This window comes from Monodelphis domestica, chromosome 6 (assembly GCF_027887165.1).
Source record: "Monodelphis domestica isolate mMonDom1 chromosome 6, mMonDom1.pri, whole genome shotgun sequence".
Taxonomy (NCBI): Eukaryota; Metazoa; Chordata; class Mammalia; order Didelphimorphia; family Didelphidae; genus Monodelphis; species Monodelphis domestica.
Genome location: NC_077232.1, coordinates 234,688,178 through 234,756,249, shown reverse-complemented (window position 1 = coordinate 234,756,249; position 68,072 = coordinate 234,688,178). Strand labels below are relative to the sequence as shown.

The 68,072-nt window shown below is 36.3% G+C and overlaps 2 protein-coding genes across 2 annotated transcripts; both read left to right on the top strand.

Annotated features, from left to right (window-relative positions):
* Positions 1–7,879: 7,879 nt before the first annotated feature.
* MTNR1A (melatonin receptor 1A) lies at positions 7,880–40,673 on the top strand. The gene is made up of 2 exons (XM_001368216.3): positions 7,880–8,857; positions 38,200–40,673. Exons 1-2 carry the CDS (start codon positions 8,605–8,607, stop codon positions 39,066–39,068), a joined length of 1,122 nt encoding a protein of 373 aa, XP_001368253.1. The 5' UTR covers positions 7,880–8,604; the 3' UTR covers positions 39,069–40,673.
* Positions 24,106–30,336, top strand: LOC100011307 (U4/U6 small nuclear ribonucleoprotein Prp4-like). The gene has a single exon (XM_056802983.1). It carries the CDS (start codon positions 24,241–24,243, stop codon positions 25,810–25,812), a length of 1,572 nt encoding a protein of 523 aa, XP_056658961.1. The 5' UTR covers positions 24,106–24,240; the 3' UTR covers positions 25,813–30,336.
* Positions 40,674–68,072: the final 27,399 nt, after the last annotated feature.

The following is a 68,072-nucleotide window of genomic DNA, read 5'->3' as shown; positions in this document are numbered from 1 at the left end:
AGCAAGGAACAGATTAAAACCTTTTTGGAAAATTTCTTAGCTTGCAGAATGGGTCTAGACCCTAGACTAGGCCCCCTGAGGCCATTTATCCGGTCCCCACTGCACTTCTCAAAGGGTCACCTCTTTCATTGGTGGTCAGTGAGAGGAGCACAGGATGCACCTACATCCTGTGTTCCTGGAGTACTTTATGTGGCAGCACTGCAAAGCACGGAGTCGCTCACATGCAGTACTACTTCCGGTGACATAATCCTTTGCATGCCGCCTTGTTCTGAGAGTCACTGAATGAGAACGAGGCGCTGCACAAAGGATTATGTGACTGCACAATGGAAGATGTCAGCATGGTGAGCGGCGATCTGGGGGAGGGGATTCTGCACTGCGTGTACTGCTGCCCTGTATAGAGGTGGCAGTGATGGGCCTGTGCAAGGTGTGACAGGCCCATCGCAGCCAGTGCTGCAGCCCCTGCTATCCCAGACAGCCATATACAGTGTCACAGGCCCAGCACCGCCTCCAGTACTGTATACAGACATCAAATAGCAGTGATTTGGCCTGTGACACCAGCAATGGGCCTCTACTATGAGAAGCCCACCACTGCCACTGGGTGTTTTATGAGACACCCCCTGTTTTTTTGGGTCAAATTAATGTAAGACAACGTCCTATTTTCAGGGAAACACAGTAGCACAATGGCCCCCATGCTCCCCCAGATGCACAACATAATGGCCCCTATTATAGGGGGGAGTATGGGGGCTGTTGTATGGTGTAGTAATGTGGGGTGAGGCTTTTGGGCAAAGGGAGGTTATAGGGGCCATTATATTGTGCATCTGGGGGAGGATAGTTGCCATTGTGCTATGTGGGGGAGGTGAGGCATGTGTTTTTCATATTATGGTCTATAATTACAGATCCGTAAATATGGACTACAAGAGGACACACACTAATGTCATGCCTTTTTTTTTCCTGCCATGGAATCTGATCGTATGGGTAAACTGACTCTGTAATCGTGCCAGTTCCCACATTGCACCAGTGTGAGTCTGAGGTAAAAGTGGAGTTCCACCAATATGGCCACTGGTGAGGCTGAAATGTAGGCTGGGAAGGCTGCATAGATGGACACAGATCAGACTGCATTGATGGGCAGTGCAGTCTGTATGCCTCTGGGTGGGCAAAATTATTGTTGGTATATTGTTTTTGTAGAGCTGATTTTACTAATAGCAATTTGGAATCCTTAGGAAACAATGACGTCAAGAAAGAGAAAAATTGACTCAGAGTGTAGGATATTCAAAGAACAGTGGACTTATGATTACTTTTTCATGCAGTACAAGGAAAGAGCTGTGTGTTTGATATGTCAGTGTTCTGTGTTCAACAAATACAATTCGTGTTGACACTATCAAACTCAACATAAAAATAAATATGATTGGTTGGAGATGTGAAAAAAGATAAAATATTAAAACTGAAAAATACATTGACAACTCAGCAAAATATTTTTGTGAAGCAGAAGCAGCTAAATATTTCATCACTGCGAGCAAGTTTTCAAGTTGCCAAGCTAATAGTGTGCACTAGCAGACCATTCATGGAGGAAGAATTTGTTAAAGAGTGCCTTCTTTCTGTTGCCAAAGAGATGTGTCCAGAAAAGGTAGACTTATTTAGTACAGTTAGTCTTTCAGGATCTACAATTACACCAAGGATTGAAGAAATGGGAGACAATTTGCATCAGCATTTGCAAAACTCCTCAAGAAAACTTTCCTATTTTTCCTTGGTACTTGAGAGCAATGATGTTCGTGATTCTGCACAACTTCTAATTTTTATTCATGGGACAAATGACAATTTCAAAGTCACAGAAGAGCTTGCTGCACTGCAAAGCATCAAAGTAACAACTACAGGAGAGGATATCTATGAAAAGGTTTCTCAAACTGTGAAGGATTTGGAGCTGGACTGGTCTAAACTAGCCAGGGTGACAATTGATGATGCTCCTAGCATGGTGGGGTCTAAGAAAGGAGTAATTGATCACATTAACTAAAAGATGGACAAACATAACCATTCTCATCCAATAGCCATCCACCAAAAGTGCTGCTATGTAGTAAATCACTGAAGTGGAACTCTGTTATGAAAATTGTGGTATCTTGTGTTAACTTCCTTAGAGCTCATGTACTAAACCATAGACAATTTCAGAAATTTCTGTCTGAGCTAAATGTTGCCTATGAAGATGTTCTGTACCACACAGAATTCCATTGGCTGAGTCGAGGGAGAGTTTTGAGACATTTCTATGACTTACTTCCCCAGATTACAGCTTTTATGCTTTCAAAAAAAAAAGTACCAGAGCTCAATGATGCAGAATGGAAATGGCACCTTGCCTTTCTGACAGACAGATGTAACAGAACTACTCAGCAGTTTCAATGTGCAACTTCAAGGAAGAGGGAAGCTCATTTGTGATAGGCAATCATGTGTGAAAGCATTTAAAGTAAAATTAGGCCTCCTTATTAAAACAAGTGAAGGAGGAAAATTTCTGCCATCTCCCCTTAACTCAAAATCTGTTAGCAGAAAAACCCTTGATTGGGATCAAAGTGGGAGAACAAAGTGACAAACCTCTCAGTGATACAGGGCAAGTGAATCAGTAGTGAAGTCATTCCCAGAAGATACCACTATAGAGGGAATGGTTTCTGTGTCAACAGATTCACAAGAGAGAGCAAATAGACAAGAACTTGAGGCAAAAGATATTGAAGAATCTGTGCATTCTTGTAACAGGATAGCAAATCCTCAGGAAGCAGCAAACCCACAAGAATCAAATTTATCACCACAGGACTCAGAATTACAGCATAGTAATGGGCAAGAGCTAGTAAAAGAATTGGGGACTATAGAAATCATTGAGAAAGGGTCAAACCAAGACACAGAACCTGATTTACCAACACCTGACACAGAGTCCCAACATACCATTGAACAAGAGCTAGTGAAAGACCTGGAGAATAAAAAAATCATTGAATAAGAATCAGAACTAAACATTAATAATACAGAAATAAATGGTACAATAATCATTGACCCAGACAGTGAGGAAGACCTAGAACCTTACAAATACATCAAGCTCTACGAAAAAGAACACAAAGATTTAGATGAGTGGAAACAAATTGGCATAGTGAATCCATGAATTCAGAACAAATAAATTTTTCTGAAGATGTAGACAAGAATACAAAAAAAATCTTTATCAGTAGAGGAAATGCTGTCTGCATTAGGCATCAGTAGCTATGAAGAATTTTATGAAAAATATGGGAATGGGGAAAGTGATGATGAAAGAGAAATAAATGAAACTGTATTACAAGGAGATGACAAAGAACAAACTGAAGAAAATATAGACAATGTAATGCTATTATCTCACCTTCCTTTCTCTAACTCAAAACTTTTCATAAATCAAGAGAAAATACATAATGATGATCCTTTCTATTGTGCCTGGTACCAATCGATACAAAAAAGGAAGTTTACATTAATCCAGAGTGCTACTAAACATAAGATCCTATACTTAATCCATGAAGTTACTTTTATCAAAGTAAGAAAACCTGTAAGCCCATAATGATAAACCCTGGCTGAAAAGGCTGAGTCAAGTCCACAGACCCCAGTAAACGAAGAGGGGAAACATCACAGATGTTATTGGAGCATCTCACCCAAACTAACGTTATTGCATGGAACCATGAGTCTGAAACCAAAGGCACCAAAACAGATTACAGAAGAGAACTGAAACAGGTACTAATGCCCCTCATCCTCCACCTAAAAAACAATCTTTCCAGGGGGAGGAAGAGAGGGAGGGCATCCCACAGAGATATTAACTAACAGGTTCCATGAATCTCATGTTAAAAATCACTACACCCATGATAACACACCAGAAGACAACTTAATGGAAGCCCAGAATCCATGCAAACACAGATGCCCCAAGAACAGCCCTTGATAAGCAAACAGAGAGCCCATGAATCCAACAAAAATGCACAGGAAGAAATAGAGATACTGAACAGAGACAGCCCAAACGACAGTGAAACCAAAGCAGAATATTGCCCAACACAGATAGTAAACCTATATACAAATCTCCATCTCAAGCCTAGAATAAACTATCATTAACCTCTACAATCAACCATATAGGAATGTAATAATTGCCTTACAATCACACATTAAGAAAGATACCTACATTCATTACATAAAAATTTCAGTTACACATATGAAGATGGCACAAACATCCTGTATAAAGTTTCATTCACATGCATCAACATATTCATTCTTACACACATGTACACGTTAATCTTACATATGCATGATCCTGTAGTTCCAGATACCACAGACATCTTTCAAGAGGAGGTGACAGGCAAGTATGTATCCTGTAAAGGAGAAGGTACCTGGGACCTGGGACAAATTTCAAGCAACACCAAAGGATGGAAGACACACTGACAACTGGAAAGAACTTTGAATCAAAGACATGGAGAATGAACTTAAGGAAAATGGGTCACATAAGATTAATCGCTAATCACATTAATTCCACATATAGGGAATTGCATCCACATGCACATTAGAATCAACCCAGTAATAATGAATGGTAGATCTTCAGGCAACATGAGAAATGGATTTCCTGAAGAGGAGTAAGTATGCATCCACCATGACATATCTAGAACACAAACAAATTTCACACTGACAATAGGGGCTGTTCCATAAATAAGGACAACCCATAAATTGTAAATCTGTAAATAAATCTCTAGTAGGAATCATACAGAGAGGAAGAAAATGATTTTCATGTCTGGATGACCCCACACCAGAGGATATGTATATATATATATATGTTTATAAATAACATATGTACCAACATATGAACATGTGTAGAAAACCCAGACATGTACATATGTAGCATACTAATGATCTAATTGATTACTATGGATAGAAAGGAAAGAGTTAACATACTAACTATTAACAGTCAGGGACAGAATAAAGTTGTAACTAGAGATGTAACATAGGGACAGAATGAATCAGATTTCATTAGATGAGTTAGTATATATAATTGTTATGAATTGTTACATTAGAATGAGTATTACATAATGCATAGAATAGTTAAATTTTACTTAAAAGCTAAAAGTTTATATTGATTGCAATAGGAATTACCTTTGTATTAAGAAATTGTTATATTGTAAAACTTTATCAGCACATGATCCTAACCCTCCTCCTCACAACACAGTCTTAGCATAAGATAGAAATTTAGGATAGCAAATAGATTAGGATAAGATTTATTATTTTGGGAGGGGGGAAGTTAGATGGGAACAATAAGTAACAAAGATCGATTAGAATAGACATAGAATGTAGGGAAAATGCCAGGCTGAATCTTTCTCCTCTTCAGAGGAGGGGCCCCAGGAGGCTGGAATCTTGAGAAGCCAGAAGGTTCCTTCTGAAGAGCAGTTGATCTCTTGGTTTTGAGAAGCTGAAGAGAGGGGGCTGGTTAAGACTTTCTCCTGAGGGTTACCCACCTTTTTCCTTCTTGTGACTGGAAATCGTTCCCCCCAACATTTTTCCCAATTGAAAAGACTAATGAAGAGAAACCCGAGAAAAGGCATTCTGAGTCTCTGTCAGACTTTACCTCACAATTCCTGGTGTCCTAGGTCTGAACTGTGGCCAAGGGGCCAAACCCAGGGTCAGTCAACCTGGCTATCTCTCAGGGGGCTCAGGCTGCCAAAGCCCAAGTTCCCCAAATTCGAGGAGAGAGGAAAAGGGTTTAGTTAGAGAAAGGGACCCCCTTTTTCCCATTTTCCTTTCCTTGCCAGCCATTTTTTTGTATTACCCTAACTGCATTAATTTACATTAAAGTGGTTATCATTTCCCAAATTTGAATTAAGTGTGAGTGGAACAGCTTAAAGAGGGAGGGAAACATTTTGGCTTTAGTAGTAGAGGGGGACGAGAGCAAATCTGGGAGAGCAGCCATAGCTGAGGAGGGAAGGCTGAAGGGGGAAAAATCACCAAACCCCTTCTCCTCTCTCTGAGCCAATCTTAGACATCAGCTGTCTCTCTAGATCCTGTTTCTTTTACCACCTACAAACCTTCTCCATTACACTTTGCATAGGGCTATAAGGCTTTGAAAGGGCTGTGTATGTATATTATCTCATTTAAAATGCACAAGGTGAAATAAGTGTGACAGATCACAGGTGTCAAATGTAAGGACACAGGGCTGCATTCTTCCCACAATACTCCCAAGTGCAGCCAAACCAGAGTAAAATTTCATTGGGAAATATTTCTAAAGATCAATTAAAAGCACAATAAAAGTGAAAATATTAAAATTTAAAACTAAGTCAATATGCAGCCTCTAGAAATACTTAAGTATGAGTAAGAGGCTCTGTTTCTATTTGAATTTGATACCACTGCCAACTTAATAGAATGCAGGCTCTAAATTCATCAGTCTATCCATAAGGTCAATCAGATAGATACAGTTTAACATTATGTCTCTGTGTTCATAAATATGTTTTTAAAGTAAGTAGCTAGAAGGCCCAGTGGATAGAGCACTGGATCTGGAGTCAAGAAGACCCACATTCATTCAAATCCTGGCTCAGACACATTAATACTTGCCTAATTCTAGCAGTTATATAGTGCCTACTATGTGCTGGGAACTTTACGAATATTCTCATTTGACCCTGGAAACAATTCTAGGAAATAGGTGCTATGATTATTATCCCTATTTCACAGTTTTGGAAACTGAAGCTCAGTAATTACACCACTAGTAATAGTGTGAGGCCAGATTTGAACTTACAGCTTCATTATTCAAATACTTTATCCACTGTGTCACCTAGTTTGGCTAGCTGATTGGCCCTGAAAGAATCATTCAGCCTCTCCCTGCCTTAGTTCTCTGATCTGTGAAATAGGAGTAAAAGAAGAACCTACTTCCCAGGAGGCCTGTGAAGATAGAATGAAATAATAATTGTGAAGCACTTTGCTGGCCATTATTATTATTAAAATGCTAGCTAAAATTTAAATGTTATCCATTATTATTAGTAATAGCCAAAATTAAAATGATAGCCATTATAATTATTACAGCAGCAATATAACCCTTTAAGGTTGGCAAAGCACTTACAAATATTATATCATTTGATCCTTATAACAATACTGGGAGGTAGATATGATTGGTATCCCATTTTACAGATTAAGAAATTGGATGAAAGAAAGATTATGTAACTTGTCCAGAGTCACACAGTTAGTAAATGTCAGAGGTTACATTTAAATTCAAGTCTACTTGCACTCCAGGTCTAGAGTTCCATTTCATAACTTAAGAAAGTAGCAAGAAAAATCTTATATAGATTCCCTTCTCCTCCATGTGTAATCTCTAAGATTGCTATGTAGAGTTTGCTTCATGGATAAAGGGAAAGATAGGAACTTATAGGATCAGATCTAGAAGGAGCCTCACCTCTAAAGGCCATTCAACCCATTCTTCTCATTTTTGAGGTGTGTGTGTGGGGAGTGGGGATGAAGAGAGAGAGAAAGAGTGGGAAGGAGGGAGAGAGAGAAGGAGAGGGAAAGGGAGAGGGAGAGAGACAGAGACAGAGACAGAGAGAGACAGACAGACAGACAGAGACAGACAGACAGAGAGAGACAGAAGAGAGAGAGAGAGAGAGAGAGAGAGAGAGAGAGAGAGAGAGAGAGAGAGAGAGAGAGAGAGAGAGAGAGAGAGACCCATGGAGTTGAAACTATTTGCCTAACATCATCTAAGAAGGAAGAAGAAGGATTTGAACTGAGGTCCTGCAAGAATACCCCGGGACAAGTAAGATGAAAAAACAATGGTGTTTAAAGGGAGCACTCTAATGAGTTCCCAAGCCTTTTTCCGTTTTCTTTTGCAGGTGAATAAGAAGCTGGGCTCTAGATCGCCGCTATGAGGCGCTGCTGGTATACAGCGCCCGAGATTGAGCCCCAGTTCCCCTGAAGCGTTAGGACCAGGTCATTAACGCTAGATGTCACCTGGAACTGTGGGGGACGAGGAGACAGCGACGAGGACTCTATAAAAAGAGATTGACTCGGGTAGTTGTGCACTCTGGGAGAACTTGCCTAAAGCTGGAAGGTTGAAACAGCCAGGAGATTTGGAGAGGAACGGGAGCACCCCGGGGGTGGGGTGAGGTGCAGCTTCAGCTTCCTAGCAGGAGGAGGAGAACCCAGGGCATCAGAAGGGGGCAGCTTAAGCCTCAGAGGAGGAAGAGGGAGACTTGGGGGACAAGAAAGAGAACCCCAGGGGGCGGGTGCAACTTCACTTAAGCAGACAGATGAGAGAGATCCCCAAGGAGAAGGGGGATCCCAGAAGAGGTTCAGCTTAAGCCCTCAAGGAGGTGGAATGAGACTCCGAAAGAGAAGGGGTGCATCCTTAGCCTTAAAAGAGGAGGAGGGACCTCGGAGAGAAGAAAAGGATTTCAGAGGGGGTGCAACTTAAGCTTCTAAGGGAGAAAGAAAAAGGGACCCAGAGGCTGCTCAGCATTAGTTTCTGCTTAGTTCTAGGCTACAGTGCAACAAGCAGTCCAACTCCGTCCCCATTCCTATTCTGTGTTGTGTATTTGCTGAGACTGGAGGACTAGGAAAAACCCGAGTGACTCTGGAAGTTGTCCGAGGAGATTCTACTCCCAGAGAGCGATGGAGATGCAGGAACTTGAGACAGAGAGAGACTCTGTAGTTCTATCCCAGGAAAACAAAATGATGGAGAACAGCAGCAGGCTACTCAACTACACCTGGCAGGATCCCAGCCAGGCGGAGGGAGCCTTAAAACGATCCGCCTGGGTACCTTTTACTCTTGCCTCCGTCCTCATCTTTACTATTGTAGTAGACATCTTGGGCAACATCCTGGTCATCCTTTCTGTGTATCGGAACAAGAAGCTGAGGAACGCAGGTAAAAATGACTCTTGGGAATCATGTGGGGAATGAAAATATAAAACTCAGAAAAAGTGGGTGGAAAGAAGTAAAGGTGAAAGAGGGAAGGAATTCTACAGGAGAAGAATTCCTAAAGTTTTCCTGTCCCAGCCCTAGAGTGAACCAAACTCTGCTCTCAGTGGATTTTATCCCCCCTACCCCACCCCAACTTCTTTTGGTCAAGATAAAATTTTACAGATACAGCCCACTCCCTTGGTTGATTGGTCGGTCTGTTCCTAGGTCTGTCTACCTACCTACCTAGGTACCTACCTACCTACCTACTTACTTATCTATCTATCTATCTATCTATCTATCTATCTATCTATCTATCTATCTATCTATCTATCTATCTATCTAGTTTATTTACTTTGCCTGAAGGCTTTCCAAAGAGTTCATAGATTTCAGTAGTAGTTTTTTTCTTTATGGTGTACAACTCTAAGTGTTCTTTTGCAAGGTGGTCTTCAGACCACCAAAAGAATTTCCCTTTAAATAAAGCAATAGTGTTGTGGAGTTCATTAAACTGGTAGGGATATCTTGAAGTAAGATCAGCTTAGTTTACACCAGGAATTTCTAACCTTACCTTTGTGTGTCCATGGGTGTGCGGGCCGGCATGCGGGTGAAGGACACCTGTGGCAGACTGATGAGAACTCTGGATATCTTCATAGAATAATGTTTTTAAATGAATATCAAAAGTTTTTTAAGTTTATGGATCTGGAGTTAAGAATTCTTGCTCTAAACTATTTCCACAATTTGAGTTGTGTATTTTAGTCATTTGGCTTGAAATATAAAGTAATATTTACAAATCTTAATTATTTATACAAGAAAAAATGCAATATATGGGTAGAAGAAGCCACAGGGGGCAAGAATTCTGTCTTATTTAGTTCTGTTACTTCTCCCAGGACTTAAATTTTTGTTAAATAATAAATCAATGGATAAATGAAAGAACTATGAAAATTCTTTAAATGCTTCATTTATAACATCATGACTATGCCAATAAATAATCAATTTCTTTTGGGAGTTTTCTTTTTAAATAATCATGATTGCATCAAAATGGGCATTTACATGTAATGTTTGTGAATAATTTTTTTTACTAGAGTTAGAGCTGCTTTTTCATTGAGCAACTGAATACAAATGATTTATCTCAGGTAAGTTTCTGCAAACCATTCAACCACTAGAGAAAACTAAATATTTTGGAATCATATTTTTTAGCATTGTACACTGATGCAATATTTTCCCTTTTGTGAGAGATTATAAAAGTGAAGATGTCTGCCTCTAATCCAACAAATTTTTACTAAATGCCTACTCTGTGTGAATGACATACTAAAATGTTGACACTATACAGCAACTCTTTTAATAATTTTTTAATTTAGTTAAGCTCATCTTGTTATCTCATTTGAACCTCACAAAAACCCTCTGAGTAAGTCTTACCCTTTTTACAGATAAAGAGTCTGAAACAGAAAGGGACACACAACTGATGGGATATTTGAGTGCAAATCTTCCTAACTAAAGATCTGGCATTCTAATCCTTACACCAGGCTGTCTCCTACCCAGAAAAGACATAAATGAAATATCCTGTTCCCTTAAAAGACTAACCATGCCCCTGCCCTCCCCCCCTCACCACCACACACACATAAAAAAGCCTACAAAGGAAATGAAGGTGACAGACAGGACTAGCATATGTGGACATATAGAGATGGCTTCATAAATAATGAGGCACCTAGACTTAGCCTTGAGGAAGGTAAAGTTTCTGAGAGGGAGAGTAGACAAGACATAACCTGCCTTACAGATATAAGGGAAGGTTCCATGTGAATCCACAGAAGTATGTGACAACTTAGACCTACAACTTGCTATTTATTGCACCTGGGATCTTTTTGATATGGGTGACTCCTTCTATTCATGCAGATTATAGCTTCAAGACTTCTCATTTTATGCAGTGCTTTTCTGTGCCTCCCATTTTAACCCACCCATAGACCACCCAAGAGGTCTAACTCTATACAAAATGAAAAGAGAAAAATCGCTTTTCTGTTTTAACTGAGTATTAGTGTGATTGTAAGCTCCTTGGAGACAGGAATGATTTAGCATGTTGGCGAAGGCTTTGACATTATGAGCACTAAATAAATACTTGTACAATATTCTGGGAAGAGCTCTATGGACTTCACTGACATGAAAAAATGGTTAAGAACTTCTGGCCTGGAGATTAAGTGATTTGCTCAGTATGGCAGAGACAGTATGTGTCTGAGACAAAGTTTTAGTCTTGTTCTTCCTAGTTCAAAGGCTAGCTTTATATCTCAAAACACTATACTGCCTCAGCTACGTGAACTGCATGGAAAATTTTACCTTTACAAAAAAGCTTTAATGATTTCCAGCTAACTTTTATCACATTTAATTTAAGAATTTCACAAAATGTTTTTTGTTACAATAATGCTTTCCTGAGGAGAAATATTCAATGGCATTTTGATTAGGAAAATCAGAAGACACGTATATCTAGTTGCCTAGCTGGGACGTTACCTACAAATGTCCCACTTTGCTTTCTGGAATGATCATTTTTTGAGGACAGTTTCTAATATGATTTTTAGACAGATGTAGTTATTTTATGTGACTCATCAAAGACTATTATGTAAAGTCTTATTGCTTTTCATTCTCTTTATTCCTGCTGGATTTACTATGTGAGCAATATAGATGGATGGCTGTGGACAGAGAAAAAAGAACAAAAACCCTGAAACACTTGGCTTTAGAATTTGAACTTTTCTTTGTAGACATGATATGAATCATCTAGGAAATATTTAGTGCACTTGTTCCTGAAATTTCACTGAAGGATCAAGTTTAATTTTCTTTAAGGCTACACAAATCACAGAGCCTCACTCTTTTTTGCTATCATCCAGGGGCTTTCTGGAGGGTGGAGTGGGAGTGGGGAGGAGTTCAGAGTTTGGGGCTGAGACAGTATGAGACCTTTTAGTTGAGGATCCTGACCCTGGAGATCTGAGTTCTTGGTTTTGTTCTGCCTTTAATTAGTCATTTCTTTAAGCAAGTTACTTAACTGTTCTGTGGTTCAGTTACTTTATAAGTGTATACAGGGAAATCTGTATAAAAGAAATGTGTCAATTTGGTTCCTGAAATTTTATATAAGATTCAAATTTATTCTCCAAACATAGAAGATGAAATCATGTGTTATTTTTTTTACTAAGAAGGAATTAAAGTTGATGGATTGAGAACTTTATGTAACAATCCATGGGATTAATATAATGTATTCACACAAATTTTTTTAAGATTGTAGCCATAAGTGATTTCAAAGTTTATTTTAAAGTTTGGAAATCTGTGATTGAAAATCTGTCAGTAAAATCTCTCTCTACATCTCCAAAGAAAAAAATCATTTTCTTTATATGTGGAGGAAAACATCATATCATCATCATCATCATCATCATCATCATCATCATTATGGCACTGTGCTCTGTACTGAGAGGGTAAAGTTCTGGATATGATTTCAAGACCTGGGTTCAAAGCTCACCTCAGACATTTACTAGCTATATTCCCCTCGTCATGCCATTTGATCTCTCTTATAATCTCAAATTTCCTCAAATGAAAAATGAGGACAACTATTTGAATAATGAAGGAGTATCATTTCACTGCAAAAAGTAGAGAAAATAAGATGCAAAATGATTAAATTTGAATCTAATTTTAAAATCTAATTAAAAATTTCAAATGAATATAAATATTTCTGAGATATTTTCCATGTTTAAAAAGTTATAGATTTTTTTGAAAATAAATTAGCATATTGCACTCATGAAAATGGTTGAAGTTAAGAAATATAACAAATAATAAGTTTACTCTTAATTTCCACACAAACATTATTTAATCATCAATTTATATGCCTCAAATTAAAATAAACAACTTTTGAGATAACATAACCCATCTGTGTCCCAATCCTACATTGATTGACAGTGACAAGGGCAAACAATGTGATTTTGAGATTTGACAATTATCAATTCAGATTTCACCTTGTCTTTGCCAATCATAATAAATACTCTCTGGGTTGTTTCAATGTTAGTTAGATCAAATTCACTCTACTAAATCACTTTTCTGCCCTTTGATTTGATTTTACTAAAAAAAAAATTCCTCTACTTAGGTGAGAGTTAAACTTAAATATATCCACTAACTTTGACCATTATATCTTTGCTCAGTTCTCATCCCCTTCAGTTCCTCCCCATAACAGGATGTGCCCTACAATTTGGAAAAAATTGATTATAAGACTAGGATTCTGCCTGGCTCTCTTTCCTTATGATTTGATTGGTCCATAATTAATCAGATAGACTTATGCAGATCAAAATAGTTCTCTCTATACCTTCTCATCCTGAGTAGTTCTATGTGTACTCTTCCAATCTTCTGTAAAGTATATATTCAAAACAATGGAAACATTTTCTAAGTTTACACATAAAGTCAATACTCAGTATTTGTCCATTTAACATTTGGAACTTCAGGCACTCAAATGATTTCATTAGTAATGAACGTCACTTCCGATTTGGCAATTGTTTACATATGTGGCTATATGTAGTAGAAAAAAATAAGAAGCTTGAAGGGCAAGTTTATTCTACCATGATAAAGAGCTCCCCATGCATTTGTGGCATATTTTCCTTGTTTGCCTTTAAAACTCAAGCTTTGTGTTGCATTTGTTCCCCAGGCAAAGTGTAGCACAAGTCCTTGGGGCTCTGATCACCAAGTGTGGAATGTTGGTAACATGGCTTAGTGAGAGAGAAATTTCATTCCTACAGCTGCTGTTGGTCTAATCACCTAACTGGCTGTAGATCTCCAAGTTAAACATCAAGTTGACTTTGCTATAGTTTCATACTCAAATAGACATGAAGTAGAGATTCCTGAAAGATTATTTCATGCTGACGTGTCCTTCACAATTTTCTATACCATCTATCAGTTGTGAAGGACAGTGTTGGAGATGATGAAGAGACCTTGTCATCTCTGATAGCAACAACTAAAGTGTCAACAACTCCCCCCTTAGTTTTTGAGACGGTGACCAAGGTAGAGAGGTTTACAGCAGTTCAGTGTTCCATATAATACCCTCATACCACCTTTAGACACAGTAGAAGGAAAGATTCAGGTTAAAATGCCGTAATTTTAAGAATTTTATTTGCTGTATAATATTTATATTACTGTAAATTTCATATATTCTGAAAAGTAAATATTGTCTGAAATTCATTATTTTATTTTTATTGAGATGTTGCACAAAAGATCACAGAGTTCTAGGGAATTACTAGTGAAAATGTATTGCATGTTACCAATTTTATTTTGTGGACTGTATTTTTATAGGCTGTTTTATAGTTACTATGTTAGAAAAAGTGAATTTTATAATAATTAATGTTTTGTCATAAGGGATTATATGCAGAAAAGTATTTTCAGCAGTCTATAGCAAAGGACTACAGGTTTTGGTGGTTGCAGGAACTAGATTTCATATTTCACATAGGTTCCATGTATTTTGCATTTTTGACTTTCACTCCATTTTCTAGAACTTTACCCCACAAAAAGTTGAGGAATGACTCTTTGTGTCTCTGTATGTAATATTATATAATATGCTATATATAAAGAACTACCTATGTGACCCTGGGCAAGTCACTTAATCTCTGTTTGCCTCAGTTTCCTCATCTGTAAAATGGGGCTAATTCAGAGTCCAAATGCAGATTGAAACATATCATTCATTATTCACTTTGTTTTCCATGTTTTATTTTTCTCTAGTGTAAGCAATATGCATTTTGTTTTACAACATGAACAGGGAAAAATGTATATATAACAACATATATATATACATATATATATATATATATATATATATATATATACACACACACAACCTATATAATATTACTGCCCCCTTGAGGAGAGGGAGGTGTGGAAAGTGGTGAAAAAAAGAATGAGATGCAGATTTTTGGACATTGCTAATAGGAAAATTTGTTTTTATTGAATAAGTATATTCATTATAATTTGTTAAATATTGACAATAAATCATATGTATTATATTATTGTTTTGTTACATATTATATTATGTTCTATATAAAAATAAATGATAATTCAAAAAATGGGGCTAATAATAGAACCTACTTCCCAGGGTGGTTGTGTTGTGAAGATCGAATGAGATGTAAAGTGCTTAACCCAGTGCCTGACACATAGCAAGCATTATATAAATATTAGCTATCTTATATGCTCTTTTATTAAGCTATGACTATGTGCCAAGTGCTAGGGATATAGTAAATGTGTGTGTGTGTGTGTGTGTGTGTGTGTGTAAATCTCCAGGTGCTAGAGTACTGTCATTTTGCTGTCTCTTTATTCTTGATGTAAGATTGGCTTGATGCATGCAGGGTAGCTTGTGTAAGAAAATACTGCTAACTACCTGTTATTCAGGATGGTTTTCAAATGGGTAAGGAGGTGATTCACAGAAGAGAAATCCCAATTTCTGTTTCCAATTTCCGTAGCATTTCAACCTCCTGCTCTCTTTGTTTCTCAGTTTGCTTAATGATAGGAATTTTTCTTTCTTAAATTATGTTTATGAAATCTGAAGTTTCTCAAGAGAATATTGAAAATCAGTTACCAAATCCTGGCAATATGTGTTCAGTGAAATCAGAGGTGATAGCTTCTGGGAAATTAAGCCACATATTTGTTGAACCTTATAAAGAGCATGAGATGGGAAAGGAAGTACTTTCCCCAAACCCTCTGTTATGAACTGTGTTTAGAAGAAAAACAAATCAAGAAGTCATATCCCATCTGTAAAACTTATTAAAGGTAATTTTCTACTGGTATTTTCTTTTTGTTAATTGCAAAACAGTATTTTTTCAAGGGAAACATTTTACATGAACCAGCCTGAAAATATATTGTGCATGTCTGTATACAAAGAGATTTTTATAATTCAAAGAAACTCTTGAAAAATGTGAGATCAGTAAAATCAAAAGTATTTTGGCTGTACTAAGCACACACCTATAGTCCTTGGTGCTGGGGAGTCTTAAGGGTGATAGATCTCTTTAGTTCAGGTATTCTGAACTACAGTAGGATTAAAGCTGATGAGGTGTCTTTACCAAGTCAACTATCTGTAGCATAAGCCCCTAGAAGCAGAGAATTACTGGCTTGCATAAGAAGGGGTGAACCTACCCAGGTCAGAAAAATAGAGCAGGTTAAATCTTCTATGATGATCACTGTTGAGATCTGGCCCATAATTGGCTGCTACACATTCAGCCTGGGCAATATGAGAGGCCAAATCCCAAGAAACAAACAAATGAGTGAATGAATGAATAAACAAAATTGAAGATATTTCACAGGAGGTTAAAATAGGAGCCAGCTAAATGGTTCAGTGGAGAGGTCAGACCTGAAGATGGGAGGTTTAAGATTCATATTTGACCTCAGACTCTACCTAGTTATGTAACCCTGGGCAAATCACTTAATCCCAATTTCTTAGATTACAGTTCTTCTATTTTAGACATGAAACAGTATTGATTATTAGAAAGGAGGTAAGGGTTAAAAAAATACTATCTATATGTCATCTTTGCCTTTGACTATCTTCTTTTTTAAAGAGATAGAGGAAGTAATCTTATTTTTGGAGAATTATGAGCACTGTTTATTTAAAATGTTTTGCCAATGATCTACTTTTATATAGATAGTACTAAAAAAATCTGAAACTTTGGATGTCTCAATTTGATTACTGATTTGGGGTTTGAAGGGATTTTGAAGCCATCCAGTTTATCTCTTGAATTTTTTTTAATTTAAAACATTTTAATTTAATTTTTTAATTTAAAAAACCCACTTCCCTTTTTCTTTATTCCCACTGAAAAAAGAAGGAAAAATCTTTGCAAAAATATGCAAAATCAAATATAACCAATATCCACATTGGCCATATCCACTCACTTCTCTGTAAAGAAATGGCTAGAATTTTTTATTTTGATTCTTTTGAAGTCATGACTGGTCACTAAACTGATCAGAGTTCTTAAGTCTTTCAAAGTTGTTTATACATTGTTATAGAGAAAATATGGCATAATGGATGAAAAAATTGGCTTCAAAGGAAAGAAGACCTTCTTTTGAGTTCTGCCTCTGATCCATGATGGATATGTCACCTGTAGTACACTAGGTGACTCTCTAAGACTGTACTTTATAGAGGAAGTGCTGATTCACATAGGTAGAGTTGCCTTACCTGGGAATTTCCTACCTTAACAAAATCAGAGGACCCAGTTCCCTCTTTCTAACTCTATTTTAAATGCCCGCATATCCAGGACTGACAGATACTCACATATATAACTGTGAAATCACTAACAAAAGCCTTCCTTGCAGTGATAGGGATCACAGGTCATCCATGCTTGCCAACTTCATGTGACAGCTGTTCCTGTCTTGTCATAAATTTTCCACAAGGGGTCCCCCCAATGTTCTGGGGTCTTTCTCACTTTCTTTTGACATCTCCCACATAACTGTGGTGACTTTCCGCTGTTCATTTCCTATTCCTTACCCCTCTCCTATCCAGATCTTCTTTTTGGATCACATATTTCTTTACACAACTTCTCCTTTATAACCCATCACTTTTAATGGGTTGCAGCTTGCTCAGGGCCATTGTGTATTTCATGTGTTACTGGCAAGCAAAAATATTGTAATTTTTAGACTTGTCCATAATTATCCATTCAAGAAAGAATCAACTTTAGAATATTTAGATTTCCTACTTATGGATAACTTGTTGGCCTAAGTGAAGAAAAAGGGATTTTGATAATGAAGATATAGTTTCCATCACTCAGAACTTCGGAATCACCGTGGTTATGTCCCTGAGGGTATGAAATGTTATGGAGTCTGGGAAAAGGTTTGTGGAGAAATAAAGGGAGATGGAGTCTGCATACATTCTCTTCCTTGAGGAGAACTTTACAAAGTGGGTATGAAAAACCTGGAAACTGCCAGGAAAATACCATAAAATCATAGCTTTAGAGCTAGAAGGGGCTTTGTGGTTACTCATTCATTTTTAGTTATGTCTGACTCTGTGATCCCATTTGGTATTTTCTTTGCAAAGATATTTGAGTGGTTTACTATTTTTTTCTCCAGCTCATTTTACAGATGAGGAAAGTGAGGCAAACTGGATTAAGTGACTTGCTTGGGATTACACAGATAGTATCTGAAGCCAGAGTTGAAATCAGAAAGAGGATTAGGCCTGGGACTCTATGCTCTATGGTTTCACTTAGCTGTTCCATGACAGGGCTTTAGAAGCCAACAGTACTGAAGAAACTGAGGCACAGAAATTATAAGCAGAATTTCCCAGAATCATATAGCTAGTAGGTATCTGAGGTACTATTTACATTCAGATCTTCCTTACTTAAAGTACAGTCCACCAACCATGGCATGCTCCTTCCAGGATCTTGGAATAACTTCTGATAAAATGATCTGGGACTCTGTATATATAATCAAAATTTAAGACAACCAATAATTGTTCTAGTTTTTCTCTTTCATTGTTATTCTAGAATAAATTTAAAAAATTCAAAATTGTCCACCTCGTCATTCCTTAGAGTGAATAAAGGTATTACTATGTGATTACCATCCTGAATCCTTTACAACTGTTTATTCATCTTAAAAATGTAGTTTTAACTCGTTTTTATAAGGCTTGGTTTATCCTACATCTTTATTTTTGTGTTCACTTTTTTCTCCTTCACATTTTCCTCTTCCAAGTTTGAGTTTCCTTCTTTCTTAGATTTGAATGCTAGAAAACCCTTTTGTTCATTATCAGAAACCATTAGATAATAAATTTAGAACTGGAAGAGAATTTAAAGGCTATAGAGTTTAACCCCCTAATTTTATGGAGGAGGAAACCAAGATAGAGAAAAGTTAACTGACTTGTCAAGGTTCATAGGTTTTAACTGCCTGAGGATGGAATTGAGTCCATGTCTTCCTGATTACAGGTTCAGTTCTCTATCCATTGTTCATTAGAACTGTAAAGCACTTTAGAAATAATCTAGAGCAATCTGCTTGCTTGGAATAGGAAACTGAGGCACAAATGAACAAGGTGATATAACTACATGGATATAACTTGGATCTTCGAGTGCTAGGATTTTTGTATTTATCCATCATGTATTTCAGCTACTCATTTTGCTTTTGTGGCTATTGTATACCTTTTAATGTATTATTTATATGTATTATGTATTATTTATATTTATGCCTGTTAATGTAGTACTTGAAAAAGGCTTTTATTTATGCTTTAGAAAACATTACTTTCACTTTGCAATGATCCTCCAAAAGAGTACCCTTCCTTTGAACAAATTAGCACTAAGAAATCAACACGTTATTTGTGTCTGAATATGCATACCTTATTTGGTACCTATTGTCCACTTCTTCTCTACAGAGAAGCAGAAAGTATTCCTTATTATGAGCCCTCTGAAATAAATATCAGTTACTACATTTATCATAAATATAAAACCATTCGAATGCAGTTTTTATTTATATTCTTGTGGTCATTGTATAAACTGTTCAACCTGCTTCTACTTCCTTCATTGCCTACTTCTGTATTATTTTATCATGTAACTATATATAAAATATTTCACTTGTTATAAAGAATAAATTCTTATAAAATTCATTTGCTCTTGTGATGTCAGTGTAGAATACAATCAATTTTTATATTAGTTTCTATGTATAGTTACAAGTTATTTTTATATAAAATGATTAGTATATCTATAAAGTGTTACTCAAAATGACAGATCAGTTTGTAGGTAAACATAAAATAGTAATTTTGAAGCAAACAATATATCTTCATGATTGTAACTGAAAGCTGCTAAGATTGTGGAGCCATTTGGACCACTTTGGATTTGTTTCCTAATAACTTTTCAGTTACTACTAATCTAAACAATGAGAGCCATGGAAATCAATTTAGACAATAATTTCTTCCAAAAGAAGTCAAGTTTTAGTCAAAGTCAGTTTAGTAATTCTGCCAAAAATGATGAGAAAAAGTTAGTTTAATATCTCATTTTCCCTGCCTTGTTTGTAATTAGTGCTTCTCTTTTTAGATGTTTACTAACCATCTCTTTTAAGGTCCATCCTTTGATTCCACCCCTCCCCCCAAGAATCCAAAATAACTAAGCATTCTGTGGTATGCAAACTATTTTTTTTTTATAATCAGGACAACACTGACCTCATTCCAATCTTGTGGTGACTCCTGTTTTCCATGAACTTTCACATTTTGCTGATAGTGGCTCTGATTTCACATCTATTTTAGTATCTGAGGGTATAGGTTCTGTGAAAAAACAGAGAGATAGTTGGCCTGGTAGACAGAGCTAATGACTTTGAGTCAGAAAAACCTAGGTTTGAATCCTACATCAGACATTTAACTAGCTAAGTGATTGTGAGCAAGTCACTTAAATTTCTATGTGCCTTAGTACCCCCCTATGTAAAATGGAGATACTAGCACCCACCTTACATGGTTTGTTGCAAGGATGAAGGGATGTAACATTTAAAGTGCTTTGTAAACCTTAAAACATTATGTAAATATTAGCTATTAGAGGTGGCTTGATTGTACCATGGGCAACTAAAAATAACTTTATCATCTTCAATATTTTAAAATTAATTTATTCAAATTTCTTTTCAAATGAAAAATTCTTTTTCTGTTGAATATTTTTTGTTTAATCATTTTTTCAAACAATGCCTTCTTTAATGTAGGGAGGGGAAAGAGGAAAGGAGATACCTGGGAATTTTAATGTAACAAACAAATAAATAATAAAATTATAAATTTTATTGTGATTTAAAAATCAAATAATTAAATTTAAATTTAAAAACAAAATGCTATATGTATATATTCTATTTTGACGTGGGTCAGAAGGAGGAATAAGCAAAGAATATCAAAACCCAAGAAAAAAGCAATATTAAGCCAGGTGAACTTTCTCCCTGAAGGAGGACTCTGTATCTCACGGTATTATCAAATGTTTATTGGGAAAGATTGATAGTGTCCTCCATGACATATCTGACTCCTGTTCAATGACCTATTGTAAAATCAATTTCTTCTCTCTTTTTTAGATTGAAAATTCCTTGAGAGTAGTGACTGTCATTTCATCTTTGTTTTCCTGTGCCCAGCATTGTGCCTGGCACATTAGACTTAGTGAATAGTTTTAATATTTATGCACTGACATTTATCTCAATCTGCTTATATTTTTAACTAGATAACCTCTTGGAGGTACATATTCATTTATTATCTCATTTTTCAATAAATATATTGTTGTTTTTGTTCTACTACTATCTCATTTCAACTTAAAGATGTACCCACTCACAACCATCTCTTCTCCAAGTTCCCAGTTCTGGAGAGAATTGGTTTTGATGTGAGCACGTATAGTCAGAGTTTTGTTTTGTTTTTCTGAAAAAAAAAATAGAGGTTTTATTGGGCAATGTGATCAATTTGAGTCAGCAATATAATGTGAGAGCCAAAAAAGCTAATGTGATCTTGAATTGTGTTAAGAAGCACATATACTAGGGCACCTAGGGAGCTCAATGGATAGAGAGCCAGACCTAGAGATGGGAGGTCCTGGGTTCAAATGTGACCCCAGATCCTTTTTTAGTTGTGTGACTTAACCCCAACTGCCTAGCCCCTATCATTCTTCAATCTAGGAACCAATACTTAATATTGATTCTAAAACAGAAGGTGAGTTGTTGTTTTTTTAAAGAAACACAAATTTCAGGAATAGAGAAATGATAGTCCCCATACTCTGCATTAATAAGACTTCCTCTGGAGTATTATATCAATTTCTTGAGTTCTGCAGTTTCAGAAGAAGATTGATAAAGTGAAGACTACCTAAAAAAGGGCAACAGGATGATCAAAGGCCTTGAGGCCATGATATATGTTTAGTTTGGAGAAGAGAAGAATATTTTCAAATGCTGCCAATAGAGGAGGGTTTGGTTCTTGAGGACAGAATCAGGAGCACTGCAGAGGTTGTGAAGAAGTAGTAGACTTAGATTTGATGTTAAATTAGAGCTATTCAAAAGTTGAATGGATTGCCTCAAGAGGCAGATGGTCTCTCCTCCTTGGAGGTCTTCAATCAGAGGCCCAACATCTTGTTCAATGTGGGGAATTCTTTTGTGTATAGATTCAAGTAGATGGTGCTGAAGTCCCTTCCTACTCTCAGATTCTATTATTCTGAAATTCTATGACTATACCCAGCATGTAGAGGATATAAAAACAATTTAAAATCACCAACTCATTAGGTTTCACCTTTTCCTTATGATGGATAGCAAATAGGCATAATTTCTTCTCATTCTGTAGATAAGCATAAGTAACTAGACTTTATTATAAAATTCAAAAACTAGGGAATTTTTAGAGGTAGGAATAACATCCAGAACACCCATTATGTTTTTCTAGTACTTTACTTTAAAATTATAGTTTATACTCTTTATGCCACTGGTACTGGTTGCATGAGGCACCTAAAAATTGTATACTGCCATTTCAGGAAAGGATTCCATGAAGGAACAAGAACCAAAACCCAAGAAAACAGCTGTCATATCATCTAGTTCATCTTGAGGATTCGACTGTTTGTTAAAATAAATGTTATGAATATTTTTTAAAAGTATATACAAGTACTATGTAGTCAGATGGTAAAGGCAGAAAAAAAAGTATATACAAGTATATACAACAAAACATTCAGTCTGTCTTTCCCACTAGAGGACATTTTTTTTCTTTTCACTAGAGGACATCCTAATGAGATCCCCACTCCAGGCACAGATGTGTGGTTGGACCTAGAAAATCACATAGACCCAATATATTTTCTCTCATGTATTTGATTCACCTTCACTTGTAGGTGAAGGGAACAAGCATTTATTAAGTTCTTAAAGTTCTTACCATGTACCAGGCATAATGTTAAGAGCCTTAAAAAAGTCTTAAAATACAGACACACACACATATGTAGCCTATCACTGATTGTACATCAAATCCAGATTTGTGCTGAACTCTAGAACAAACAATTGGTGGATGGATTTAGATTTATTGAGTCATTGGCTTGGAAGTGAACCTTATTCATAACCAGAGAAAGACACATCAATTTCTAAGTATTATTTTATAGCACAGAAGTTTATTTTCTAAAATCATTATATTTTTCTTCATTGTCATCACTGTGCATAGTAGGGGTAGGTTTGTCCCAAGGCAGTTAGTCTGGTTTCCCAAGTGACCCTAGGCCATTCCACTTCAACTCACAAGGACCCTGCAAAGGACCATATCTGAGTTACCATTTGTTTTTAGTTCTGCTACAGTGGATTCTTCCCTTATTGTCATCTTCTTTTTGTGTTCTCTATCTCCCCTTTCGAAGCCCCTAGATTATGGTACCTTTGTTTCTTAACATTATGGCCTCTGATGCCCCAGGTCATGAGGCCATGGCCATGTGCTGTAATTGGAAGGGACCCCCAAGACTTCAGCTTGTAAATTAACAAGTGTAGTCATGTACATGAGTGGGCACTGCTTCATACCTCTGTAACACCACCAGAGGGTCTACTAAGAATTAAAGGATGAATCAGGAGAACCCAGACGATTTACCAGGGACTTTGCTGTCCATTTCATCTTGAATTCACATGGGATGCTGAAAATTTGCCTGGGAATTTGGTCTTCCGTACTTGTTTCCATTTGGGATCCATGCTGGGTATTCTTTTTTATGTTCCCTGTAAGCAAGGGGTTGTGTCAGGAAGGAATAGTAACAAAAAGGTAACCAATGAAGCTTCTAAAAAAAAGAAAAAAGGGGTAGGAGATTATGTCATATTCTAGGCATATTGCCCTGACCGAGGGTGTTTCAGTGGATATAGAGATAAAGGGTTGAATACAAGAAATTGATCAGAATAGGAAAGGAAATACCCACCGCTGGAAAGTGTCTGTGGTAGGTTTGGAAGCCTGGGGTTTTCTGTCTCTGGAACTACTAAGCTGTATTCCCTCAGTTTCAGTAAGGTGGTGGAGGGAGTCGTGTCACTAGCGGGTAAAGCAGAAAACGATGGGGGGGAAATGGAGACTATTAGTAGCGAATCCTTCACAGGAAACGCAGTTAGAAAAGTACCTTCCCAGTTCCTCCTCCCTCTCACCTACCTACAACAGGCTTGGCCGGAAAGACTACAGTTCCCAGAACCCCTCATAGCTCCTTCCCTTTCCGTTTCTATTGACTACTACTCCCAGAATGCTCCGCGTCTAACTGTTATAGCTGGAGCGGAGTAACTCCTGGATGCTGACTACAATCCCCACTCTGCTTTGCGCGGGTTAGCTGACTCCTGTAGTTTCCGGTTATGTTGCAGTTTCCGGTATTGTTCGAAGTTTCCGGTCTCCGCGGCCTGGAGTAAACGCTTTTTTGGCCGCTTCTTCTGTGGCAGTCTTTTGTTCTCTCTGTGACTGAGACTCCCACCTCGGACATGGCTTCTTCTAGAGCTTCGGCAACGGCGACCAAAACCCCTACCAGGACTCCTGAAGACACAGCTTCCCCTGTGGTAAAGAAGCCTCATATCTATTATGGCAGTTTGGAAGAGAAGGAGAAAGAGCGTCTTGCAAGAGGGGAGTCGGGGTTGTTGGGAAAAGAAGGAATTAAAGCTGGAATTGAGGCTGGAAATATTAACATAACTTCTGGAGAGGTGTTTGAAATTGAAGAACATATCAGTGAAAGACAAGCAGAAGTGTTGGCTGAGTTTGAGCGAAGGAAACGAGCTCGGCAAATCAATGTCTCCACCGATGACTCAGAAGTCAAGGCTTGCCTTCGAGCCTTGGAGGAACCAATCACACTCTTTGGAGAGGGCCCTGCTGAACGGAGAGAGAGACTGAGAAATATTCTCTCTGTGGTTGGCACAGATGCCTTGAAAAAGACCAAAAAAGATGATGAAAAATCTAAAAAGTCCAAAGAAGAGTATCAACAAACTTGGTACCATGAAGGATCCAACAACCTTAAGACTGCTAGGTTATGGATTGCTAATTATTCACTACCAAGGGCAATGAAGCGCTTGGAAGAAGCTCGTCTCCATAAAGAGATTCCAGAGACATCTAGGACATCACAGAAGCAGGAACTACACAAATCTCTTAGGTCTTTGAATAACTTCTGCAGCCAGATTGGAGATGATCGGCCCATCTCTTATTGTAATTTCAGTCCAAATTCCAAACTACTGGCCACAGCTTGTTGGAGTGGACTGTGCAAACTGTGGTCTGTTCCTGATTGCAGCCTCTTGCACACCTTAAGAGGCCATAATACTAATGTAGGAGCAATTGTTTTCCACCCCAAATCCACTGTATCCTTGGACAAGAAAGATGTCAACCTAGCTTCTTGTGCTGCTGATGGGTCCGTAAAACTGTGGAGTCTGGAGAGTGATGAGCCAGTTGCAGATATTGAAGGCCATTCAGTACGGGTGGCGAGAGTGATGTGGCATCCTTCAGGACGTTTTCTGGGCACTACGTGCTATGATCGATCCTGGCGCCTATGGGACTTGGAGGCCCAGGAAGAAATTCTACACCAGGAGGGCCACAGCATGGGAGTATATGATATTGCCTTCCACCAGGATGGTTCTTTAGCTGGCACTGGGGGACTAGATGCCTTTGGTCGTGTATGGGACCTCCGCACAGGACGATGCATCATGTTCCTAGAAGGCCACCTGAAGGAGATTTACGGCATCAACTTTTCACCAAATGGATACCATATTGCAACTGGCAGTGGTGACAATACATGCAAAGTGTGGGACCTGCGGCAGAGGCGTTGTGTCTACACCATTCCTGCCCACCAGAACTTGGTAACTGGAGTCAAGTTTGAGCCTATCCATGGGAATTTCCTACTCACTGGTGCCTATGACAACACAGCCAAGATCTGGACACATCCTGGTTGGTCCCCACTGAAGACCCTGGCTGGCCATGAGGGGAAAGTGATGGGTTTAGACATTTCCTCTGATGGTCAGCTTATAGCCACTTGTTCCTATGACAGAACCTTCAAACTCTGGATGGCTGAATAGATTCAGTCTGTCAACATGATTCTCTAATTTAGATGTTTAGTCCTAAGCACTCTGGTCAGAAGAAGGGAATCTGGAAAATAGGGATAATTATAACATCTGCCTAACAGGATTGTTGTGATGCTCAAATGAGAAACATTTGTAAAGTGCTTTCTAAACCTTAAAGCCCTATATAAATGATAGCTATTATTATGTTTTCTTATATGTGTACATGTTGTATCAATAGAACTGGTGTTCCTTGAGCACCAGGACTGTTTTTCTCTTTTGTCTTTTATCTTTAACCCCTAGCCCTGTGCTTTTCATAGAGTAGGTGCTGAATATTGTATATACTTTATTTTTCACCTATTTGGGGTTTTCTTAGCAAATATGCTGGAGTGGTTTGGCACTTCCTTCTCCAGCTCACTTTACGGGCGAGGAAACCGAGGAAAAGAGGGTTGAGTGACCTGCCCAGGATCACACAGCTGGTAAGTTTTTAAGGGCAGATTTGAGGCCAGGAAAATGAGTCTTACTGACTCCAGACCCAGCAGTCTCTCCACCTACCTAGCTGAAATATATGCTTATCCAGTTTTTACTCTTGGGCATTGTCAGGAAGCCAGACAAGTAGTCTTTTTGACAAAAAGATTAAAGCAAATGATAGCTCATTAAGGCAATGATAGATCATGGAGAAAGCCAAAGAATAAGTTGGTAAAGAAAATTAGATGCATTTCAAAGTTAATGATGATAGTGATAACCATGTGTCTTGGGATGAATATAAAGTGAAGTTTTTGCCAAGCAAAAACCATGATAAAAAGAGGTCCCAGAAAAGATTAAAAAAAAAAAGAGGAACTGAAAATTGATGAAGAAACATCTGAAGTTCTTGACCTCAAAAATTGCTGACCTACTGTTAAGTGAGGACTTGTTCATTCAGAACTTAATAGGGGGATGCTAAAGCCTGGCCTTGGACTGGGATGGTGATAAAAAAGTTTTTGTCAGCTTGTTTCCCTACTTGTGGGTAAAATTGAAAACCAACAGATGTAGGACATTGGTGATGATTAGGTGAAAGAAAAAAAGACTGAAGAAGTAATTGTCACCATGAAAGAAGTAGAGAAATACATGGAATGTATTACTATAAATGAATTTACTCCTCAATGAAGTAGATGATACCATTTGAAGATAGTAACCAGAACCATCACTTAGAGATGGAGGATATCCTGAAATATGGTAAATATTTCCCTGGTAGCAAGTTTTAATGGACTATGCTCAAAATAGTCACAAAAAGTTCTGATAACATGACTTCCATAGAGCTCTAAAGCACCTTATTTTCTCATCTTCAGCCCTGCCTCTGTCCTACAAAAGGGGAAAAAAACCTTGCTATTATTTGTGTTGTATATGTGCAGCATGTTCATAAACAGAAAGACTTTTGTCCACCTATAATTCCCAATATCTACTTCCAATTATACTGCACAGTTTCATCCAGATCATAGTGTAGTTCTGCTTACCATGCAATGGGCAATTTGAATAGATTCCACAGAAGTGGAGGTGGATTTCTACAGTGTCAATCATCATGTCAAATCTATGAATAATCTGAATGGGAAAGGGGTGAGGCAGTCCACTGTTTAGGGCAGAACAAAACTGAACTTTTTAAAGGAGGGTCCATGCTGAATTGGCAAGAGGCATATGGGAAAGTATAGGGTTTCACAACTAAATGTAAATAGCATCAAGTCGGTCTACTAGGTGCTTACAAACTGCCCCAGTATTATCTAATATCAGGGGAAATTCAGACTTAGACAATCCATACTCCATCTAGAGCCTGAGTCTAAAAATTTGAAAGGCCTCTCTTTTAATGCTTTCTCTAGTCACAAAATGTGATCCTTGAAATTTGTCTATGTTAGAGTAACAATTTTATAAAAAGCAGCATGATTTCCAATGTAATTTGTATGTTTTTTGGAGTAATCCTTAGTGATCAAATGTGGCCACCAATGTGATGGAGAGCTCTTGTTTTGAGGGGATGGACTTTTCCTTCTCTCTATTGTTAAATCCACCCCACTTAGAATAGACCCATCATATTGATTCAGAACAATCTCCTCTGCCCTTCCCATTACATTATTTTGTTCCAGAAGGCATTTTTATTTTTCAAATTTATAAAAAAGCACCCCCCAAAAAGAAAATATATGCTAATTAATTAAAATCGAGAACAGGAAATTACATCAGAGAAACAGTAGTTGATAGTTAATGTGATGCAGTAGATAAAGAGCAAGCCTTTGAGTTAGGGTTCAGATACCATTTGTGACATAATGTGTGACCCTAAGCAAGTCACTTAACAAGGTTAATTTAGTATTCTAAATAATTTTTTAAGAGTATAAATTGCAAAACACATGCAGATATATATCAGTACAGGAATTTTTCTCCCTAGGAGTTCCACATATCAATTAGAACAAGATTTGACCAAAAATAGTAATAAATTCTTCATCACATTTAATGTTAGAGTAAGTTAGTAAAATAATGTGAAAATGAACAATTATGAAAAACTTAGGAATTCTGATAAAAGCAATGACCAACTGATTCCAAAGGACTGATGATGATCTATGCTTTCCTCCTGACATCTGACAGAAGGGTATTGGACTAATATGTAGAAAGACACACATTTTAGTCATAGCCTACATGAGAATTGGTTTTGTCTGACTATACTTATTTGTTACAAAGGTTTTCTTTTTTCAGAGGGAGTGGGGTGGGAGTGAGAAGGAGAAAAAAAATAAATGTTAATTGGAAAAGTATCAATAAAAAGAATTGTAATGATTGAAATTTTGGAGAGGCAATATTTCTTAATTTTAGAATTGTTTATTAACTAACTGCTCAAGAAAATCTAAAGTAGCCAATAGACATTTTTCCACAAACCAAATGGGCACCAATGAGAACAAGAGGGACAAAAGAGACATGAGCCAAACAGGAGCAGCTGGGCAAGAGAGAACTTGAGAACTCTGCTGCAAGTTTTATATACCCCTTGTGACCTCATCATCCAGTCCCTCCTCTGAGCCTCCCAACATATCTCCAACTCCAACTCGTCTCTCAATCTTTCATCACAGGAAGGGGAATGTCCTTATTGAGATCAGAAGACTCCCAACATGTTCTGCCACTTGGTTGACCAACTTGGCAGCTAGTGTGCTGATTTAATCTTTCAAGTGAGTCTAGTGTTGCTGGACCGTGCCCCTAATCCTGTTATCCTTCCAGCTAAACATTGAAGGGAGATATCAACCTAACTCCATATCTTGGGGGTGGGGGGAAACTATAACCTCGGCTTAGAATCAGATGATTTTTCAGGAGGAGCTAAAGAGAAAGTTATTTCACAAAAAATCTCAATTTAATATTAATTATTTTACAGAATGATTAGTTAATAGAGGAACCATGTTGTAGAATCTTTTCTCTTTGGAGACCTAGAAAAACAAGACAATCTATTAGTAATTAGGCAGAGGATTAGGGCTGCCAGGATGTTTAAAAAAAACATTTGTTATATTAGAATACCTAGTTTATTGCCTCTCTTCTCCCCCTCCCCATTACAGAAGTCATAATTTGAAAAAAAAAATTTGTATATATAAAACTATCAGTTATTTCTCTGGAAGTGGACATATATAAATCATTCCTTAACCAATATTTATTTAACCAATATAATGTTCTCTTGGTTCTGCTTGGTTCACTCTTCATCATTTCATGTAGAACTTCCCATGTTTTTCCACAATTAATCTGCTTGATATTTCTTCTGAGGTAGTAATATTCTATCACAATCACATGCCACAACTTGTTTATCAATTTCCCAACTGATAGGCATCCCTCCAATGTCTAGTTGTAATTATTTTGGAGTTCTGACAATTTAATTATTAATCACTAATTAGTCAGTGATACATACTCTGATGCCTCATCATGACATGAGGTAACCCTGGGTCCTCAAAAGCTCTGGCTAGTAGAATATAGGCTCTGGCAGGAAAGGCTCTGTCAAGAGAATATGAATATTGTCTAATGACCATCTGGGCCAATTATAGAGAGGCACAGTACCAGTGGGATGAATGCTAAGGTTGTAAAAAAACAACAAAAAGCCAGCATTAGAGTGAACTCCATGATGGCCATTGTTTTGTGTGTCTGTATGTACTCTGTAGTTAGCCATGTCCTCTGAACATTTGAAAAGGTATATTAGAAGACAGATAATTATATTAATGGCTCTTTTAGTATAGTGAGCTGAACAAAAATTGACCATAATTACCTGAACTGAAATGGAACAAAATATAGAAGATGAAAGTTGTTGTGCTGCTGCTTGTGACATTATTTACAAGTGCTTTTTTAAATCATTTTTTTTTGCTCTGAATGTGCATTAGGTTAATTTTGACATGATAAAGTCTGGATGTGAATTTAGTGATCCAAAGAGAAAGTACTTTTAAAGCTTGATTACTTTATTTTCAAAGATATGTGAAACTGTATCCATTTAGAGTTATGTAGCATATGTACATTTGAAAATATTGCTAATAATCTTATTGGTAATTAAAAATAATTTGCATAAAATGTATAGTTAGTATTATTTTTATTTTGTCTTATGCAGCTGATTTTTTTTAAAAAAGTGTTTTTATGGGAGTTCTATTGAAAAGAATATTTAAATGTAACAAAATCATTTTTCTTTAGCTATTTTTACTTATGTCATAATGTACTTCTTTGATGAAATTATCCAACTAGGGACTTTATGCAGAAAAAAATAGGAAAATTCATTTGCTTAGTTCCTTGAGTGCTCTGCGTTATGCTATTATTCCTATGTAACTCCTTTGGTAGCATACTTATTTATGTTATATTTCCCCTGTTGATGCTATAATCTTTCCCTGTACGTTTCTAAGAGCAGGACATTGTTGATTTTTGCATTTCTATACTCAACATCTAGTGCAGTGCCTTGCACACAGCAGATACTTAATATTTTTTTTAATAGTTGAATTTTTCCATTTTAAATTTTGGAACTATGCAAAGTGACTACTAGATGTCGAGATTTTATAAATTCTGCCAATATAAAAGTGATATTGATTTAAAATGTCCTACGAATCTGATTCCTTTGAAGATTTATTTTTCTTATCATTTTTGTCAGCTCTATTCTAAAGGGTATACATGCAAGTACTAACATGAAAGTGTTTTCTCTTAAGAAGATCACATTCTAAGGGTAGTGATGTGTCAACTAAGTTCCAAAACACAGTTACAAGCCATTAAAGCTGAACATGCACCAAGACTTTGGGAATATCTTTTATAGGCAAGATATATGCAGAGGAGAAGGGAAATCTTAGGGTGGGAAGGTGCGACTTGGAAAGATCTGCTGAAGGTAACCTTTGGGCTGAATCTCTACGGAAGTAAGGGATTTTAAGGGACAAGGTGAAGAAAAATAGAATCAAAGCCATAGATGAAAACCAGGGCAAAGATGTGGAGATAGAAAAGGGAATGACTTGTCTTAGGAACAGCAAGTAAGGCTTAGCTGGATGGTAGGGTGTGTAGAAGGGAAATAACATGTAAGACTAGAAAAGTAGGTTGCAACAAAGTTGTGAAGAACTGATAATGCCAGAGGAGTTGGGAATTGATCCTAGGGGTAATAGGGAACCTGTGAAGATTACTGAGTGAGGAGTGGGGTAAGGGGGTGGTGTGAAGATTGGATTTAGCTATCTCCTGACTGTAACAATGAAGATACTTAGCTCTTTTCTTTATTGTGAAGATAAAATTGTAATCTCCTGATTGTAACAATGAAGGTACTTAGTTTTTCCTTATAGTGAAGCTAGAATTGTAAGCTACAATCTATTTTTAGATTTTAACTACAAAAAGCTGTTAAGTAACTACAAAAGGTGAATTAATCACAAAAAGGTCTTAAGTAACTACAAAAGGTGAACTTAACAAAAGAGATATTGAGTAACCCAAAAAGATATAATCTAACCAGAGAAGGTGAGAACTAAAGAGTCAGCAATCCTGGAGAAAAGTGTCTGCTGTGATTGGTAGACATGAAATTTAGGGGAGGTGACACAAGAGAAAAAGATCTTTAAAAATAGAGGAAAAAAAGACTGAAGAGGACAGTCAGTCACCCAGGCTTGGAGTGAAGGATCAGTCACTCAGAGCTGAAGGGAAGATGGACATTTGTTCAGAGATTCAGGCACTGACTTGGAGGAGCAAGCTGAAGGCAGACACCCAGACTTCTTTAAGACTGTCTCGGTTGGTGAGTGAAAAGCTGACTTAGTGACCCTGCCTTTCTGGAGGCATGAAACCTCCAGGAAAGGCCCAACTTCTTGAGACTCTCTTCCCCTGGTTGGGGCTTAGAAATTCCAACTGGTATCAAAAGAAGCCAGAATTTTCTCTATCTCATTCCTTAATATCTTCCTTCTATTATAAATATTGTAAATAAACTACCATAAATTCCATTTACTTTAGTAATTTATTTTGGGATTTAGAAATTAAATCTGTGGCGACCACATATATAAATATATTCAGAGTCCCAACCACAATTAATTCTAACAGTGGATAACATTGTCAGACCTGTATCTTAGGGAAAATTACTTGGCAGTTGTGTCAAGAATGGACTGGAGTGGAGAGAAATTATTTCAGAACTCTAATGAGAAGGCTATTGAAACAGTCCAAGTTGAAATTGGACTAGGGAATTGGTTGGGTAATTAGAGAGGGGAATGGAAGGAAATAAACATTTATATAGTGTCTACTCTGTGCCAGGCACTGGGTTAAGCACTTTATAAATATTTTCTTATTTGATTGGAGAGCAGGGACATGTATGAGAAATGCTGTGGCAAATGATTGTGGGGTGAATGAGTATGAGGAATCAAAGATGTCACCTAATTATTATTGTTTTGACCCAAAAGAAATTTCCCACCAACTCTGCAAGATAAGCTCTTTCCCAAGTACTTCTCCCCCCAACTGGAACTCCCCCCCCTTCCCATATTAATGATAATAACTGAAAAGAAAGATGTACTCAATTTTGGCAGCATGTTATTATTATTATTATTATTTTAAAACCCTTACCTCTAGGCAATGGGGGTCAAGTGACTTGCCCAGGGTCACACAACTGGGAAGTGTTTAAGGTCAGGACCTAAGGTCAGAACCTAGGACCTCCTGTCTCTAGGCCTGACTCTCAATCCACTGAGCTACCCAGTTGCCTCCTGCATGTTATTATTATTGACTATCTCATTTGTCCAGCATTTTGGTGCCTTTTCAAGTTTACTTTATTTACATTTAATTTAAATTAAACGAAATTGTCATATTCCTAGTATAGTGGGGCTTATTTTCACTTTGCATTATTTTGTATTTCTTTTAAAAATAGTATGTTACTATAGCAGCTTCTCTTATGTAGCAAAGAATTGGAAGCTGAGGGGATGTCCTTCAATTGGAGAATGACTGAACAAGTAATGGTATATGATCATAATGGAATACTCGTGCCATAAGAAATAACAAGCAGAATAGTTTCAGAAAACCTGGAAAGACTAACATGAACTGATGCAAAGTGAAGTTAACAGAACCAGAAGAACATTGTATACAATAGCAATATTCTATGATAAACAAATGTGAATCAGCAATATAGTGATTCAAGACAATTCCAAACACTCATAATGAAAATTTCCATTTGCTCCTAGAGAAAGGACAATTGAATCTAATTGCACACTAAAACTATATTTCACTTTCTTCTTTTTTATGCTTGTTTGAGATCTCCCACAAAATGACTAATATGGAAAAACATTTTACATGATTGCACATGTAAAATCTATAGAGAATTTGGGACTCAATTTTTTTTGAAAAAAAAAAAGGGGGCTATAAAACTGGAAAAATAGTTTCATCATGCCTTTACTTTATATCAAAGAAATTTCCAGATATCTCTCCATTATCTTTCCCCTTTAAAATGAAAAACAACTATAAAAAACCAACTGACACTTTTCCTGTGTCCCAGAAACAGTATATAGCATTTCACACCCATAGTCTGCTACAGCTCTACTGAAACATAAGTCTTTCCCAATCTTTTCTCTGAGGATAAAGATTGGTCATGACAGTTCTTCAGTCTTTGACTTCCTTTTAGAGTCCTTTTCATTTATATTATTGTAAAGACTGTTCTTTTATTTAAAAATGTGTACCACTTCAAACAAATCTCATGTTTCTCTGAGTTTCTCACATTAGCTATTATGAACATCATGATAAAATTACATTACATTCTCACATAACAGTTATTTTTAGCCATTTCCTAACTGATGAATATTGATTCCATTTGGAAAAGTCTTTTTCTTTTTTACTACTGTACTATAAAGAATGCTATTTTGGCATATATTACATATATCTTTCTTTCATTTGCTTCCTTGGCATTTATACCTAATGTAAAAAGATATTAAAAGTTTATTGACTTTCTCACTTAGTTCAAAATGAATTACTCAAATTTTTGGGTTGTTGGACAGATTGACAAGTATAACAGCTTTTAGTGTTCCTGATTTCCTACATTCCTCCTGTATTGGCTATTTCTTTTACCACCTTTTAAATCTGATGAGTACGAAACAAAAGCTTATTGTCATTTTAACTTAATCTTTTCTATTATTAGGGATTTATGAAATTTTTTCACATGACAATTTATAGCTTACAGTTTTAAAAATGTGTGTATCATACACATACACACATAATATACATATACACACATGCAAATGTATATACATACTATGTGTATATATACATGTATATATATAAAAGTATTAAGGAATGGTTTTTTATCTGTTTTCTATAGATTTTAGGTGTCAGGTTTAAATAAATATTTAATGTGAAAATTTTCTACATTTTATGAATTTTCTTATGTTTGTAGTTTTATCAATTTATATATGCAAACACTTTAACATTTTATGTAATGAATATTATCATTTTTGACTATTAGGCTCTCTTCTTTCCCTTGCCTGATTATGAATGATTCCCCTTATCCATATTTATATTGTTTAGTGGTTTTGAATTTATTAGAGTATAAAGTATAAGATGCTAATCTAGATCAATTTTCGCCAAATGCTTTCCATTCTACCCAGAAGTTCTTGTCAAATAAAGAATACCTTCACTTGTAGTTTGTATCCTGAATTGCTGTGAGCATTTCTAAATCTCCTTGACTTTTCTACAGATATATTTTTCTGTTTTGAATCTGGATTGAGATCGTTTTAATAAATTGCTACTCTGGCTACAGTTTGAGTTTTCACAGTACTGCCTCCTCATTGTCTTTAGAGTTTTGAAAGGACTTCAATTTATTTTTCTTTAATATTTTAGTATTTTATTTTTCCCAATTACATGAAAAAATAATTTTAACCTTCATTTTACAATTTTGAATTCTAAATTCTCTCCCATCCTCTCTTCCCTCCCCCACCATTGAGAACGCAAGCAATTTAATAAAGGTTAAATATTACAGTCATGCAAAACATATTTCCATATAAGTCATGTTGTAAAAGATGAAAAAAAGGCAAAAAACAATCAAGAAAAAGAAAGCTAAAAATATACTTCAAAATGCATTCAGATTAAATCAGTTCCTTCTCTGGAAGTGAATACCATTTTTTCATCATAGGTGTTTCAGAATTGTCTTGGATTATTGGGAATTACAAATGTTGGGAGGGATGTGGAAAGGCGGGGACACTGATACAGTGTTGGTAGAACTATTAATTGATCCAACCAATTTGGAGAGTAATCTGGAATTATGCCCAAAGAGTTATAAAACTGTGTATAACTTTCGTCCTAGCAATACTCCTATTAGATCCATTTCCTGAGATGATCAAGGAAAAAGGAAAAGAATCTACATGCTCTAAAATATTAATAGCAACTCCCTTTGGGATGGGAAAGAAGTGAAAATTGAAGCAATATTCAATAATTGGGAAATGACTAAAAAGATTGTGGTATATTATCATGATGGAATACTACTGAGTTTTAAGAAAGAATAAGAAGGTTGAATTTTAGAAAAATATGAAAAAAAACTAGCATGAAATAATGAAGAGCAAAATGAGCAGAACCAAAAGAATATTATATATGTTAGGAATGGATTGTTTGAAGAATAACTGGATACTTACCTCCAGAGAAAGAACTGATAAATAGAAGTATGTATGTTATGATTTTACACACACATCTTTGTCTTCTATTGATTGAGCCTTCTATTGATTGGGGTGGAGAGGAGTATTGGAAATAGGTTGGAATTTGCAATGTAACAAAATAAATTAAATTTAAATTAGTATACCAGAGCTTGAGCTGTTATAAATATTTTAGAATATATAGGTTTCTTCCCTTTTTATTTTTAAAAATCTCTTTGGGATACATACCTAGTAGTGGCATTGCTGGGTCAGAGAGTATACATGGTTTTATAGCCTTTTGGCATAGTTCCAAATAGCTCTTCAGAATGGTTGAATTTGTTCACAATTCTACCAACAATACCTTAGTGTCCAGATTTTCCCACATCCCCTCCAAAATTTATTATTTCTTTTTCTGTCAAGTTAGCAGATCTGATAGATGTGAGATAATACCTTGGAGTTGTCTTAATTTGCATTTCTCTAATTTATAGTGTTTTAAAGCATTAAAAATGTCTATAGGTTTGATTTCTTCATTTAAAAACTTTTCATATCCTTTGACCATTATCAATGGGGTTTAAATTGTATTAATATTGTATTCGTTCCTTATATATTTGAGAGATGAGGCCTTTATCAGAGAATCTTGTTTAAAAAAAAAATTCCAGTTTCCTGCTATCCTTGTAATCTTGGCTGCATTGAGTTTTATTTTATTTTTTTATTCAAATATGTTTTATTTTTTAAATTTCTGAAATTATAAGATATAAATTATCTCCCACTGTCTTTTCTCTTGCCCCTCTTGGAGATAGTAAGCAATTTGATCAGGGTTATACTTGTATTATCATATAAAACATACTTCCATACTGGTATTGCTGTAAGAAAATTCCCACATAAAACCCAACCCCCCCAAGTAAAACCATAAATAAACTGAAAAATAATAATGATTTGTTTTGTTTGTACAAATCCTTTTTAAATTTTACATCCTGTAATGCTCTCTATCTCTTGTTTGGTCATAAATTCTTCCTTTATCCACAGATCTGGCAAGTAAACTCTTCCATGCTCCTCTAAATTGCCTATGGTACCACTCTTTATGTCTAATCATGCTTCCATTTTGAACTTAACATGGTATATAATGTGAAGTGTTTGTCTATACCTTATTTCTACCAAACCAAATACCACTGTTTCCAGTGAGTCAAATAGTGAATTTGTATTCCAAAAGTTTAGATCTTTGCATTTATTAAGCACATGATTTCTATGGTTGTTTTCTGCTGTGTATTGTTAACTTAATCTATTCTACTGACCCCCCACTCTATTTTTTTAAATCTAGTAACAGATTGTTTTGATAATTACTGCTTTGTAATACAGTTTGAGATGTGGCACAGCTAGGTCCCCTTATCCTCTGTGAGTGAAGAGCTCTAGAAGTCAGTGCCTCACATTCAGTTGCCCCCAGTTGAATGTAATGGACTTCTCCACTAGCAGCAATGCAATGATCCAGGACAAAACTGAGGAACTTAGGAGAAAGAATGCTATCCACATCCGGAGGAAGAATTGTGGGGGCAGTTGATTGGGGATGAAAACTCTAAACAATCACCCTTGTGCAAATATTAATAATATGGAAATAGGTTTTGATCAATGACACGTAAAACCCAGTGGAATTGCTTTGTTGGCTACAGGAGGGGAAAGGGAGGTGGGGAGGGAAAGAACATGAATCATGTAACCATGGAAAAATATTCTAAACTAATTAGTCAAATAAAATTTTTTTAAATCACACACACACAAAGATTCAGTTGCCCCCCAGATCTCCTGCTGGCATGCCAAACAAGGTATGCAATGGGCTGGGAATTCTTGCCATAGTGTGATAGACTTTTCTGCTGACCTGGGGAGGATATTATTTCACTTGATCCTTTTGCTGGTGTTAGCTCTCCAGGATTTGTTTTGAGGTATTATTAAAATATTTTGTAAAGGAATTTGGGAAAGGTTGGGTGAGTCTCTGCCATTACATTATTATCTTCACTCTCTTCCTCATTTTTTTAAATGATAGCTCTTGATATTCTTGATCTCTTATTCTTTCAAATCAATTTGTTATTTATTTTTGTGTAATTCTATATAGCATCTCTTTAGTAATTTGACTGGTCTAGAGAATAGTTTGATTTAAAATTATAATGTAGGAAGTGAATAGTATATTAATACTTCCTTGTGAAATGATAAATACATTTCTATTTGGAATTCAAAAGAAGACAAGTCTGTTTGCTGTACAGCAAAGTGATATTTCAGAAATGCCTATATTATAAAAATGAAACTAATTCAGAGTGAAATTAACACTTTTTATAACTTATCTTTTTTTCCCCCCTAGGTAATATATTTGTGGTAAGCCTGGCCATCGCGGACTTGGTAGTGGCAGTCTACCCATACCCCTTGGTCCTCACATCTATATTTCACAATGGATGGAACCTGGGATACCTGCACTGCCAAATTAGTGGTTTTCTGATGGGTCTGAGCGTCATTGGATCCATATTCAACATCACTGGCATTGCTATTAACCGCTACTGCTATATCTGCCATAGTTTCAAGTATGACAAGTTGTATAGTAACAAGAATTCCTTCTGCTATGTAGTTATAATTTGGCTGTTGACATTCGTGGCCATTGTGCCCAATTTGCTGATTGGATCACTCCAGTATGACCCCAGAGTCTTTTCCTGCACATTTGCACAGTCTGTCAGCTCCGCATATACAATAATAATTGTGACTTTCCATTTTATCACCCCCATCATCATTGTTACCTTCTGCTACCTGAGAATATGGATCCTTGTCCTTCAGATAAAACGAAGGGTGAAATCTGACAAGCAACCCAAACTGAAACCACATGACTTCAGGAACTTTGTCACCATGTTTGTGGTTTTTGTGCTTTTTGCTCTCTGCTGGGGTCCTTTAAACTTTATAGGTCTTGCAGTGGCTATTAATCCCGTCAAGATCACTCCCAGAATTCCAGAGTGGTTATTTGTGTCCAGTTATTACATGGCCTACTTCAACAGCTGTCTTAATGCCATTGTTTATGGATTATTGAACCGAAATTTCAGAAAGGAGTACAGAAGAATTATAATGTCCCTTTGCTCAGCAAAAGTATTCTTTGTGGATAGCTCTAATGACATGCCAGAGAGAATGAAAAGCAAACCTTCTCCTCTAATGACCAACAACAACCAAATAAAAGTGGATTCTGTGTGAAAAGAGGAACATTACTGCTCATGGATTTGTTTTTCTTCATGTACACAACCATAGTTAAATATTCTCCAGAGGAGTTGATTGTTCATTGAGAAAACCTTTAAGAATCTGAATGGCTACAGTATTTTTAAGCCAAGGCTGAAAAAGTTTCAGACTTGAAAATGTGCAATGTCTTACAGTACTTAAAATGTGTTTTACAGTTAGAAAAAAAGGAGTGTACAGTTCTTCCAAAGTAGTATTATTTCATGTCATTCCCCAGTTGGTAAATGGCCAAAGGATATAAACAGGCAGTTCTTAAAAGAAATCAAAGCGATCTATAGTCATATGAAAAAAGAAGTGCTCTAACATTGATTAGAGAAATACAAATTACAACTCTTAGGCATCACTTCACACCTTTGGTTCCAAGAAGCTATAGCATGAGCAGAAGTCACACCTCACTAAAACTGTTGTAACAGAAAGGCTAAATTAAGTCAAGGGTAACTGACAGACTTTCCAAGTATGTGAAAAATTCCTCCAGTGGAATGGGTGGATGAGAAAGTTTTGTTCCAATGGCAGCTAAAACAGGTACTGTGGAATGCTTAGAACTTGGTCAGACATTAGAGATGCCAGGGTCATCCACGGTTTATGAATCGTCATCGGTCATCCTAACTTTTATCTTGTCTGAACTTTAATGATTCTGGAAGACAGAGACTGCCAACTTTTTGCAACTTTGCCTTACTTAAAGCCAGTTTAAGCACAAGTCAAGACTTCATCATATGTTGTCATTGGTCCTCTTCAAAATGAAGGACAAACAACATTAATTTGGCTAATGTAACAGAAGAGGAAAATGACAAATGTTGGAGGGGACATGGGAAAATTGGGACAGTAATATACCGTTGGTGTAACTGTGAACTCCTCCAACCATTTTGGAGAGCAATTTGGAACTATGCCCAAAGGGCTATGAAACTGTGCATACCTGTTAACAGAGCAATACTACTACCATTAGACCAGGATCCCAAAGAGATTTTTTAAAAAAAGGAAAAAGAAAAGGACCTATATGTACAAAAATTTTGTAGCTGCTCTTTTTGTGGTAGCAAAGAATTGGAAACTGAGGAGATATACATCAATTGGGGAATAGCTGAATAAGTTGCAGTATATGATGTGATAGAATACTGTTGTGCTATAAGAAATTGTAAGCAAGATGCTTTCAGAAAAACCTGGGAAGACTTACACAAACTGATAAGAAAATGAAGTGAGCAGATCCAGGAGAATACTGTACAAAGATCATTGTATAAAGATCAACTATGAATGACTTAGCTATTTTCAATAATACAAAGATCTAAAATCATTCTGAAGGGACTTATGATGAAAAATGCTATCCACCTTCCTAAAAAGAACTGACAGAGAATGAATGCAGATTGCAGCATACTTTTCAAAACTTTGTTTTCCTTGTTTTCTTGTTTTTGGTCTCTTTTCTTTTGTAGTATGTCTAATACGGAAATGTGCTTTGATGACTGCGCATGTATAATCTGTATCAAAATTGCTTTTTTTATCAAGGGGGGAGAATGGCAGGGAGGGAGAGAAATTGGAACTTAAAAATGTTTTAAATGAATGTTAAAATTGTTATTACATGTAATTGAGAAAATATAAAAAATTTTTGAAAAAGAAAAAAGTTATTCAGACTTGAGACATTTTTGGAACAAAAATATTGAGTTAATCTAACATCAATTGGCAAACAATGTTTTCCTTCATTATATTTAAAAAACATTAATATCTGATAGGTGTTCCCTACCTGACTTTTATCTTCCTAAAAATTTCTTCTAAACAAATGAAGAGAACGGTTCATTTTTAAATGATGTAATGTAAAAGAGGGAGAACGGTCATGACCGATTCTAATTGTAGTAATTCTGGCTGGCTACTCTAAGGGCAGCTAGGTGGTGCCATAGTGCATAGAATGCTGAATCTAAAGTCAGGAAGACTCATCTTCCTAAATTCAAATCTGCCTTCACACACTTACAAGCTGGGTGACCCAGGATAAGTCCCTTACCCTTGTTTACCTCATCTGTAAAATGAGAGGGAGAAGGAAATGGCAAACCACTCCAGTACCAAGAAAATCCTAAATGGGGTCACAAAGAGTTATACATGACTTGAAAAAGACTGAACAACATATCTCCACAATATTATGGTTAATTCTGCTTGTTTTAATTCATCAAGTATTTATTAAGCACCTAATAGGCACCTAAAGTAGGCACTATGCTAGGCACAGTTTACAAATATAAACATAGCATAGTGCCTGCCATCAATGAGCTTATATCAGGCAGAAAATTATTTTTAAAATATCTGTGAAATCAATTGTTTTAAATGGTTTATATAATATAATGAGGTCAATGATTTTTCCCTTTCCCTTGATACTAATTGACCTTTTGGCAGAGTTGTATGTAATTGTAGAGGTTTGAAGCCCTTGTAGTAAGAAAGTTTACCCATTAAATGAGAACTAGATGTCAAATCAGTCTTTGAAATGTCATGAAAAAAATTACTTTAAAATTATGTTTGAAAGTAAAAGTTAATTAAGCTCTCTTAGAGACAATTCATTATTTCACAGGATTGACTTTAATCAGTAATCCAATGTCACTTAAAAGAAATCAGTCGAATAATCTACCCAGGAAAAACCAAGTGGATGAATAATATATATTGCTAGATTACAAGTTAGATTGTGACAAGCAATCATCTGAATTGTTCCTTCAGTACCTCTTGGGAAAGGCATTGCAGATGGAATATAATATAGACTCAGAATTATATGGGAGAGTGGGCTGAATTGCATTTGGGAAATTGTGTAGCATCTCAGTGATTCTCAGATTTTCAGAGCTGTAAAAGCCTGAATTTTTAATACCATTCTCTACTAGTTGGTACTTTTCATTGTTTGATTATTTCAGTCATGTCTGACTCTTTGTGACACCAAGGCAACACAGCTGAGTTAAGTGACTTAAGTGTCTGAGATCAGATTCAAACTCAGGTCTTCTTGACTCCAGTCTTGGGAACTCTGTCCATTGGGTCAACTTGCTGCCTCTGGTGGATATCATATAGCTGCAAATCATAGAATCTGCTCGTATTGGAACCATCAAATTATGGGAAACCTTCAGGACAATGAAAAGGCTGGTGTTGGCTATAGGGAAGCTGCAGCATAATATGAACATGAGTATGTGGTTTAAAAAACAGCCTGAAGGACACATATCGTTGGGATACAATGTGGGCTGTGAATAAATATGCCAGGAGACTGGGTTAGTGATTTTTGAATATGACAGACTTAAAAAAAACCCATTCGTTAACAGTATTACCAGTCAACCCTAAGTATCTATTTTTTAAACTAATCTATTCCATGAACAAAAATGGCTGAAGATATTTATTCAGATATTCGTCCTTCCAAGGTACCTGTATTTGAAATTTTTAGGACTGATACTTTTTAAGCAGTACATAGTAATTTATGAAACTATCATCATAACCCCTAGTTTTTATTATTATAATGTTATATATTATAATATACACTATAATATTATATTACTATAATTTATCATTATAACCCCTCATTTTTTCAAACTTTGGAGGAATATGGAATTTCATACGTTAGTTTTTCTAATTGATGTTTATCACCTTAAGTATTGACACATTTTTTTCTATCTCAACCATTTAAAATGAAGCATATTTTCATACAAAGAATATAGAGACCTCTTATTTAATCATATCAGGTGGTGTACTGTTACAAAGTTTTTTTGGCTTGTTTTGTTTGCTCTGTTTCATGAAGGGCTTTTGGATGTATTCACTTTTCTCAACTTTTTTCATTTTTAATTATATCATAGTCCCATGTCACTAAAATTTATTCAATCATTCTCTTATTATTGAATATTTAGGTTGCTTTTTTAAAATTGTAAATAATAATACAATAAAAATATTTAAACCAAAGGAGAACAAATTGATAAAGAATCCTGATAAAAACTTAAGAATAACTGAAATTTTGGCATGTAATGTATAGAAATTGAATTGTTTTAATATAAGTAGATATAAAATAAGTTTAGTTGTGTTGACATTGATAGACATTGAAAGAACCTTAAACGTCATCTAGTACAAAAACAAAAAATAAACAGCAAAATAATGCAAAATAAAGAAAAAAAGAAGAGAAAGGTCAATTTGAAAAAAAGAGGATATTGGCTTTATCTTTCTTAACTTTTGCTGACTCCAGCTTATACTTGGGTGATTAGGATGACTTGGCCTTCTATTAAATGATTTTTAACTATTATTTGTGAATCTATTTATAAGGCAAAGTTGGGATGATACTAGGATCTATGGGGCCAGGCTGAAATTATAGTAGGAATTCTTTAAGTTGTCTAATGTATGGGGCAGACAAGCAGAAAAAGTGATTGCTAAAGTGGGAATTCAAAGGTCAGCACTTGAACAGGATGTTAAATACTGGGTGTGCTGAAAGAGAATACAAATTACCTGCCTGAAAAGACTCAACAAAGCTTTGGTTTATGTTATGGTATAAAGTAATGGTATGGTTGTAGGCGAGGGCTTACATCCTTCCCTGATTCAGTTGGCCATATGGGTATGGGATCAGACATAATCATTCAATGATTTCTAAATATAATCCTGCTGTTGTCTAGTCCAAAGCACTATTTTAGCAACAAAGAGAGTTGTTAATGCTCTCAAAAGAAAGATGGAAAAGAAGGATGGAAGGGGGAAAAGGAAAAAGGAGAGAAGGAAGGAAATAAGAAGCTAAGGAAAGAAAAAAAATGAAAGAAGGAAACAGGAGAAGTAGAGGCTCTACTGTTGGTTCTAACACAAAGTAACTAAGCATAGGCTTGCTAGATTGCAATGTGTTCTAGTGGAAAGAGTACTAGTCCTGGAGTGAGGCCAGGTTTTGAATGGCTTTGAATTTCTGCTTCGAATACCAGGCACTTCACTTCTCTGAACCTCAGTTTTTTCATATGTAAAATGGGAAAAAGGACATGAAGTTCTTACCTCATAGGGTTGGTTTGAAGGTCCAACTGAGGTAATAAATGTGAATCACTTTATTAGCTTTAAAGTGCTATATAAAGACCAGTTATTAACAACAACCACACAAAGATAAAGTGAATTGGCATAAAAATGCTACATGTTAATAAGATGTCTTTTAAAATATATGATAATTTTTCTCTTTGGTTCCACTAATTCCAGATCCCCCTCGGATAGCTTTCTGGTTTTGCATTTGCATGTTGCAGTATATTTCAATCACAGGAGCTAAAATAGTCACTTCTTCAGTTCTTCAGACCCTTGTTAGCTTGTTTTTAATAAGGAAAGAGGGTTCTAGTCTTGGATTTAGTGACTTTAAGGCCACAAGGGAACGGCTTTTGAAATTTGTTTTGGTGGTATCATTTGAGAACCAACTGCTGCTTATCTTGCTAGGGTTTGGGGTACTTATTTGGACTGTTTATAAATAAGCCTTGGAAGGCATTCAACCAAAGTATGAAAAAGGGATTTTTTCTAGTCTGATTTTGATTGAGGAGTTATTGGAACTTTCCGAAGGGTATCAAAGGCCTTATTTCTATTATTTTACAGGATGCTAATCTGCCTGTTTCCTTAGGCTGTAAACTAGCATGCATTTAGAAAAAATAAAATGTGACAGCATTCTGAAGTTATCTGTCTCTAACATAAGTGTTCTACCTCCCCCCCACCCCCCACAAAGATTCATGAACTCTTTTAAGGCCGTTGCAAATACCTTTTTCATTTTCTATCATTAGGACTTAGCACATAGTAGATACTTAAATGTTTGTTGACCATCTGATTTTTTAGCAAATAACCAACATAGAATTCAAATGAGAACCTAGTGGCTAGGAAGAATCATTGGATTTCCCACAAAGGTTGTAAGACTTCTGTTGTTATCGCTTGATCATTTCAGTCATGTCTGACTCTTTGTGAGTCCAATTTGGGGTTTTCTTGGCAAGAGATACTGGAGTGATTTGCCATTTCCTTCTCTGGCTCATGTTACAAATGAGGAAACTGAGGCAAACAGAGTTAAGCAATTTGCTCAGGATCATATAACTAGTAAGTGTCTGAGTTCAAATTTAAACTTTGGTCTTCCTATTGCCATCCACATAAGACTTCTAGAGTCACTTATTTTCTTGGTGGATTATACTAAGTATCTCATTAACAAGTGAGATACTTCATGTAAAGCACTTTGTGAACATTAACAACTGCCAGATAAATGCTAGTTATTATCACTATCATTATAGAGACTTTAAAGCTACACAGAGATAAATTGGCTAGTGGAAAGAGAAATGTCCTTGAAGCCAGGGAGATCTACATTCTAGTCTTGCTCCCAACACAAAGTGTCTTTGTGACCCTGGTCAAGTCACTTTGATACTTGTGCTCTGGATATCTTTCAAGGATTCCAGGTTGGAGAATAGGTGCCAATCTGCATTGCTAGAGGGAGTTTCTTTATTTGTGAATGATCTATTCTAAAGAGATTACAAGCCCTTTTCCAATTAGAGCTACATATATATGCTTATGGGTATGAAAATGGTATGTGTACATCGTATCACTACACGGACAATGGCAGATAGAGTAACTCTTTGTATCGATATCCTCTGCACAAAAGTGTGCATTTTGTAATTTTATACCTAAGTATGTGTGCTTATGTAACTATGTAGAGATAGATACATATATATGGACCCTGGTAGAGTAACTCTTTGTATTGATACCATATGCACAAAAGTGCAAATTTTGTAGTTTTATATATGTGTGTTTGTGTGTATGATTACACGCCCATACTCATATACATATACATGCATACAGGCAGCAGTGGATAGAACGCCAGTTTTAGTATTAGGAAGACATCTTTCTGAGCTAAAATTTGTTCTCCAGCACTTACTAGCTGTGTGACCCTGGGCAAGTCATTTAACCCTGTTTGCCTCAGTTTCCTCAGCTGTAAAGTGAACTGGAGGAGGAAATGGCAAACCACTCCAGTAGCTTTACCAAGAATACCCCAAATGGAGTCATGGTGAGGTGGATATGATATCTGAATATCATTCACAAACTGCTTATAAACATTTGTGTATATATAGGGAAGTAAAGGAGAGGAGAATAAGCATTTATATAACACCTACTATATGCTAGGCACCTTATACAATGATCTCATTTGGTCCTTACAGCAACCTCCATTATACAACTGAGGAGAATGAATCACATATGTTAAGAGACTTCCCCAGAGTCATACAGTTAATAATTATCTGTGGTCAGATTTGAACTCGGGTCTTTCTGACTTCAGCTTCCTCACTCTAACCACTGTGCAATACATGTTTACTAGTTTGGATAATTTTTAGCAGTCTCTTATTACATACCCAAGTCTTCCTAATGACGCCTGTATTACTGTTGAGCATCAATGTGCTGTTTTGTGAGTGTCTGAGTAACATTTCTGAATTTTTATGATGAATCTTCGTGTACAGTGTCAAGCTTGGCATTCTGTCCTATAGTTCTAAGCTGGAAAGATATATGCTCAAGCCTCAATACAATGAATCTATTTCAAAAGGGGAAAATGGCATTTCAAAATAATTTCAAATTCTTTTTAATGCAATGCTTTCTGATCCAATTTATAGTTCATTAGTACTTTTTCTTGGCTATTTGAGTTGCCTGATTATAGGGACAATTAGCCCTGTCAGAGAGTTATCTTTGTCTTCAAAGGCAACTGTCAATACCGCACAGTTAAAAGCACCATTCAGTTAACTTTTTTAGGAAAAAATGAATTTTCTGAGAAATCAGTCTGAGATCTTCTTTAATTTGCACATTGTAAGTCATTTGTATGATCAGAATAATACCAGATTGGGACAAGAATATGAGAGACAGATATAACATAAAAATACAAGCAGTCTAGAATATATAAATATTAGTTATTAATTCAATATTGTTTGGGTGACAGGCTGAGACATGTCCATAGATCTAAGCTTGGCTAATTACTAGATTATACACATAACTAGAATCACATTAGAAAACACATTCTAAAAGATTGATATTTGTTGAATGGTTTTAGCAGTGTTTTATAAGATAACTTGGAGATAATATAGCTTCGATATGAATTAATTATTATCCCTGTTGAGCTGACTCATCATAACTGAATGCTACAGCATCGATGAGCAAAATAATGTTGGATTTCTTCTGAAATTTCTCTGTCATAGCATGAAGGAAGAAGACCCAGGATACTTTATCATGGAAGTTAAGGAAAGCTTGTGTTGTTCCACATTAATATGTAAAGCTAGTTAAAAATTAAACAATAATTATTATGCTATCTGAACACGAGTATTTTATCTAGCATAAGCTAGTCTCCAGTGGTGCTTAGATCTCTTTCACATACATCTAGTGCTAGTTGTAATGATTTTAGCATGACTTGTGGCCAAAAGTCTCTACTCCTTGTTAGAGATTTCTTACAAAGTGCCCGAAAGCTCTAAGTAATATTTCCGTTGTGTTATGTTTAAATTCTTTGTGATTTATGTCAGGATCTCAAGGCAGGGAGCCAAGATGTGTCATAAAGGGAAGAACGAGCCAGAAGGGTTCTAGTGTGGTCAAAGAAGCAGAGTAAGAGTTGTCATGAAAGGTCACTGGGAATGCTAATCACCACTTGCTGTGGGAGTTGAGTAGATGAGAGACTTGAAGGAAAGCTGCAAGAAAGAAAGGGAGGAAAAACCGTAACATTTTATTGGATACTCAAATGATGCAATTGGGGAAATTGTGACTGCTGCTTGTGGGGAGGATAAAATGCTGGTCTAAATTCAGGCCCTATTTTTTGTTCTTCAGTGTACTTGAAGCAGTTAGGGCAAGCATAGGAGAATACTACTAGCCCTTTAAATATCTTGTTTTCTCATCACTGCTTTGCTAATTTAGAAATCTGTATACATTTCTAGAAAGCTAAAATATTACAGAATCACAGTGCTTCAGGGGACAATAGAGATCATCTAATTAAAGCCTTTCATTTTATAAGCTAAACTTCAAGTCTCCCATTTCCCAGTCTAGTGATCTATACCACACTTTCTCAGTAATAGTTTTTCAATATATGCTAATGATTCCTTTCCTTCAGAATGGACTACATAACCCAGCATTGATCACTGTAGTTGTTAATTGGCTTAACAAATCCCAACATAATAAATCCACTTATAAATTTATTTTTAAACCCCTTAAGCGAGGTAGGTATTATAATTATCTCCATTTTACAGATAAGGAAAGTGAGTCTGAAGAGAGTAAATGATTTGCCAAGGTCATACTAAATAGTGGAAGATGGATTTGAACTTGGGTCTTTCCAAATCTAGGCCCAGTGCTGTATGCACTCTGATATCACCTACCTGTCCCTTATATCTGATATAACACTGACAATTGATTAGGACACTTTTAAATTCTTCTGCCTGGCTCTAATTGCACTGCTACCACGAATATGCGGCTTTGGTTTGTACAAAAGCAAAGGATGCATTATTCCTTAAGCAATTTTTGCCTTTTTAGTTAGTCAAATAATTAATTCCTAGAATTTTAGGGCTGGAATAGATTTTAGAGATCATTTTACTGAATTCTCTCATTTCATGTTCAAAGAAAATGAAATTTAGAGTTTCGAAGTAAATTGCCTAAGTTTGTACAGTACTAGAGCCAAAGTTTTCTGACCCCCAGCCCAATGATCTCACTGATGGCAGATGAATCTACACCCATTTGCTCATTTGTTTTGCATTTAATGTATTTTTAGTTTTTGTTTAGTAGGTAGCAATATATTCAATTTAATCTTATATGAGGAAGTTCAATACAACATACTGGTTTAAGTTCAAGGAATGCAAACTGTGGCATTTAGTATATAATGAAAATGACATGATAATTTCTAAAGGGGTAGCCCATGCCTTAAAATGTTAGTTCCTTTAAGAACAAAAACTCATAAGGCTGTGCATCAAATATGCTGATGTAAGTAAACAGAATGACACAAATTTATTCAGTTGTCCCAGAGATCTTGAAAACTGGGCCTAGATCACAACGTTTACAAGTGAATAGAATTCATAGTGTGTCAATAAGAAAGAAAATATCAACATTCAAATCACTGTATACATTTTCAAGCTTTAAGACTAACTACATCAATAAAGAGATGCTCCTATGAGCACTAAGTTGTCACTCATTTAAAAACTATCAATTCAAATTTCATGAAATTTTCCTATAAGATAGATAAATGACACAAACTTAAATGAAGCATATAAAATTTAGAGACCCTCACTTTCCTTACAAGTTAAGCTTTCTTTAGAAACAAAATAATCATATTTAAAAATCAATTAATTTTGATAAATTCACAAAGAAAATCCAGCATAACTTTTGACTCCGACAAATTATTGAGTCCTGAAGGACACAGAGAAGAGTAAAAGACTCTGGAAAAGTCTTGGGAAGTGCCTTTAGCTGTAATTAAGTTGCAACAATCTCATTGCAATCATCATGATTTCATAATTCTGTGGATCTGCAAACCATATTAATATAGGTGTTAGATCCCAAGGGGGTCATTGACAATCAGAAAAGATCCAGATATGCACAAATGTTCATAGCAACATATTTATGAAACAAAGAACTGGAAACAAGATATATACTCAAAGACTGAGGAATGACTATATCAGTTATGGTATATGAAGGCAATGGGATATTACAGATGACAAAGAATTATGAGAGACCATGTGACAAAGAAGACAGACAAATAGTTTTTCAGTCAGGTAGTTCTGGATTGAGGAAGCCAGTTTGTTTAGTGGACAGAAGATCTGAGTTCAAATCTGACCTCAGATATTTACTAGTTGTGTGACTCAGGATAAATCACATAAGCTCTGTTTACCATAATCTACTAGAGAAGGAAATGGCAAACCACTCTAGTATCTTTGCCAAGAAAACCCCATGGATAGTAATGGCAAAATATGGAAGTCTACAGGGTAACAAATATTTGGGCGTGACTAAATGACTGAAAAAGGAAGTTCTGGGTTCAAATGTTGTCTCTGACACATGCTAAGTTACCCTAGTCAATTACCTACTCACTGCACAGGCAAATTGGAAAAGCTAAATTTTCAAACAGTGATGACTCTGTTTTGATAGAGGATGTTTCATCATGGGAGTTCCCTACACTAATGAAATCATAGATCTAGGTCCCCCAGGCTCCCTAAAATAATCCAAGAAAACCACCAAAATAATTTTTTATCATTTTAAATAACTGACATTTCTAAAATGTGGATATTTCTTCCCTCAGGGTAAAAAAGAAAACCAAAAGCAAATAAAAGACAAATAATGCAAAAGTTCTAATCCCTACTTAACATGAAAGAAACCAGAGGCTCTGAGAATTTAAGTGACTTGCTAGGATCACACACCCAGCAAGTGTTGAAGCTTAGATTTAAACCTAGGACTTTTCTGTCTTATAATATATTACGTTTAATCAAAATGGGATAAAAAACAAAAATATTACAAGTATTTCTTCAGTACTAGAGAAATTTCTAAGAGCAGAATTTATAGTAGTGCACAATAATGACTATGTGTATCAAATATTTCCGCATCAACCTAAATTTTGAATAACAAAACTGAAAACAACTTTAAAGAAATACAAGAAAGTAAATATAGAGATAGTTAATGTACATGGCTAGGTATAACAGATATAATAAAATGGCAGTATTACCAAATTAAAGAGTTAATGACATATCAGTGAAAATTTCAATGGACTATTTCATTGAATTAACAAAATATGAAATATAAATATAAATAGCCAATAATAGTATTAATGGGAATTAAGAAAAACAAGGTGAGAATGGGACAATTGTATTTCTAAACTTCTAGTTATACTATAATGTAGTATTTATTAGCACTATTTGGTACTGGATTTAATACAGAAAATTTTGTAAGTGAAACAGAATGGATAACTTGGAATTCAAGCCAAAGGCTCTAATAGGATAATGCTTGTTATATCCAAGTTCACAAAACATTGGGGAAGGAAAACATTATCCAAATAAAAATCATTTGGAAAATAAGAAAGCAAAAATGGCATTATGTCACATAATATATCATGTATTATAGTGAATTCCCCTCACTGGATATTTTTCAGGGAAAGGCAGAATGATGACTGGCAGAGAATGTTGTAAAAGGGATGTGTCTTCAGGTACATATTCAGGACTCAGTAGCAATTGAAGTCACCCTTGAATCTTTGATTATGGAAAAATAATTTAAAATGTTTGTAGGGCTGTAAGAGAGTCCCATTATTACACTGATGTTGGAGCTACATTTTGGGGGAATAAACATAATAAGAAGCAAAATCATCATATTCTATATTATAATAATACTTTAAGTATCATTAAAAGGAAAATTTACTTGTAGAGTTTGATTTTTTCATTATCTTTCTTCATTATCTATTTAAGTTAAAAGTTAATATATGCTATTCATAGTTTAAGTAATTTAGAGTTTGTTGTATTTTGTTTCAAAGACTGGGTCTCCACTCTAACCCAGCCTTTAATTGCAGAGTCTGATTAGTGATCAGCATGGTAGCTTTGACCTCTTTTTCTGACCCAGAACAATTTATCCCTCTTTGGCAGTCCAGTAGCCTCCTCCCTATCCCCTCTTTTCAAACTGGTGCAGGGTTTAAGTGCAGACATCTGATTAGCTTTAGCCCTTCTAGATAGCTCAGCACTCCTGAATTCAAGTGATCTACCAGTCAAGACTCCCTCTCCCTAATTTATTTTTAAAATTCATTTCAATCAACTCTGTTTTCATTAATATTTATTAAGTTTAGAGTAAAAACATCCCACTTTTAGCCCCTCTTAATTATCCTGCCTTCTGTCTTTTTATTTTCTTTTTATTTTTTGTTATAGATTTGCTTGTTTATTGCCTCCTCCATTGATTTGTGAGCTCTTTGAGATCAAGGACTGTCTTTTGCCTCTTTAGGTACCTCCAGAACTTAGCACACTGCCTGGCATAGTAGATACTTAATAAATGTTTATTGACTAACTGACAATGAAGCAAATTATAACCAAATTCTATAGTAGGTAGAATTGCATCTCTCTCTGCTTACATATGATAGTATGGGAAAAGCAAATAATTGATCAGTTATTTTACTTTGGAAGAATGAAAGGGATCCAGACTGGGACAGTGCTTTGTAATTAAAGAATCCTCAAAATGTGCTTTATAGTGTTTTCATTGCTGCAAATAAATCTCTTTTTAAATTGAAGTTGCCTTTCAGAAATATTTTAAACTAAATATTTTAAGGGTGTCTGCATGTGTACGTGGCACTCATTCATTCAGTGACTGAATTTTTATTAGTTGTAAATTATTTATATTAGTTGTATTGCATAAAATTTTAACTCATGCTCTTGAGATTAGTAGGCTGTATGAGTGCTTTCTTATAATAAAGGACCATTTAGAGGTTGTCTTCTACTTTTCTGGAAATACCGTAATTATGTACACCTGGGATATGATGAATATGTAGTTCCAAATTACAATGTTGATTTATCTTACAAATTATAATCAGTTTTGGTTCCTAGATCCACATTCTTGGCATTTTACCGTGGAATTAATGTTCTAACATTCTGATGGCACCAAGTTCATTGTAACTCATTATGCAGTGCCAACAATGCTGGCCCACTGCTGTGATACTGAAGAAATGACTTGTGTTTGAAGTCCCAGCAGAGAATTTCACCTGTAGCTTTTCTTTATGTGTTGAGTTCTTAGGAAAAGCTTCATGTTTTCTGACGTGGGGATTCAGTGTGAAAGGGAATATTTTCTTTGGTAGCGTAGAGATGATCCACATTGAATTCCTTTCACATCTGAGTGGTTACATCTTGCTCACGGAGACCCAGCCACTCTTTGTGCTCCAAGACACCTATGCTCTCAGCAGAACATCTCTTGTTTTTAAGAGGAATTGGAGGACAAGAACAAGGATGAGTCCCATTCCTTCTTTAGCTTCATGAATTTCTAATTCCTGTGCTAAAAACGGGCACTTAGCTGTCCTTGAGATTTCTTCAAAGATGTTTCCTGTTTTTTACTATGTCCTTATTTAATCATTAGGATAAAGAGGTATCTTGTACAATCTGGAAAGTTAGAATATCATCACGTGTCCTGATGAAAATTAATGTAAAGCACTTCATAAGTTTTAAAGTGCTATGTGTCAGCTGTTGTTTTATTTATTATTAGAGAGTGCATTGTTATTATTGTTGGTAGAGTTATATACTCATTTCCTCACAGATGGGGACTTTGTTGTTGCAAGTAAAATTTAATTTTTTATTTTAAACAAGTGATCTATGACTTGATAGCCTTTGAATACTCTAATGGCAATGAGATTTTTTTAAAGTTCTATGTCTTGTTGTAACCAATGGAAACCTACTGGATAGGGCCTCCTAGAATACCTGCATAGATAAAGTTGCATAAAAATTAAATATGCATACATATATACACATACAACTATATTAATACTGATTCTTTTTTATTCTTTATTATGAGGGATTGTACTCTAGGGGTCATAGGAGGAGAGCTGTATTTGCAATGAACATGATATAAAAGCAAAAGACATTGATGGCTATTTGCACACAATGAAGACCTTACAATCTGTTTTATACATATTTATATATATATACATACATGCATGCATGTGTATATAGATGGTTGTGAATCCTTACCAGAATCATATCATCATTTTCAACTATTGCTGATTTATTCTCTTTTTATCTTCTAAATGTTAAATAAAAGTTGCTTCAAAGTCACTTTTAAGTCCTTCTTCACACATGGATTAATTGGTCTGAAAGCCTGTCAGATCATCTTCTTGCTTACAGATCATAAATTACCTTTTTACATTGTGAAGGATGTTTTTCCTGGCAGTATATGTGCATTATTCTCATCCTCAGTTTTTGAACTGTGTGTGTGTTCAGTCTCATCCTGGTTAGACCCTGGCTTCAAGAATTTACCTTTGCCTCAATCTATATTCAGAGGGATACCTGGAGTATTGTTTTCTAAATCTCATTACAAATTTATCTCCCTTATGAAAGAGGCGTATTCTTGCAAAAGTCTTATGTAAAGATGAAAAATACCATTTACTATTATAATAAAATCATAGGTTTGATAAGGTTGGAAGGATGGACTAGACTTGTTATTTTATTGTTATAGACAATTCCCATTGCAAAAGCAGGCTGGAAGTCTTAGAAGGTTGCCTTGAGCATTAAGTGGGTAAGCTAGAAACTATCCAATGCTAGACTTGCACTCATGTCTTCCTGGCTTGGATTTCAGATTTCTGTTCACTATTAAACACTGCCTTTCAATCCCACAGAGAACCAAGTCACAATCATCACTGAGCATCCCAAAATTAATATCAAGTAGTATTTGTGTCTGAGTGCTCTTGCTGTGTAGACATCCCCTTTCTCTCCTACATCCCTTGTGAGAGTTCTTTCAATAGGCAATCAATTTCTCCCAAACTTTGCAATTCATTTAATAGAAATAGAGACTTTAAAAAAGACAGACTTTTAAGAATAGAAGATACCTTAGAGAGAATTTGGTCCACCCTATTCTTTTGCAGATGATTCAGCAGGTGGAGAGAGACTGTTACTTGCTCTATGTTAAATAGCCAAGTTAAAGGTAGAGACAAGGGTCACCGGCTAAGATCAACATCTCTATCTATTTGAGAAATGAAGTGTTAATCAGAAACATTTGTTATAAAATTTTTTCCTAGTTTGCTATTTCTCTCCTAATTTTCATTACATTAGTTTTGATTGTACAAACCTTTTTCAATTTAACAGTCAAAAATTATTCATTTTACATCTTGCAATGTTCTCTATCTCTTGTTTGGGTATAATAAATTCTTCCCTTCTCCATAGATCTGACAGGTAAACTAGTCTGTGTTTCCTTAATTTACTGATACTATTGTCTTTTATGCCTAAATCATATAGCACTTAGGATTTTCTTGGCAAAGATACTGGAATGGTTTGCCATGCTCATTTTACATTCGAGGAAACCAAGGCAAACTGGGTTAAGTGGTTAAGGTGACACAGCCAGTAAGCATCTGAGGCCAGATTTGAGCTCAGGAAGATGAGTCTTTCTTACTCTAGGGTTGGCACACTACCTACTGCACATTCTAGCTGCCTCTTACACATCCTTTAAGGAAAGAGTTCTGGTTTTAAATATCCAAAAGTTCAAATAGGAAGAATTTTGGAGGATTTGGAAATGAAGTTTTATTACTCATAACATAAGAATGAAAGAGGCAAACCTAACAGCTGAGGAATGGGTATACTTTTGTTCAAGACCAGAAGATCCAGAGCATCTACTGGGGCTGGGATCATGGGTTATTGCAGGGAGTGGGATTGATTTATACCATCATGGAGCAATCTGTAAGGGAAGAGTGCTCCGAGACCATATGAAGGAATGTTTACAGCATCACAGCAAGCCAGCCAAGTGGAGCTGTCTCAGCACAGTGGATGCTGCTCTGCCTTTAGTGAATATGCATTGCTTTACTACTTGGGGAGGAAAGTGCCAAGGCTGACCACTGACTCATAACTACTTTTTTTATGAACTATTTCTGAGTATTCTAGCACTTCTTAATATCCATATTGAAGATATGGGGGAAAATAAAAGAGAAAGACTAGATTCAAAGCCTTGGTTAAAAACATTGTCCCCTTGTAAATACACTAATTTTATGGAAATGTTCATAATTACCATAAACAAAAAAGGAAGCCAAAGATTATTAAGAGCTGGTTATTAGATTTCCCTTGTGTTATCAGATGTTGACATTTTACAGAGTTTTTTATTCATGGAAATCTGCATTTATGCTTATTGGGATTGGAATGAAAAGATTTACAATCTTTAAAATTATTCTACTCAATTTCTTTTGCCCGGTGAGAGCAATTCAATAATTCTTAATAACTAGGTATATTTACATATAGAAGATACACACATAAGTGCATATATTTAATACTTTTAAAAACCCTTCTCTTCTCTTTAGAATCAATATTAAGTATTGGTTCCAAGGCAGAATAAAAGTAAGGGCTAGGCAATTAGGGCTAAGTGACTTGCCCAGGATCACATAGCTCATAAGTATCTGAGGTCACATTTGAACCCAGGACCTCCTGTTTCTAGGAGGAGTTTCTAGGAGTTTCTATCCACTGAGTTATGTAGCAACCCCATATAATGTTTTTTAAAGTAAAAGGTGCCATGGATAAATGAAGTGCATCAAGAGCACAAGGAAGAGGAGTTCTCTACAAAACAATCACTTTGAGCACACTGAATTTCAAAGTAAGTTTGATCAATCCAGAGACAGCAGCCAGAAATAAAGCATCTTTTCATGCTTTGTGGGAATTTCTGGTGGGAGAAGGAGAAATGTTAACACTAATGAGTTGTCTGTCCTTTTAGCCTTCTTCACTGTCACTAAAATTGACCCACGCAATGATCCTCCTCCCCCTTTTTAGGATTTTCTAAAGTCTTAGGGCCTAAGAAAAATTAGGGACTTCTGTTTTAAAATGGGTGAAATTAGAGGATCAAAGATAATCTAGGATTACTACTGCCTGTAGTAGATAGGGTGATTACTGGCAACTTTCCTTAAGCCCTCTCAATTCTAGTACTTCTTTTCTGTTAATTACTACCGATTTATCCTATATCCAGCTCTCTTTGTATGTATTTGTTTTCATGCTGTCCCCTTGTTAGACCATAAATTTGTGGATGGGTATTACTTTTTGTCCTTTGATTGTATATCTAGTGAGACACAGCACGTCGCACATAGTAGACACAATAAATATTGGCCAATTGATTAGAAAGCAGAGGCATCCAGATATTATTTTGATTCTATTTTTACTTTGTTTCCCCTGGCAAAGAGGTTAATCCTTGGTGGGAGAAAGACAGATCAAAAGTAGTCATTTGAAACCCAGGATAAGTAGAAAGAAGATATGAAGGTACCTACCTCTTTTTAGTGACCTCAGATTCCCAGGCCAGAAGAAATGCATCTCTGAAAACAGAAACAACTGGAAGATGTGAGGGCTCAGTCATTGTTAGTGACCGTGAAAGATCATGGACAGGGAAGTCACAGGACTAATGAATGAAACTGTCTCTGAATTCTAGATCAGTGAGCTTGACTTAGATTTCTGGTCAAATTTAGGAACATATTATGAAAGGAAGTAGTGCACATCCAGGAAAGGAAATAGTAATCTCTAAGAGCCAGTTTGACTTCAACAAGGAAAGGACAAACCAGATTAAACTCATTTACTTTAAATGGTACTTGCCTCTATTCACCAAACCCTCCTCTCCATTAGAAATAGGCCAGTGCCAAAAGTGCTACATCCATCCTAGGAGTTGTGTGTTCCATCCAGCACCTGATGGAACTACAGAAATGTGCCTAAGCACTCCATAGTTCTCAAGGAGCAGAAAATCTTTTGTCTCTCTCTCTATATCACAGGAATTGCTTTTGTTAATCTAAGGGATGTAGTCATTGTAGATTTACAGAAACAGAATAGCTCTTTAGCAGATTACTCCCTCAATTATCTCCTTCTCTCAAATATTTACCCTCTCTCTAACTACAGCGTCATTTTGTCCAAGACTTTTCCAGCCCTTAAAAATATCATACGCGATTCCCTCCCATACCCTCAAGGTATTGTCTCCTCCTTTCTCAGCCAGACTCCTAGGGGATAAAAAAAAACCAGACAAATCTGCCCTCATCATTTCTACATCTGCTTTTTCTCACATTTCAACTCTTTCCAGTCTGATTTTCAACCTCATTATTCAATTGAAATTATTCTCTCTACAGTTTCCAAGACCTGTTCACTGTCAGATCTCATAATCTTTTCTCAATCCTTATTCTCTTTGATCTCTCTTCTGCATTTGGTACCATTGACTTCCCTCTCTTCCTTGGTGTTCTTTTATGTCTTCTCTGGGGTTTTGGGACCCAACTCTCTCCCTGGCTTCTTATTACCTCTATAATCATTTCTTCTCAAGCTCCTTTATCAGATTATCACTCCTATCAGCCCCTTATGTGTATGTTTCTTAAGATCTGTTCTGGATATATTTTTTTCTCTTTTTATTATGTCTCATTAGTTCCCATGGGTTTAATTATCTTATTCATGCAGATGACTCATATCTATCTATCAAACAGTCTCTCCATGAAATTGTGTTCAAATACTTCTTGGACATTAAAAACTAGATGTCTCAGAGACATAACCTACAACAAAACTAATTTATTTTCACTTGGAAACTACCCCTCTTTTACACTTCCCTCTCTCTTTCAAGGTCCCACCATTGTCACAGTCTCTAGATTTGTAACCTTAGGACCATCTTCAAGTCTAATTCATTCTAACAGATCTCCAATATCCAAATAGTTGCCAAATCTTGTCATTTATACCCCCTCGATCTGAGTTTATGTATTGTCCTTCCCTGAAACAATAGTAGCTTTTAGTGGTCAAATTGTCTCTTTTTGGGGGTGTTTATTCATTTTTCTGGTCTGTCTTTTAAAATTTTATTTAATTGTTTAATTTAGAGCATTTTTACAGGATTACAAAAATCTTGTTCTTTCCCTCCCCTCCTCACATACCCCTCTGCACAATTCCACTGGGTTTTACATATGGCTTTGGTCAAGACCTATTTCCATATTATTGCTATTTGCACTAGGGTGATCATTTAGGGTTTATAACCCCAATCATATCCTCATTGACACATGTGATCAAGCAGTTGTTTTTCTTCTGTGTTTCTACTCCCACAGAACTTCCTCTGAATGAGGATAGTGTTCTTTCTCATAAGTCCCTCGGAATTGCCCTGGATCATTCTTTTGCTGCTAGTAGAGAAGTCCATTACATTTGATTGTACCACAATGTATCAGTCTCTGTGTACAATGTTCTCTTGGTTCTGCTTCTTTCACTCTGCAACAATTCCTGGAGGTTGTTCCAGTTCGCAGGGAATTCCTCCAGTTCATGGTTTCTTTGAGTACAATAGTATTCCATCACCAACATATACCACAATTTGTTCAGTCATTCTCCAATTGAAGGGCATCCCCTCATTTTCCAATTTTTTGCCACCACAAAGTATTCAGCTATGAATATTCTTATACAAGTCTTTTTCCTTATTATCTCTTTGGGGTACAAACCCAGCAGTGCCATGGCTGTCTTTTAGTGCCCTTTGGGCATAGTTCCAAATTGCCTTCCACAATGGATGGTCTGATCTATTTCTTGATATTGAACTTCATGTTAAAAAAACAACAACTTTGCTCCCTCAGTGTGAGGTGGCATTGTACCAAGCTTCAGTCTTTTCTATGTAACTGTTTTCATAACTACTTCTGAGAGGGGTGGTTCTTCAAGTTTTGGTTGCTTCCACGGTGGTATGTTCATGAGAGAGGCATGTTCACTGCTCTCCTGGTCTGTGCTCTGTATCATCCTTATTTTACACGTAAGGAGATGGAGGCAAACAGAAGTTAAGTTGACTATTTTGAGACTAGATCTTCATTCATATTTCCCTGGCTGCATAGCAATTAGAGAAGAAAAAGAAATTGAAGGTATTAAAATAGGCAATGAGGAGACCAAGCTATCACTCTTTGTAGATGATATGATGGTCTATTTAAAGAATCCTAGGGAATCAACTAAAAAGCTAGTGGAAATAATCAACAACTTTAGCAAAGTTTCAGGATACAAAATAAGCCCACATAAGTCATAAGCATTTCTATATTTATTTCCAACACATCTCAGCAGCAAGAATTAGAAAGAGAAATTCCATTTAAAATTACCCTAGACAATATAAAATACTTAGGAATTTATCTGCCAAGACAAACACAGGAACTATATGAACACAATTAAAAAACACTTTCCACATGATTAAAACTAGATCTAAATAATTGGAAAAACATTAATTGTTCATGGGTAGGATGAGCTAACATAATAAAAATTACAATCTTACCCAAACTTATTTACTTATTTAGTGCCATACCCATCAAACTACCAAGAAACTTTTTTATTGAATTAGAAAAAAACCATAACAAAGTTCATTTGGAAGAACAAAAGATCAAGGATATCCAGGGAAATCATGAAAAAAAAATGCAAAGGAAAGGGTCCTTGTAGTACCAAAAGTCAAACTATACTATAAAGCAGTGGTCATCAAAACAATTTGGTATTGGCTAAGAGACAAAAAGGGAGGATCAGTGCAATAGGCTTGGAGTAAGTGACCTCAGCAAGACTCTCTTTGATAAACCCTAAGATCCCAGCTTTTGGCACAAAAATCCATTATTTGACAGATTTTCTTGATTGTAGACCCAGTGTTCTAACTAATGTTCCTCCTAGCTGCCCCAATGATGAATGTGTGATACAGACATGAAGAAAGAGAGGTTTTGCAGGACTTGTGGACCAAGATGCAAGAATCAGGATTCCAATGGAATATTCCCAGGAAGAACAGTTGTGGGCTTTTGCTGGACACACTGAGAAGAAAAACTTGGCTTTTGGGACTTGGTCTCTGTTTCTCTGGCTGTGACTTGAGAGGGGTGCCTATAGGAACCTAAATCTGCTTATAGGTAATGGAGGTAGAACAGAGAAATGCTTAGGGATGCCACCACACAGGAATGCTGGGACACAGGGGACTACTTATAAAGGAAAGTCCTGGGGTTTGGCCTGGGGTTTGCCTGCTGATCCCTACTGATTGCTAATGGATCAATCTATTTCCTAACCTCCTTCCTCTCTCACTCCCTCCTTTAACCAACCTCTCCCTTTTGCCTCCCTCACCTCCCAAATCTTCTTGAAGCCTTTGCTTCTTCCCTCCTGAATGAATGAACTATAAAGATACTCCAGTTGCTTTCTCAGTCAAGGGGTTTATTGGGATAACAGGATGGGAAACTGAGGTATGAGGGATGAGGATTTCTCTAAACTATGGGGATAATTTATAAGGGTTTGAAGAAGTATTCCAGTCACAAACTGTGACTCTAAGACAGGGAGATGGAGGACAACTGTTTAAATCTTCTTTCTTCTTCACCAAGAAAATCTCTTCTTCAGTGTCAATTTCAACTGCTCAGAACCAGAGAAACCCAAAAAACCAAATCAGCTTCACAAAAGTCTTTCAGCCAGGTTCAGACCTCCAGGGAGAAAGAGTGTCTTCCAGTCAGAGACAAAGTCCAAAAGCCAAGTTTCTCCTCTCAGTGTGGCCAGCAAAAGCCCCCAACTGCTGCTCCTGGGAATATTCTGTTGGAATCCTGGTTCTTGCATCTTGGTCCACAAGTCCTGCAAAACCTCTCTCTCTTCATGTCTCTATCACAATTAATGTCCCTCCTAGCTGCCCCAATGATGGATGATAACAAGCAAAAGGGTGCCAGAAATAAGAGCAAACTCCAGAAACTCTAGGGTAGGCCTTGTCTTACATAGGGGCTATTCATGAAGGTTAACTTCTGAGATCTTTCTCATGATTCTCTGTGGAGCTGTGATTCTTAAGGGTCTTAGAAACATGTGATGGAAAGTATATGTACTGCCTGAAGATCCTAGCCTTCATTTCACTCCTGACAACACTACTCAAGCATTTTTAATTGGGCTAAGCCATTAGGTTACCTGAGAAGTGTAACACAATTACTAACGTGTTTCTTAGACAAGATCATTAGTAGGGTGCTTGGCACATAGTAGGCTTTTAGATTAACTCATTACACCCAGTGTCACAGAATCACTGAATATCAGAGCTACAAAATACCTTAGAGATAATTTTTTAAACCCTTATCTTTGTCTTAGAATCAATACTATGTATTTGTTCTAAGGCAGGGGAGGCAAAGGTTGGCCAATGAGGATTAGAAAATTTGCCCATGGTCACACAGATAGGAAATGTCTGAGGCCTTGTTTGAACCCAGGACCTCCCAACTTTAGGTCTGGCTCTCAATCCACTGAGTCACCCATCTGCCTCCCAGAAATCATCTTTTGTAACCTGCTAATTTTTAGGATGAGGAAATAAATCCAGTGACAAAGAGTTACTTCCTAGCTGTGTGACCAAGAACTAGTGTGTACTGCTCTTCTGCCTTGTAACCAATACACTGTATTTATTCTCAGATGGTAATGGTTTAAATTAAGAAAGAAAGAATTACTTGCTCAATGCCACAAATCTAGTAAATGATAGGTTTGGAACACACGTCTATGTCTTTTGATTCTAAATAAAATGCTATATTATCATGTAGTCATTATCCTTTAGTCAAGATGTCACCAAGGCTATTGTCATAGCCTCCTAATCAGTTTCTTTGCCTCAAGTATCTTTTTTCTTCAATCTGTTTTCCACACAGCTGCCCAAAAGATTTGTCTTAACTGAAAGTTTTACCATGCCATTTCCCTACTCATTAATCTCTAGTAGCTTCCTATTATCTTCAGAATCAAATATAATCTTCTCTGTTTGGCATTTAAATCATGTCATATCCTAGCCCCTTCCTATCTTTCTAGTCTTTTCACCCAGAAATCTCACTGAGAAATACCTCTCAGACAACATAATGGCTTAACCCAAAGAAAAAAGGCTTGAGCATTGCTTTTAGGAGGGACACGAATCCGAAGATCTTCAAGGAGTACATGTAATTTATGCTACACACTATGGTTCAACCATGCTCTCCTACCTGCTGTCCTTCATCCATGATGCACTTTGTCCTGTCTTGGTGCCTTTGTACTGTTCTTCTTTGCCTAGAATGATCTCCTCCTGTAGGAATGGAATTATAGAAATAAGAGTGAGTTTAAGCGAAGTTGAAAGTTGGCTTTAAGGGTCTAGCATGGACACATGCTAGGAACTCTGAAGAAAGGATTCTGGAATGCAGGGGGAAGAGGAGGAAGAGTTTGGAAGTTACAACTGTCTTTTCCTGTTCTGAAGCTAGAGAGGAAGGAGTCGGCTCTCTGTTGAGTCTTTCTAACCCAACCTTTTGTTAGAGAAGGAAAACCTTTCAATTTCCTTTGGAGGTACCTTTTCCACAGGAAAAAAAACCCACCTAAAGAAGATCTCTCTATTTCTACCAACACTGACTGGGAGGAAGTTTATCCAAAGATTGTTGGTGTGGGGTCTGAGGAGTCCACCTCAGGCCTGGTCCAGCCCTGGGTGAACTCAGTCAATTTGAGTTCATCCTTAGTCAACTTGGAGAAACTATTAACAACCAGATAAACCAACAAAGGAAGATTTTAGTGTAAGGTAGCATAGAGGGGGTTTGGGGATACTTAGCCAGAAGCAGGGAGTAATAGGGAGCTTCAAGATCTCGAAGAGTCCATCTCCCAATGGGCATAAAGGGAAGAGGAAAGTATTAGAACTTAGAAATTAGGGCATCCTCATTTCTAAATCCTCCCTCCTTACCCTTTGATATTCATCCAATCAGTTACTATGATACCAGTAGTTTTGAAAGACTGGTTTGTGCTCTGGCCCTAGTGAGGTAAGGCTCCATCTGCCTTACTTCACTATAGGGGACTGTGGTACTTATAAGCAGCCCTTTAAGTATCACACCCAGTTCCCTAGGTTGGATAACCACATCCATCCGCCTCAGTTAATATCCATTACGTCACTTCCCAGCCTTAAGCCCTTTGAGAGCCTTCGCAGATTCTTGTTTTTCATTAGTAAGCTACTCAGCATCCTTCTGTAGAAAAGTCCCTTCAACTGCTGCTGCGTCTCCTCCCTCTTATATCAGTTGCTGGTTCAGTTTTTTGGTCCCTATTTACAGACACGTTGTCTATTCCATTAGGATGTAAGTCCCTTGATGACAGGGACTGTTTTTGCTTTTCTTTGTAACCCCTAGTGGTTGGCTAGTGCCTGACACATGGCAATTGCTTTCTAAGCACATGTTGAATGATAGGGAGAGAACAGGATTAAGACTAAGTAGTTTTTAATGGCAAAAATATTAAGAGCTCCTCCAGGCTGCTGGGAATCTTCGGGGATCAGAAGCGAACATGGTCCTGTGTTTGCAGGGAGCAGCATGGCTCGCTCTGAGGAAGTATGGTAAAATCTCATTTTTGCTGGCTTCCTAACATATTACTGGCCGTCTGTGCTCCCATCACACCTGCTTCTACTAAGGGAAGTTGCCAGTAGTTAATTCTGGTGACTCCTTTAATTCAAACAGAAATTGAAACTATCTGGGTACCTTAAAGAGCTGATTCCAGTAGCAACTTGCTCAGCAATGATAACAACAGGTCTATGGAGAGGTCATTGTGCAAGGTAGGCTCTGGTTACTCCCAGGTTAGTACCTGACACTCCAATCCCTGTGCTATTCCCTCTACTTGGTGCTGTCCCATAGCATTCCTGCTCAGCACTAATGAACCATTAGTAGAGATCTGGTCAGGTCAGCCTTGAGGAAGTCATCAAGTTGAGGCAAGGGGAAATATCTACCATGCAGAACAACTTCAAAATCAGGATCAATGAAACCTAAAGAATAGAATTTTCTTTTAACATTACCTAAAGATGAGCTGTATTTATTGCCTTTACTTCCCAACTCCTGCATGGACCCCACAGAAGAGAAGCCACTGGGTAGGAGTATTTTAATCATATATTAATAATATTTATGGAATTGTATTTGTTATTTGCCTAACACTTTAGTCAACACCCTTATTTAGCTAGATGGCATAGTAGAGTACTTAAATAGGAATCAGAAAGACTGGAGTTCTAATCTTGATTCAGACTTTGACTAGCTGTGTGAACCTGGGCAAGTCTCTTGATTTCTACCTCAGTTTGCTCCTCTGTAAAGTGGGGATAATAATAGCACATACCTTACAGAGTTATTTTCTGGATTAAATGAGATAAATATAAAGTCCTTTGAAATCCTTAAAGAAATATTGAAATGCTAGCTATTATTATCTTCATGTCTTGTGTGAACATTCATCATTATTGATGAAATTTAATTTTGTTCTATATTTATTAGCAGTAGAGAAAAAATATCATTTCTCAAGCTTTCCCTCCAATGACTACAATGTAAAAAGATTTTTAAAATTCCATGCAACTTCATTGTTTTGTGGGTACTGTTGAATTCATAGATTACTACCACAATATACTTGTGAGGTTTTTATATTATTAGTCTAACAAAATAGCTTAAGTATCAGGAGATTTATTGTCAACAAAAACATTGTATTTCTATCATTTCCACAAAGTAAGAATTGCTGTGGTTTTCCTTGAAATTATTGACCAAGTGAAAACTTTTCATCTTTTTCATTAAAAAAGTACATTTAGAATGTCAGGCGTATATTTGGTGCTTGTATTCATGCTGTCAAAGGATTATATTATAGAGTAAGAAAAAATAATAAAGAAATTTATCTGAAGATCAAAATGTCAAGAATCTCAAAGGAAATAATGAAAATAATGAAAGGGCAAGGGCGTAGCTATGTTGGACCTCATACTGAATTCCAAAGTAGTAATCATCAAAACTATTTGGCACTGGTTAAAAGAATAGAAAGGTGGATCATATCAGGCATATGATATAAAGAAGTGAATTTTAAAAGTATCATAATGTTTGAGAACCAATAACCTCTGGTTACTGGGATAAGGATTCATTGTTATACAAACACTCCTGGGAAAACTGGAAAGCAGTCTAGTCATAAACCAGCATCTCACACCAGATTTCATGACAAGCTCTCAAAAGATATGTGACTTAGAGATAAAAAAAGATCACATCAAAAGCAAATTCAAAAAGTCAATTCACACTCAGAACTATGTAAAGGGAAACTTCATGACCAAACAAGGCATAGACAGTAGTACATGAGAAAAACGGGCAATTTTGGTTACATAAAATTCAAAAACTTTTGCAGAGATAAAACCAAGGAAATTAAAATTATAATAAAACATTAATTGGGGGAAAATCATCATAGCAAGTTTTTTTCCAAAAAAGGTTTCACTTCTAAACTATACAAGGAATTGTGCTTTAGCTGAAAGAGTTCTGATTGAGCAAGGAGAAAACTTCTCCAGATTGACTGAGCAAAAAGAAAACTGTTCTCTAGAATCTAGGTGGTCCTGGAGAATGGTTTTCTCTTTGCTCAGTCAGGACTCCCTCAGCTAAAATCTTCTGACAAGTTATTGCTTCTAATTTCCATGGCTCCAGCACAGAAGTTTTTTTGGTTAATCACCATCTTCAATTTTTTCTCTCAGAGCCAGCTAAATGGTACAGTAGATAGGATACTGGACCTGGAGTGTGGAAGACCTGACTTCAAATTCATTGATACTTAATAGATATGTGACCCTAGACCAGGCACTTAACCTCTGTAACACCTCAGTTTCCCTAACTGTATAATGGGGATTATAACAGAATCTACCTCTCAGGATTGTCGTAAGCATCAAATGAAATAAAGTGCCTGGTATAGAGGGAATATTTAATACATGCTTGTTTCCTACCTTCCTTTCTTGCTACTTCATTCAAAGACTTAAATTAGAGTGTACAATCCCTTCAATTTCCTCTACTAAATTGGTAATCATTTTGAGATCATATATCTGTCTCCAAATGTTTATGTAATTTCTCAGTTTACTCTCTTCATTAAATGTGTATATTCACATTAGCAGAGATAGCCATTATGCTTATAGTTCTGAAAGCTCCAACATTGTCATCTTTTCTGTACCCTTAAAATGGTGTTACTTTGCACTCATGCTTATATAGTTTATTTATCTAGAAGACTAGGGTGCCTGATTTGGTAACCTTGGCAACCACTGACAATGCCCTCAATTGCTCCAGAAAATCTTCACAATGTCTATGCACTTACTCATAGCTGGGCAGTTACTTCTGAAGATTATCACAAGAAAGCCTGAGTCTTCAAGTTGTTGGGACAAATTTGCAAAGAGAATACATCCCCCCACCAAAAGATCCCAAAGAACTTCAATGCTTCTGAGAATCCTTATGGTAATGCAGACCTTTAAAACGCATCTAGAATCCCATTGTCCATTTCTTACTTTTTACATCTTTTCCAGTTTTTTCATACTTTACTCCCCTCTACACACTCTGAGATGGAGCCATTCTGACCTGTTTCCTGTTCCTCACACCTGGTCCTCTATCTCCTGCCTCTATGACTTCATACTCACTGGCTGTGCCCCACTCCTTGAATGCTCTCTCTATTCATCCCTGCACTTTCCTATCTCTGACTTCCTTCAAGATTTAACTCAAATGCCACCTTCTGCAGAATGACTTTCCCAGGCTGCCCACATGCCAGACCATCTCTCATCAAGGCTACTTTATATATATATATATATATATATATTATCCATATTATTACTTTTATATCTTTCCTATAAGAATGTAAGCTCCATGAGGGCAAGAGATATTTTGCCTTTCTCTTTAGTTCTAGTATTTAACACAGTGCCTAAAGCATAGTGAGCATATAATCAATATCTTCTAATGAGGCTTGACAGATTGATATTAAATGGTTACCAATATTATCCTATTTCTTTTCTTGTTTATCACTTGCAATGTAAAGTAGTCAAAAGAGCACAAGACTATGTCTTAGAGGTCCTGGATCCTAGTCGTAGCCTCTTCTGTCTTTGTGACCTTAGATGAATCTCTAGACTTCTTATACCTTTAGTTCCTCAACTATAAATGTAATGACACACGGACACACTGGAGCTTGTAGGATTTTTATTTGTTTAACTACATCTAACTGTGAATATATAATTGGGTCCTTTGCTGTTCTCTAGAACCAGGCACTGAGCACTTAAAAGAGAGAATATGAGCATCATTAACATGCCTCACAGATTCAAGTTGAACCAAGGGTCTGATCTTCCATGATTGAACTCAATCTTCTGTCACCAGGAAAGAGTGGTGAAACATATGTGAAATGTATGTGAAAGAGCTTTCATAACAGTAATAATTTTGAAAGCTAACATTTATATAGTGGTCTTGGGTTCATAATCTGGCTTTCTACTTGCTCTTCTGTGACCTTGGACAAATCATAGAATCTTTCTAGGCTTTAGTTTCTTCATCTATAGAATGAGGGGAGGAATTGGGCTAGATAATCTCCAAGATTCTGTTGATATCTTAAATCAATGATTCTACAATTTCCCAAGATTTTAAAAGTATTTTGCATGCATCATCCAACAACAATGTTGGAAAATATTGCAAGTATTGCCTTCATTATATAGACTAAT

Excerpts from the sequence above, each read along its gene's own strand:
- MTNR1A (XM_001368216.3), top strand. The coding sequence starts at position 8,605 with ATGGAGATGCAGGAACTTGAGACAGAGAGAGACTCTGTAGTTCTATCC. Across the intron at positions 8,858-38,199 it reads CAAGAAGCTGAGGAACGCAG|GTAATATATTTGTGGTAAGC; the intron begins GTAAAAATGACT and ends TTTCCCCCCTAG.
- LOC100011307 (XM_056802983.1), top strand. The coding sequence starts at position 24,241 with ATGGCTTCTTCTAGAGCTTCGGCAACGGCGACCAAAACCCCTACCAGG.